Here is a 72,089-nt window from a genome sequence, read left to right on the forward strand (position 1 = left end):
GCCATCTGTTGGAATGGAAAATGTAATGCATATGTCTGTTATATGACATTTGGTATAGAATTTGTAAAAACAGTGTTAGTATTTGTGACATGCTATCGCTTGGAATGACAAATGCAATACAAATGTGTCTCTTATATACCATTTGGTATGAAATTCATAAAAGCAGTGTACATGTTTGTGATGTGCCATCTGTTGGAATGACAAATGCAATACATATGTCTCTGTTATATGCCATTTAGTATCGGCTTTATTAAAGCAGTGTTAATGTTTATGATGTTCCATCTATTGGAATGACAAATGCAATGTATTTTATTAGTAAAATGTTTGTGATGCACCTTCTGTTGGAATGGCAGAGACATAGCAACTGATCGGACACACAGACAAGACACAGCAACTGAATGGATACACAGACAGACAGACACCTAACCTTTTATTAGGATGGATTTTTTGTTTCAAAATCTTTCATGAATAAAATATTAAAAAGTAGATGCAATCACAAAAATCATGGGACAAATTTGACGTTTAATTGTATGTAAACTCTTCCTTTTTGTGGTCCTACAATGCAAAACCAAATTAAAAAACCCACCAATTGTGACTTCTCAGCTCCTTTATAAGACATCTTCACTGTCAACTTCCAGACAGTGTTCAAAAGCCATTGAGAAGGGTAACAGAATGCTAGCTTATATATCTTGATGTGTAAAGTTCAAGTCCAAAGAGATTATGCTCAAACTTTATAATGCACTGGTGAGGCCTCATCTGTGTACGGTTTTCATCTCCAGGCTACAAAATGGACATAGCAGTGCTAGAAAAGGTCCAGAGAAGAGCGACTAGGCTTATTCCAGGGCTACAGAGGATGAATTATGAAGAAAGATTCAAAGAGCTGAGCCTTTTGTTTATGCAAAAGAAGATTAAGAGGCAACATGATTAAAGTGTTTAAAATTATGAAGGGAATTAGTACAGTGGATCGATACTGTTACTTTAAAATGAGTTCATCAAGAACATGGGGACACAGTTGGAAACGTGAAGGGTAAACTTTGCAGAAACATTAGCAAGATTTCTTCACACAGACATTATAATTTTGGAGACCTTCAAAACTAGATGTTTGTTTTGGAGGAGTTAAGTGGATAGAACACATGACCTTTGTTGAACTGAATGGGTTGCTGTTGTCTAAAGTGTTTTAATGTTCTAAAAAGACATGCAATTCGGCCATGAGAATATCCCATGTGTCCTACAAATCAAAGCAATGATGACCAAACATCTTGACCCATGTTTCAGCTACAGCTCTCTTTTTCATTTTAAGAATTAAGAAATGTGGAAAATACAAGTACATGTATTAAAGTTTACATGAATCCTATCAAACTACAGAGGGTTGTTTCTTGAAAGAAAACATTTCTACCATGTATTTATCACTGTTAAATTTTTAGCCAGGATTCCCCCCCAGACTGGAATTGAAATTCTTATTTTATACCTTGTTTGTTCATTGTTGTGTCTTTTATTTGTTTTAATGTTACTTTTGTTTATTATGTGCTGTATTCCCAATGTCCATTATGTGCCTTGTGTTTTGTGTGTGGTTCCCCAAGAGGCGGAGCCACCTGCCCATCACTGAAAAGGACTGCCCTGTAAAGGCGGGGTCAACCCACAATCTTTTGCAGTTCATTTGAGTGTGCTTGGGAGTGGAGAGTTCTTGGATTTGTTATTATTTCATGTGCTTTGTGTATTAATAGATTGTTGACCCCTTTGCTCGGTATTTTAGACTGTTCTTCGGGTTTATGATTTGGACTTGTTCATCTTGAACTTGCCTTTGCCTTTTCATTTAATTCCTTTTTGCCTTTTGCACTCCTTGGGACTTCTTATTGCTGTATAGTATTTTTGTAAAGAATAAATCTTTTATTTATAAAGCATCTGTGCTTGTCCTTGTCACTAGCCTGAACTCTCGAATTTGCAACAATTGTGACTACTTCTTACCGATGTTAATTTTTTTAAATACATTTTTGCTTAAGATCATGTAGTTTTACTTTCATTTTGTGTTTTACTTCTGTTTAGGGACTTGCAGTCTTACTTTTATTGTTATGTTTTTTTGACTCGGGTGATGTTATTTTGTTTATTAATTGTCCCCTCCACTAAGACACAAGCATCCAGTATTCACATCCTTTTTGGGCTTGTTTTTTTAAGGTTATGAGTTTGGTTTATGTATTGGGTGCAGATGCACAATTGTTGTATTTCTGGCTTAGACCTCCATTTTGTTTTGACTTCATTTTCTGATCACTGGCAGTTTTCTGTCTCTGTAAGTACAGTATTGTATATAAATATACTATACACTTAAAACTGCAGAAAGATCACCCAAGGCAAGTCAAAGAAGTGAGATTAGGAGTTGAAAGCACTAAAAGGAACAAGCTTGGGTTTTACACTGAGAGAACCAACATCAAAATAACACATCCAGAAACGCTGATTCAAATTCATAGTCAAACAAAACACTGCCAAAAGTCTTATCAATACCTCATTTTCATTGTCTCTAAACTGCCAGGAAAAAAGAGGTTATTTTTGAAGAGAATCCACTGCCTGATACCGGGTGCTGACATCTTATATATTTTTATGTCCTGTACAGTACCATAGCTGCTTTGTGACAGAACTTACAAGGTGCTTAATGGCAATGCTTCTTAATGATGCCTATCACATTGCAGAACTGACAGTTATGTTTGTACAGAACCTGCTCCTGGGTGGAGCTACATGTGTTCAACAGCTTACAGCATCATGTGACCATTGCATTTCTGAATTCACAGATTTTAAAATAGAAGAGTCAGTTGTGCTTTAAGCACTGAATGTGTTGAAGACTAATGGGATTTTACCAATTGTATTGAAAGAAATGAAAGATGTCATCTACAAACCCTTATTAGGCATATTTCAGCTGTCAGCTGGGAAAGGATAAGAATCCAGAGGACTGGAAAGCTGCAAATGTGACTCAGTCTTCAAGAACTGAGGCAATATGAATCCTGGAAATTACAGACAAGTAAGTCTTACTTCCATGTATTGTGGAATTATGGAAACTATAATAAGAAATAAATTAGAAAAGTACCTAAATGGAAATATATGAAATAACAGCCAGTATGGGTTTATGAGAGGAAGATCCTGCCAAACAAATCTTTTTGATTTTTCTGAAGAAACAGCCAGAACAAAGCATATGACATAATTTAGTTAGAATTTCAAAAAGCCTTTATGGTCCCAGACCAAACACTGATTGTGACTGTAGAAGCTGTAGACATCAGATGTAACCTACAACACTGATCTCTAGTTGGCTAATTGTCAGGAGACAAAGAGTGCAGATGAAAGGAGAATGTTCCATATGGAGCGAGGTCGTCAGTGGAGTCTTTCGGGAGTATGTTCTTGGACTGCTACTTTTTCTGATTCCATTATAGTTAGTAAACTTGTAAAACTCGCAGATGACACTATTTAAAGTAGCAGCAGCAAAAAGAATTAAAAAATATTTGGACAACCTTCAGAATTGGGTGAACACTTGGAAAATGCAGTTTAATGTAGAAAAGTGCAAAGTGCTACATGTGGGCAAAAGGAACATCAATTTTAAATACAGGCACTATCCTACAGTAAGCAACATCTGAAAGGATTTAGGGGTTTCTGTTCATTGAATGTTTTTATTGTCTAAGCAATGAGCAGAAGCAATGCAAATAAAATGTTAGGTTATATCATAAAAACTGTTAAATATAAGTCAAAGGACTTTATGCTCAAATTATATAATGTGATGATGAGACCGCATCTGGAGTATTGTGTGCAGTTCTGGTCACCACACTACACAAAAGGCATAGCAGCACTTGAAGCTGTGCAGAGGAGAGCAAGCGGGGTATTCCAGGACATGCTGTCCTCTGACAGAATCAGTGAACTAAACCGGTTTAGTTTTGAGTAGAAGAGACTATGTGGGGACCTAAACAAGGTCTTCAAAATCCTCAAAGGCATTTATAAACTATATTCAGCTGAATTCTTTTAGCTTAAAGGTGAATCACATACTTGAGGACACCAGTGGAAATTAAGGGGAAGTGCATTTAAGACTGAAGCCAGGAAGCATTTCTTTACATAAAGAGTTGTGGGACTCTGGAACAAATTACTGAGGTGAAGCAGAAACTTTGACATCCTTTAAGAAGAATCTAGATGACATATTGGGGTAGCTTAGCTATATGGATTGAATGGTCTGCTCTCGTTTGTCACATTTCTTATGTTCACTGCATTATTATTAAAAATGTTAAGCAATAATTACTTAGCAGAGGGTTTCAATGTGTAATTTATTGAGACAGAGATCACTGGCAAGTTTTAACTTAAAAAAGACTACAAGAAAATGCTTTAAGTGAAATATCTTAAATTATTGCACTTTACACGTTCTTACTTTATATACAGTATCACATTACCACATACAATACAAATTCCTTTCCTGCAACTCACTTTTTCAATATTACTAGAAAATAGCAACAGCTCAAATGAAGACAGGAAACATTTGTTTGTGCACCTCAACAGATTGAAGAAAGGAGATGCATTCTGAGGCGTAAACCAGTGCACGCCTTGAGCTGTCCTGAAGGAACTGGTTTAAAAACCGAGGATTGATCAACCACTTCTAATGCACTTCTGTTTTGGATAGAGCACTTTAGCTGTGGATGTAGTAAAATAGCCTAGCAGCGTTTTGTTTTCAGAGCATTCAGATTCCTTTGGTTTTTCGATTTAAATGCCACAGCAAAGTTGTTTGGTGCGATTCTGCCACGCCCTTCCTCATCAGCTTGACCCATTAACACATAATTCAAACCTGGGGAGGGAGAGAAGAAAATACATAATTTAAACCTGTAGTAATTACTTCTCAAAACTGATTCTTCTTTGCTGAGATCTTCCACAGGTACATCAATTCACTATAATACGGCTTCTGTGGGAACATACACACTTTATGGTTTTCCCTGCTGTATTTAAGATAGCAAGCAATGAGTTTTTCTACAACTGTCCAGGACAGACTCTAATCTTTGCACTGGTAGCTGAGCTAGGCACATTGGTTATATACATAGATTTTCAATAACCTTCAATAATAGAATGGATAGCATGACAATATTTTTTTATTTTAAAACCTTATACTAAAAGTATTTAAATTAATTTTTCCCCCATCAAGCAAAACTCAGTATCCCATAATGACAATGTAAAATTTATTAAAAATAAAAACCTTAAAATTTCACATTAACACAGAGTTGACCCATAGCCATTCTTGTGTTCTTTGCTTTGTGCTTAGAGCCACTGCCCTGCTGAATGGTGACTCTTCAGTCCAATCTGAGATCCAGAGCACTCTGGAGCAGGTTTTCATTAGGATATACTGTATCTGTGTTGTGCTCAGTTTAGCTTTCCCTCAGCTCTGCCTAGACTCCCAGTACTTGCTGCTGCTCAATTGATAAAAATTGGTTTAATGTTTTATCACAGCAGATAATTTTGTTTCTCACAGTCTAAGGTCCTTTAGGTTTCTTTTTACAAACTCTAAGCAGGCTTCAATATATCTTTAACTGAGGAAGGGCTTTTGTCTGGTCACTCTGTCATAAAGCCCAGATTAGTGGAGTGATGCTGTGATGGTTTTCCTTCTGGAAGTTTCTCCCATCTCCACACAGGTTTTGTGGAGCTCAGCCAGAGTGACCATCAGGTTCTTGGTCACCTCTTTTAATAAGGCCCTTCTCCTCTGATTGTTCAGTTGGGCCAGCACTAGGAAGATTCATGGTTATTTCAGACTTCTTTCATTTAAGAATTATGAAGGCAATTGTGCTCCTGGGAAATTTCAGTGCTGCAGGAATTTTTCTGTAGACTTTCCCAGATCTATGCCTCAACACAATCCCATATTTAAGCTTTGCAGACCATTCCTTAAAACTCATGGTTTGTTTTTTTTTTTCCTTTGACAAACATCGCCAACTCTGGGCCCTTATATAGACAGGTATGTGCCTTTTCTAATCATGTCTAATCAAATGAATTGACCACAGGTGGACTCCAAACAAGGCACAGAACCATCTCAATAATGATCAGTAGAATGGGATGCACCTGACACAAAATCCAAGTGTCAATGTGATATTATTGTTTTTTATTTTTAATATATTTGCAAATATTTCCAAAATTTGGCTTTTGCTATGTCGTTCTGCGGTACTGAGTGTTGCTTGATGTGGGGGAAAAATTAAATTAACTGATTTCAGCAGAAGGCTACAACAACCAACATGTGAAAAAATGGAAGGAGTCTAAATATTTTCTAAATCCACTGTATATAAAAGTCCAGCTCTTGTTTGTGTGAAACGATTCGGAAGTGCTTAGAATACCATGAAGAGGACACACAGTATTTACTTCTCCTGTGGTAAAAAGAACCTGAGACACAAATCACAATGTGACAGACTAGAAGGCCACTCTTTGTTGCGCATCTGCAATTCAGCAATGCTTTCAACATTTTAACAGGGATTTCCCAGAGTCTACTGTGACTGCTTATGCTACCTTTACTTGCAAAGTTTACTAGGCCTGCTGACAATGCACTGCATATAGACTGGTGGTTAGTACTTATTGTGTAACTTATTAAACCTGTAAAAATAAAAAAAAAGTCTAAATAATCTTAAGGCCATACATTTTCTCTCTAGACAGGACAACTATGTTGTAAGCACGGAAACAGCCTATAGTCTTCACTGCATCTTCACTGCTCCCAGGAGGATGCTGGTGGTTTCAAACAAAATGGAATGATTTTGGCAAAAGAAACGTAAGCACAAGCAGCTGGCACACTGTGGGAATTTTATTTAGTCTTGTCCATGTGCAGTGGTTTTCAAGTTTAATCCTGGAGGTCCACTGTGGCTGCAGGTTTTGTTCAAGACTGTGTGGGGAACAGCCCGGACACAGACAGGTAGACATGTTGGTTTCACCACACACACATTTATTATACATACTATACAAAGGTCAAGTGCACAATTCCAGTGCCTCAGCACCAAACACCCCTTTAAGTCCTTGGCCACACTTACAATGCCTTCTTAGTCTCTGGTCCGCCTCCACTCCTCTCCACCAAGCTTCGTCTTCTTCCTCCCGACTCTTGCCCCTGACTAAAGGGAGGCGGCCCCTTTTATTCACCCCAGATGGATTCCAGGTGCATCCTGAGGGCTTCTGTAGCCACACCCCTGTGTGGCGGAAGCTCTGTCGGCGTATCCGTAAGTCCTCCGGGTGTCCCCAATACTCTTCCCCCTAGCACTTCCGGGTGTGGCGGAAGTACTGAGGTCCAGGGCTCCCAAGACATGGGGGCGCCCCCTGGCGGTGACCACGGGCCCCTACAGAGTTGAGCTTCCAAGCTCTGTACCCGTGATCCCCAAAACAACCAGGGAGGACGCCCCCCTTGTGTCCTGGAGGAGGCACAAGCCCTCCTCCGCTCCTCCTGGGCATCCCGGCTGGGCATGAACCCCCGCCAGGTACCACAACTGTTTTATTGTCAGTGGGATATTTTACCTTGAACTGATTGCATTGTTTAATTAGCTGGTCTTTTGTTTTCTTCTCTTATTCCACAAACAGAAAAGCTAAGTAATGAGAGATATACAGGGTACACATATAGAGATTTAGAAACATCTGTTTTTGCCGTGGGTTTTAAATAGTTAACTCTCATTTGTCACTATTCTATTAACTATTTTGTTGACTTTTCCCCTTCAATTGCATCTTAATAATAACAATTGATAAAGAGAACCAGGCCAATAGAAACTACATGCCAAAAGACCACAGTTGCTTCAGTATCACACCCACCAGCATGGGCAACTAATGTACAATGGTTTATAAAATTGGAACACCTTGAAAAAATAATGATTAAAACCGTAAAACTGACACAAAAACACTGTTATCCCTGTTTAAAATATATAAATACTTGCACAGCTGCAGGATGTTGGTGGAGTATTTGGGGCAAGTTAGATAGATAGATAGATCTTTATTGTCATTGTCACTTTTACAAAGGAACAACGAAATTGAAGGATTGCAACCACATGTGAGGGTGCAGTTTGTCTCAATTTCTTGTTTGGTTTTCTGCGGTGTGCAATTGAGGCGCTGCACCAAAGAAGGCATATAAAGGAAGCCGGCATGAGAAAAGGGGAGAAAACAGATGAAAGAGGAAAAGGAAGGACATAGACTGGACAGCGAGTGAGCAAGAGGAAAAAGAAAGGATGGTGGTTATAAGAAATGGAAAAGAAAAACAGGAAAAGAAACAGGACAAGAAGAGAGAGAGAGAGAAAGCCTATGTGGGATTGAATGGAAGCAGCTAGTTGGGAGCAGAGCTTCAGTGTGAGGAGTCTGTGGCCAAAGTGAGGGCACTCCTACTGAGCAATCTCCAGGGAGTAGGAGGAGCATGCCATGCAGTGTCTCCCGCAGAAGCTGAAGGTCAGGCAGCAGGAGATGTATGCGGCTTGGCATTGTGCCCCACAGTTGCCGAGGGCCCGGATGGCCGTCTCCTCAATTGCCAGATCCTGTACGGGATAAGCTGAAGAGACATCGGCTTTTAGAAAGTAGCATCGGGACATGTGAGTTTTAAGAAACAGTGAACAGTCTCTCGGATTTTGACCTCTGGTTTTAAGAAAATATTTATTGAACAGTTTTTAATCTTCAATTAGACACTGTTCATTTATTTACTGGATTATTTATTTATTGAAGATTTTTACTGTACTTTTGGATACTACTTGTTTTGATTTTGGTTGTTTTAAATAAAAGCATTTTTGCACTTTTATGCACCTACCCCTTCCTTTGTGTGTGCGTCCACGTCTGCTGGCTCATCCCTTGGGTATGTTATCGGTGGTAGCGGGTTCAAGAGGCTCCCTAGATCAACTGGGAGTGTGGAGCTGACCCGCACCACCATATTAAAATGCTACCAAAGAAACATAAACACATATTTTCCCTTATTACAAACTGAATTCTAGGGTAATCAAATCACAATGTCAAACATTTAGAAATGTGAAGGCTTTTTTTCTTTTCTCTTAACACAGAAGTGCATTGACTTATCCAAAATGTTTTGAACAGTTCATTGTTTCCCTGCTAAGTTTTATGCTCAGTAACTATATATGCATATTCACACAGGTCAAGTTCTGTTAGAACAAATTGCTTGGCACTGAAAAAATAATTCATTATAATGGATATTTTGTTATAATGGGACTGAAACAAGGCATGGTCCTTTGGCATGTACAGTTGACAAAGCTGTCTATGGAATGCCAAACTCATTGGTAACATCTATTTTCTTCTTACTATCAACAACAGAATCAACTTCCAACTTTTTCTATGGATTGCTTTGGCTTCATAAACGGTGCCCCAAGGAGTCCACAGTGCAGTTAGTTTTATTAAACTTCAAGGTCCTGGGGAGGTGTCTCAGGAGTCACCTTGGTGTCCAGAGCAAGTGCCACCTGCGTTACATAAATGGCAACCCTCAGGTGAAGTCACCTAATGGACTGGCCGGCTCTTTCTGGTTGCTGTCTGTTTTTTTATGAGTCACCCTTTTTTTTTTTAACTCGGAAAAGTTTTACATAAAAAGACCATGATAAAAATTTTGAAGAAATGAAGGTCACATATGTAAACAGGAATCATTGGATCTATAAATTTACAAGCACAAAATTCAAAGACGCATTAAAATGAAGCAAGATTAAAAAAAAAATATGGAGTGCAGGTTTTCATAGGTTAAAATCTCATTTGGATGTTTGAAGCACATTGAAAAATGGTTGAGTATAATAAACATGCAGCAGTCTAAGAAAGGCAACATTTTTTTCCTCAGTCTGATCAGTGTGCTCAGTGAAGTCAAACTCGAGGAACCCAGAAAAAAGTGGTGAAGTCTAGCTGCGGTGAATCTTCAGAGCTCTGTTAGATAACACCTAGATAGTAACCCTTCTCGGACTCTGCAGCTCCGCATAATAGTACAATCTAACTGGCTGTTCAGTTCAGTTCAGTTTTTAGGCCAAGTACAGAAGAAATATGTGTATTTTGCTGTTTTTTTTAAATAAATCAGAGGTGGAAGACTTACAGAAATCTTCAAAAGCACATAGCTTAGTGTCAGCTAGAGAGCTTTAGAACATCGGCAAGGACAACACATCTGCCTAATCACCTATTCCTGCCTTTGCTTAAAAAGGACAGAGACTAACTACTGTACTGTTTCATATGCCTTTTTCCAGTTGTTTTCTCTTCGCAAAACAACAATATTAAATATTACAAGCTATGTATTACTGTACATTGTTACTGTTACAATCTCCTTTTGTCGTTGCTGGGTGAAAGACGTTCATCTTTAGCAAAAAGTTACAAGTAAATGAACCAATTGTCAGGAGTGTGTACCTCCTGCAGAATTCAACCTTGTAATATCCCAAGACTGATCTGGACAAAGACACAAACAGTCATAATTTATTCTCTAAAGCACCTTCCCAGCATGTGTTAAATACCTTGAGAAATAAATTCTAGTGTTTCACTGAAACATATGCAAAGGAGTAAACATGAAACAGGCATTCACATACTGTACAGCCCCTAGCCTTGACAAAATATCCTGACAGCTTTTTAATGGAGGTCATTTGATTTCACTTTTCATTTGTTAGCCATAAGATGACATTAAAAGGAACTGCAGATCAATATTTAACTACATGATACATCTACTATAAAAAATGCGAAAGCTTTTCTACTGCACTCATGTAAGACAAATAATAAAGTACATATTCTGGGTAAGCCATGCCTGGCTTTAACTTACCTCTTCTAATCAGTGGGCACTGTTTGCACAATACCACCAGCTTGGCACTCATGCTTTTGCCAGCCTGTTGAATGGCTAGATTCCCCTCTTTATAGACATTAATGATGGAAATCGTGATATGCACACTGCCTCCACGTGTTACTGCTGTAATGACTGTCCCGGTAATCACTAGAAGAAAAAAAAAATAAAGGTAACAGTGTGCACTGCACTACATTTTTGATGGACACCAATCAATCTGGGATGCAAGCATTTTGGGATTGTGTCTAGATAAATGAAAGGGTAAACAATAAATAAATATACTTCTAAAAGTATACTAAATCATTGTTCATGCTGAACACTTTCCAAATACGATTTACCAAAAATCTGTTCATTCAGTTCATTTTAATTGGTTAAAGTGGAATGGAGCAATAGCTTATCACAATAGCAAAAGGTGTAAAGTTGGAATATACAGTAGCTGGAATGCCCATCCATTACAGGCTTTACAAAGCGACCAACTAATTTAAACAATAATTTCATACCCTGTGATTCCCAGATTGTTTCCTGCCAAATGATGTCCAGATAGGCTCTGCCCCCCTGAGACACTGTGTTGGACTGTGTATTTTAAATAACTGGATGGAAATTTACATTTAAATAGCTTATAGCAATTTCTAGGACAACATGTATTACAAATAACCTGTCTGTTATTAATAATGCTCACTGTATTTTGCAAGTGTTTTGAATGAAAGATGCTTAAAAAGTATGCTACCAGTTATAAAGTCCTGTAGAAGATCCAGGCCAAAGTAATGACAATTTAATTTGGCACGTAAATCCATCAGACAGATTCCTTTAATTCCTTAAAAAGAGTTTATTTTGAAATAAATAGCCACACATGCAAGCAAGTAGTCCGTGGAACTGTAATTAAGCATCTCGCACATAAACATACTGGATACTGGAGGCAAAAACATAAAGTTGTTCCAAGATGACAAACAGCCAGTGTAGCAACTGAATTGACACTTTCATTTCGCAACAGTTTGCCTACAGTACGGCTGCCCCTGTTTACACTCTAGAAACCATTTCTGAGATATAAATGCTTACACGGAGGAAAACCCTCAAGGGATCTTTTGAGAGACACAGACACCAATAAGAAGGCCAAAGATAGTACACTATGAAAACCAGCCCTTGTTGGGTTGAGCTAGTTTACAGCAGGAATAGAGCACATTCCGTCCTGGTGCCTCCTAGAAAGATTGGCGAGGTTTTCTTACCGAAATCACTTGAACAGTAATGACTCTCTATGGTCCCACTTCTTTTGCACTTCTGCTGACAAAGGGCTGCATTGTTCTTGACAGCTGAAAACATAAAAAGTGTTTTATAATGGCTTTTGTCTGACAGCAAAATAAATACAAATAAAAAACATGGTATGAGATTTTAATGGCCATAAATGTTTTAGTAAATATAAGGAAATTAAAGTTGCCACTTGTGTGATAAGTGATAAGTTTTAAAAGGGAAAGTAAGAGAGGCCAGATGGCATACTGTAGAATATTCCCTTCAATTAAGATTACTTTTATTAAGCACACAGCTACATATGAGCTTTTCACACTATATAATTACAGATAGGTATGAAAAACATATAAATGACAAACATAAATCTGACCATTTATTTCTGAATATACTCTCTATACCACCATCCACACTTGCAGATCAACATTGTTACAAAGCTTTTAAATAGAACAAAGCATAGGTCATAGGTGTCAGCTACCCAATAAGCACAGAGTATAAAGTCTAAAGATTCATGAAAACGACAAAAAAATATCAGCATAAGAAAAACATCAGGGAAACAGTGGCAACTTTTGAGTATTAACAGCAGTTGTCTTACAGTCCTTTAGTATCTTTTGTGACAGCCTCTTGTAGCCGCTGTTGCTTCACAACCAGCACTAACACACAGAGCTAATAAGCCCCTGAATCTTCAGTTGTGGGGTCTTATCTCATCCCTGGAGAAAAGCCTAAAAGGTGCTAGTCACTGGTAGACAGAGGGTCATGTCTCCAAATGATACAATTGAGGGTATTACAAGGGTGTTATGTGGGGTTAAAGACAAGAGGCAGGCAGTTCAAAAGTACCTGCACACCAACATTCATTCCTTGGGACATTTGTGGCAACACCAGCTACATGTGGCATGCTTTACCCAGTGTAAAGGCTAGGACATTAGAGAGGTGTGAGCAGAAGGCCTCTGACAGGTTATCTTGTTCTAAGGCCAGCACTATGAAGTCTATCCCTCACTGTACTGTCACTGATTGTGCCTGCTGGTAGTTCCAGTAGCACTGTAGTTGACAGATCTGCAGCAGTCTTTCAGATGGAGCAGCCTGATATGTCAATCCAGTTCTGTTGTGGCCACACAAGTGTAACCAGATCTTGTACAGTTATCTGTCCTGCTGAAACTTTGCCTGCATTTGCGACACTGTGAAGTGACTTAAACCATAATCCCTGCAGCAAGCCAGTGGCTCTCTTCCTTGCTTCTAGTGACATGCGAAGCATAACAGAATTCATAGAAACTGACTAAATGCTGCCTTTGTTGTGCTGTGTCCTACACTTTGAATTAAGGCTTTTTTAAAGGTAACCTAATTAAGCATTGTTCCACCTAGCCTTTGTTGGATAAAAGTAAATCTAAGGAGATTTCGTGGGTTTGGAAATTTTCAATACTTCATATGGGAGGTATTTTCTACAAAAAAGAAAATAAAAATTATAAAATGAAAATGCAATCTCTCTTTTGCAATTTTATTTTCCAAGTTTACGTGCACGAATGCTGCAAAAATTAAACATACAATAACCCCATTTGCCATTTCATTTTCAGTCTGAACAGAAATGAAGCTGCAAAAATGAAAAGTAAAACACATTTCCACTTTGCATTTTCATTTTAAAGTTCTCAACATGCAAATTGGATGGGTCAATGGGTTGGACTTTGTACCTCAATTTCCCATAAATCTTTGTGCTTTGTAGTTGTAGAGCTCATCTACAAACATGACCCTGAACTCCCACTTCTTTTAGTTTGATGCCCAACCTCTCATGTGGCACCTTATCAAATGCTTTCTGAAAGTCCCGATAAATCACATGCTTCATTTTGATCATATCCTTTTGTTGTTTCCTCATGGAATTCCAGTATGTTAATAAAACATGACCTTCCTCATCTGAACCCATGCTGGCTGTTCAGTAACACTCCTGTACTTGCTATGTGTTGCTCAATCTTATCCTTAACACAAGAATCCCTAAAACCTTAGAAAAAAGTGATAATCCGGGGCCATCTTAAATTCCTTTGCACCTCTTCATCTGCGTCTTTGTTTTGAAATGTGTCAATCAGCACAAGCAGCCTGCTATCCCATCCTCCACTAAGGCAGCTAAATTTCCCCAACTCAAGTCTCTTTATCTGAGTGTGAGGTGCATTGAGTTGTATAGGGTAAATAATATATTGTTATTTGGAATACTTGCATTTCATGTGTGTTCCGTGGCTACAACGATCTGGGTAAATGTAGGATGACAGGAAATGTGAGGCAAGAAATGTTGAACACATAACTAAAACAGGAACCTTTTCCATGTTCAACTGGCAAAATGCTGACGTGAAGTGTGAAGACTGAAGTCTAAATATCAAATAAACACTTTCAGAAAAAGTACAGGTATAACAAAACAAGTGCACTTTTATCCAGGAATATAACTGAAGAAAAAATGGGTTAGGGTACAATGCTGACATGTGCACTTGGTTGGTGCAAAGGTAAGAAATGCGGTCTCATAATCAAGAGGTTGTGGGTTTAATTTTGGGTCCTTCCTGCTTTTACCGTTTCAAGTAGTGAGCTGCTCTTATTGTTACTATTATAGAATAAAAACAAAACACTTCAGTCGAGTGATGCGCAGCAGCTGGACGCAAACCATAGCTTGCAGTGTATCAGCACTGCTGTCATGGAGGATGTAAACTCAAGCACAGAATTAACGGTGGAACAAACATCAGCGGTGGATTCCACCCAAACTCCCAGACCTGCAGTCGAGCGGAAAACTTCCAGGGCACAGGCTGCATGTGAAGTGGCCCGGTGCTGGGGAGAAAAAGCTGTGGCAGATGGTGAATTCTGACATGACCTTGACCCTCGAGCAACTTCAAGGCACAGTGGATAAGAAGTAGGAGAGAATGGGAGACATTATTTATCAGTATGGGGCAGAACGCTTCAGAATACAAGAACCAAAAGGCGCTAAGCCAACCCCAATCCCACCAGTTTCCAGGAGGCAAGAGGAAATTAAGCATCTCGTTCAAGAAAGTAGACAACTTAAAAAACTTTGGAAGAAGGCCTCTGGAGTGGAAAAGGAGGGCATAAGCACTCTCCAAGCTGACATTAAAATCTGTCTGGCATCACTCCGTAGAGCAGAGAATCTACGGAAACGAAGAAGGAAGAAAAAATAAACAAGAAGTCAGTTCTACAAAGATCCCTTCAAATTCCTAAAGACTCTCTTCACCAAGGAAAAAAGTGGAATTCTAAAAACAACAAAGAACAACCTGGAGGAGCACTTGAGAACAACTCACTCTGATCCAAGGCGCTATGAACACCTAGCCATCCCCTCTGACGTTCCACCAATCGACCCCCCAGGAAATCAATTTGAGATTGGCCCTCCAACATGGAAAGAGGTGCAGAAGACAGTCCATCGGGCGAGAACAGCATCAGCCCCTGGGCCAAAAGGAATCCCGTACAAAGTGTACAAGAATGCACCAGATGCTTGTAGGTTTCTTTGGAGGCTCATGAGAACAGTATGGCAGAAGAGAACCATACCCAAAGTGTGGTGTAGGGCAGGTGGAGACTTGATCTCAAAGGAAAAGGATGCAATGAACATCAGCCAGTTCCGTCCAGTCTCCCTGCTTAATGTGGAGGGTAAAGTCTTCTTCAGTGTCATTGCACGGAGGATGGCCAAGTATCTGCTCAGAAATTAATACATTGACACATCTGTACAGAAGGCGGGGTTATCGGGCTTCTCTGGGTGTCTAGAACATGCTAGCATGATCTGGCATCAGATCCAAATGGCAAAGCTGGAGAAAAGGGACCTACATGTAATCTTTTTGGACCTCACTAATGCCTTTGGCTATGTGCCCCATGAGCTCCTTTGGTCTGCGTTCAGCTTCTTCAACATCCCAGACACCATCACAACTTTGGTTAAAGCCTACTTTCAGGACTTGCAGTTCTGCTTTTCAGCTCCGGAATTTACAACATCATGGCAGTGCTTGGAGGTAGGCATCATGGCTTGATGCACAGTCTCTCCCTTGGTGTTTACCATGGCAATGGAGATCATCATTCAAGCCTCAAAATGGGTCGTTGGGGGGGCAACGAGTTAGCTCTTGTCTGCCCCTCCCTCCCCTCATAGCCTACATGGATGATATTACTACCCAAACTACCAACGTCCCATGTGCCATGAGATTGCTCAGAAAACTGGAGGAGAATATCAGTTGGGGCCGAATGAGGGTAAAGCCATCTAAGTCGCGCAGCATCTCAGTGGTGAACGGAGTGCTTGCTGACCAGAGGTTCTTCATCGGAGATGAGCCAATCCCCACAGTATCGGAACAGCCTGTACAGAGCCTCAGAAGGTGCTACGATGCAAGCCTGAAAGACAGAGACCAGGTGAAACAACTGCGCAAGGACATTAATGCTGGCCTATGGTCCATCGACAACACCCAGCTACCTGGGAAATTAAAGACCTGGTGCTTCCAGTTTGGTCTCCTACCCCGGGCATTGTGGCCCCTTTAAGTTTATGAGGTCCTCATCTCAAAAGTAGAGAAGCTGGAAAGAGGAGTCACAGCCTACATTAAAAAGTGGCTCGGAGTTCCGCGGAGCCTCACCAACATAGGCCCTCTACGGAGACGGTGTCCTCAAGCTGCCCCTCACCAGCCTCACAAGTACAAGTGCACTAAAACACAACTGCAGATGACATTGAATGATTCTCAGGACAAAGTGTTGAGGAGCAACGCACCAACCTTGGCTACTGGGCAAAAATGTAGACCAGCAACAGCGGTGAAGGAGGCAATATCAGCTCTCAGATATGCTGACATCATGGGGAATGTTCAGCATGGAAGAGGAGGCCTTGGCCTTACAACTAGCTGCCCAGCCTGGAATAAAGCCATTGCTCAAGCACGGAGGAGGATGGTGGTAGAGTAAGTACGTCGTCAGGAGGAGGCTGCAAGGTGGGCCAAGCCAGTCCTCCCTTGGCAAACAGGGGCAGTGGACAAGGTGGGACAGTGTCAAAAGGAGGAAGCTTAGCTGGAACAATGTGTGGGCCATGGAGGCGAGGAGTCTGAGCTTTACCATCAGAGCCACTTATGACGTCCTGCCAACACCAACCAATCTCTATCAGTGGATTGGTGAAGATCCAGGGTGTGCCCTTTGCTCCAGGCCAGCCTCCCTCCGGCATATACTCAAAGGGTGTAAGACCAGTCTCACCCAAGGGCGATACACTTGGTGCCACAACCAGGTCCTAAAGAGCCTTGCATCCACAATGGAGGAAAAAACGATCTCTCATCAATGCCCTTTCACCACCAATATCTAATCACCCATGGACGACTGCCTTTGTCCAAGAAGGTGCTACAGTTACCAGGAGCAACTCCACACCATCGAAGAGAGGCCAGCTGTGCTTAGCACGCAACTGGAAACAGCTGGTAGATACTGGCCAACAGTTGGTGTTTCCTCCGGAGATTGCCACTACTACCTTGAGACCTGACCTGGTGCTCTGGTCCCCTTCCTGTTACATTATTGAGCTCACCATACCCTGGGAGGATTCAGTGGATGAGGCATATGAGCGGAAATATCTATGCTATGCTGAGTTAGCTGCTGAAGCGCAACTTCGCGGCTTGACCATGGAAGTTTGTCCAGTGGAAGTTGGATGCAGAGGGTTTGTGGCAACATCTACCATCAAACTGCTAACAGACCTGGGAATTAGGGGCCAGAGCCAGCACACAGCCATCAAAGCAGCATCAGAGGCAGCAGAGAGAAGTAGCCAGTGGCTTTGGATGAAGAGGAATGCCCCCTGATGGGCCCCCAAGTAACAAGCTTAGGCTGCCAAACATAGGTTCAGGAGATGTCAGTCATTTGACACCAAAGCGACTCTCATGACTAATTGGGCATGGGACACAAGCTTAGGGCTGATCACCCTATAGCTGGCCGCCTCTGGTGAGGGTGTATAGTGTGAAAGGCCGAAACACCCCATGAGCCAGAGGAACACTACTGATGATGTGTCCCAATATTCTACAAACTTCTCCAAGTCTACCATTCACCATTTACTGACAAGCGTAACTGAACCTATTGTACGTGCTTGCACAAGGATAGTAACATCTCATTCTGTGTTTCGTAATCATTTGATTTGAGCCTGTAACAGCCAGTTTAAATGTATAGTACTTGTAAAGGTTAGCGTTTTTTTATTATTCGATTTTATTATCTCAAGTCACGTTCACGCTCCCCCCGGTCTGACACTGTTAATTTTCAACAGAGGTGACCTCAGATGAGGATGAGGGTTCTACATCTGAGAAAGAGAACAGAAGCCCTCCCCGCAAGAAACGTCCAGTCACACATAGGAACAACGCAGCTGAACCTGGTGTAAAGGCGAAAGATGGCACTGTTTGGATGCAGCAAGAGGTTAGGCATCATTCTGCCAGTGAATCTGCCACACACATGTCCTTCAACGAAACAGCAGGGCCTACAGAGCTCGCTGAGGTATTGTGCAAAGTTCTGTTTGCAATTATATTTTCTGATGGCCTTTATATGAAAAACATTTATATGTTACTTATATAAAAGCCACATGGAATGTTATTTACCTATATTTATTTACTTATCTTCCAACAGCGTAAAGTCACAGGTAGACTGCAAAGCTTCCTGTGTTTGATCGACATAGGCATACAGGCAAAAGTTGGTGTCAAATTGCAAACATCTACAATAAGAAAGAGAGTTCATAAATTTGACCTGTTTTGCGAGGTGTGCCAAGGGAAGGCCTTTGCTGTCCTAAAAGAACATTAGATCAAAGACCAGGGGCGTCATGTATAACACGGTGCGTAGAACTCACACTATAACATGGCATAAGCACAAAAGCGGGAATGTGCATACGCACAGAAAAATCCAGATGCAGGAATCTGTACGTACACAAACTTCCACGTTCTTCCGCTACATAAATCCCTATCAGCGTGAAAAGTAACGCACATGCACGCGCCTTCTGTCCCGCCCCAACTCCTCCCAGAATTACGCCTCTTAAGCTCAGCCTTCTGTGAAAAGACAATGGGAAAGGAATGGGGGAAAATATAAGAATTTCAGCGAATACCAAGTGGAGGCAAAGGAAGAACATACTATTTGTTGGTTTAAACAGTGGTATAATCAACAAATGGAAGTTGATTGAGTCACAGAGTGTCGGAGAAACTCGAAAGCTCAAGTTCACAAAGTCGCACAGTGCCCGAAATAAAAAAGAAGTCACATATCAAAGTCGCCGTGAAAAGGCGAGTTGTAGCCCACTGTATGAGTGTCATATGAAAGCTTATTAGAGTACAGACAAAAAAAAATAGGCACACAGTGGGAAAAAAGCGCGAAATGTCAACTTTAATCTTGAAATTTCCACTTTAATTACGTAGTTTATTTTGCCATTAAAGTAGAACATCATAAACTTCATCTTAAAATCGTTTAATTTACTAGTTTCTCAAATCCCATTGTAACTAAAGTAGCATGTTAAATGCTTTGTTCTGTATTTGATCTTCTATGTTTTCTATGTGTGTCAATCACTACCTGCTTCTTAAACGGGCTTTCTCTTTCTCCGACAGGACACATAATCCATTACATTCGTGATATTACAGCTCTCTGAATAATTAAAATACTGAGATGTATACGTGATATCTTTTTCATGATGATAGGAATGAAAGCATGCTATTAAACATGGGAACATGGTGGCGCAGTGATTGGTCGTGTCTCACGCAAGAGGCTTGCTGCGCCATGCGTGACCTTCGATGAAATAATTTATTACAGAAGTACTGTTTCTTTCAAACGTACTAACCTCCAATTCCTGTCCTTACTTTTCTTTCTCCAAATACCCAATCGCCACACAATCAGCTCTGTAATAGGCGTGAAGCCATTTGTAAGCTTAGAACGCAGATTCTTCAAAACTTTTAAGGAACATTGAAATATCTTCGTAGTACATGTTTAATTATTCTATCCGTCTATCCTTCCAGTATCGCGTCAGCACCAGCAAGAATACAACGCAAGGCAGGAACAATCCGTGAACGGAGCTAGCGCTGCGGCACCGTGTCCTCACATGTTTAATTATTAACAATACAGATTATTTAAATGAAGTTAAAGTTTTATCTGTATAATATAATCAACATATTTTGCTGCATTTCATCTTAAAAATGATATCGTCATCATATGTAAATACGCACTTTATAAAGTGGCGCAGGTTGTGCAATATTATAACTGTAGTTCAAGTTTACAGTGAGGTAATTGTACTTATAAGTACAAACAGTTCTACAAGGAGCACTTGATGGACTGATTGAGTGCGTTTATAGTTCTTGGGATGAAACTTTTTCTAAACCGCGAAGTCCGTACAGGAAAGGCTTTGAAGCATTTTTGCTGTGGCCAAGGCAGCGTCTGCTTCATGCTGTATACCGATAATTCTCTTTCCAATCAGCTGCTGCTGTGATTCCCCACTCAGATACAGTGATATAAATACTCTGAGTGGTGCAGTGAGAGTAATATGGAAAAAGATGATCTGCTGTGGCAACCCTTAACGGGAGCAGCTGAAAGAAGAAGAAGATGCAGTGAGCGTAACAACGCTAAAGCAGTTATGGTATTTGGAATACTATGGCTAGTCCCTGGACCATTATATTGTTGCAGGTTAATTACAATCAGATGCATTACACTAATAAACAATATGCAGTTAGTTTCAGTGTATTTATAAAGCTGCGTCAGGAATGTGGATCTAAGAAAGAAAGGGTGACCACACAGGAACAGTAGCACTGCTTTGACGCTGGGTGCCGCCAGTCTGCAAAACCGAGCGGAGAAATTGCGTATGCCAGGGTATGAGGTACCGTGGAAATGTGCGTGGTGTGGTGGATTGCCGGCTTCCTATTCCGGCCCTCATCCCCAGGCCGCCAGGAGGAGCTCTCCCAACAGCATGGACGTGCCCCGAGTTCTAGCAGGGCCTCATGGACTATGTAGTTTTTATACACAGCCCTGCTGGATACCTTGGGGACCACTGGGAGTCGCTGTCGGAAAGCCCGTGGACTCCTATATGCCCTATAACCCGGAAGTGCGTCATAATCCCGGGACAGGAAGAAACAACGTGCTTCCGGGGTGAAGATAAGGACTGTTTACCCTGACCCGGAAGGAATAAGGAACTGTGGACTGTTGGGCAGGAACACCTCTGGGTCAGGGTGTATAAAAGGACTCTGGGAAAGCCCAGACACTGAGCTGAGCTGGGAGGTAGGGTGGCTAAGTGTCTGGGAGAAGGAGGAGAGAGAGTATTTTGATTAGTTTATTATATGAGTAGTGTGGAGTGGAGGGTGCTTTGTGCACGCAATTATAGTACAATAAAAGAGTCTTGTACTTTCATCTGGTGTTTGGAGTGGTACCTGAGGGTTCAAGAGGTGGACACACGCCTCAACTGCTACACTGGTGTAGTCGGCAGGATTCTCTGGCCGTCAGTAGGCAGGGGACCTGAATCTCAAGTAAATTTTGTGTATGCAGACGATCCTAAGAAGGTCCCGCTTGAACACACAGAGGTGAAACCCCCACCCACTATAGAGAGCGCTGCGACTGTGAGCCTATTTATACTTCGGACCAAGATGGGGAAAAAATCCAAAAGGAAGAATGAGCGAGCTCAGACGATACAGAAACTCGCAGAGATGTGGCCACCGGAGGACGCCGCGACGTTATGGTCTTACCTGACGGGTTCTGCGGAAACCAGAGCTGAGATCGACGTAGCGAGGGAACACTGGCTAAGGCAACAACAGAGCAGTGAAAGGATGACTGTACTGGAGCCTGAACCAAGCCATCGTACGTCGGAGGTATGTGTCGCAACAAAGCCTGAGGCGCGAGGAACTGTGTTTTCTTATATTGCAGAAGCCGAGCAGTTCGGGAAAACATATGAGAAAGACACATGCCTCATACCTGGGCAAGATGGCCGCGAACGCGAGGATGCTGTAGATGTACAACTGGGAAATTTATTCGTGGAGGACGATCACGTGGATCATCCTGGTGCAGGCTGGGGTGGACACACACCTTAACTGCTACACTGGCGTAGTCAGCAGGATTCTCTGGCCGTCTGTTGGCAGAGAACCTGTGTTTTCAACAAATTTTGTGTGGGCAGACAACCCTGAGAAGGTCACACTTCATCGCACGGAGGTGCAAACACCACCCCTCGCTGCATTAGAAAGCCGTATGTTACTGCGGACCATGATGGGGAAGAAATCCGGGAAAAAGAAGGGCAATAACAACTGGGTACAGAACCTAACGGAAGCCGAGATGACCTGGACTTACCTGACTGGGAGTGAGGAGGACCGGGCACTGATAAAGGCGGAACGAGCTCGAGTGGCGCAACAGCAGGAACGCTGTCAGCCATTGGACGCGCCGGAATCCCCAAACAGATTGGGAACATCGCTGCCAAGTCTGGAGGTATGTGCCGAGAAAACGCCCGCAGTGCCGGGGACTGTTTATTCCTATTTTGCAGAGGCCTGCTTCCAGAAAGCAAGCGGTGAGTCGGATGCCTGCCTCATACCTTGGCAAGATGGCCGCGATACCAAGAAGGCAAGCCAGGCTAGGAGTCTGCAGCAGAGAAGCCCATACGTGGAAAACCACCACGTGACCTCGCGCGATGGATGCCGGGATGGTGAAGGTCACTTTGGATCCTTAGGTGAGGTCATACATTCCCCAACGGTTCTGAGCGCCCTGAAAAGGAAGGGGGAGGCAAGCGAAGCAGCGCCGAAATTAAGTAAAGAAAAAGAGGAGCGGGATGTGACTGAACGGTCTGCCGACAAATTAGAAAAGGCAGATCGCAGTCAGCCACTGGAGGCTACCCGATCCTCTTCGGACTCCAAATCCCAGGAGCCTTTGCGTGACCCAGCCGAACACGTGCCCAGAGGGCACGTGCTCATTGGCTCCCGGCCGGCAGGTAAGGAAAATAAGGAAGCGAACTTACCTCCGGCTGAATTAAATAACTTTGTGGACTTATGGGATCTCGAGAAGTACCTCGAACCCGTATACAGTTTCTTTCAGGGTTTGAAGGAGCTGAAGACACGCGTGGAGGAGCTGGGAGCTACAGCCAAGGCGCCGCTGAAAGGACTACTTGAATACCTGCGGCGATTAGGCCAAGAAGCCCCGGTCTTGATTGATGCGGCTGTACAGGTAAGCCAAAGCTGTACCGTATATAATAAAGGGACACAGTGTGATCCGGCACTGCAGTTAATAAGTAGCGGGTGCCAAAGCGCTGTGTGCCTGACAGTAGAGCGTGGCATGATAAACGAAAGATCGGGAGAAGGAACGAACGAGCCGGGGCATGCGTATGACGCGACCTCCCAGAGCGAATCAAACCTCCAGACTCTGGCCTGTGTGTTGAGCGAGGTGTTGCTGGTAACCGGAGAGGTGGGAGAAGTGCCGATCACACCAGTACAGCTAAACAGTGCTGTTACCCGGAGTGATACGGTGCTGATGACGCCGCCTCCTAAAAAACATAAATTGAAGGGCGTGCAGACAGCAAAGGGGCTCTCTTTTTCCAGTAGAAGTAAAACGCGGGTCTCCTGACAAGGTGGAGATACGGGTTAAGAGCAGCATGGCGGCCGTAAAAAACCCTCCTTAGCGGAGAAAGGGGCGGAGATGGAGCTGACGGAATTTCCGAGATGTTTCTGGTCTCGTAGAGGAAGACCACCAGGAGGGCATCATTGGTGCTACAACTGCCGTTGGCCAGGCTACGTGTGGCGAAGTTGTCCCCGGAGGACAGGAGAGCGGTGGGACAGAAGATACACCATTCCCCTAAGGTTCTCTGAGGGGCCTAGACAACACAGCGAAGGTCCGACTGACGTGTCCTCCTGGAGGAGGACGTCCCTCGCGGGGCTGGACGATCCGCCCCAGTTGTCGTCGCTAAGGGGGTGGAATTGTGAAGGATGGCCGGCTTCGTATTCCGGCCCTCACCCCCAGGCCGCCAGGAGGAGCTCTCCCAACAGCATGGACGTGCCCCGAATTCCAGCAGGGCCTCATGGACTATGTAGTTTTTATACACAGCCCTGCTGGATACCTTGGGGACCACTGGGAGTCGCTGTCGGGAAGCCCGTGGACTCATATGTGCCCTATAACCTGGAAGTACGTCCTGGTCACGTGAGCAGGAGAGATGACGTGCTTCCAGGTTGATGTTAAGGACTGTTTACCCTGACCCGGAAGGAATAAGGAATTGTGGACTGTTGGGCAGGAACACCTCCGGGTCAGGGTGTATAAAAGGACTCTGGGAAAGCCCAGACACTGAGCTGAGCTGGGAGGTAGGGTGGCGAAGTGTCTGGGAGTGGAGGATTGGTATTTGTGATAGTGTATTGATTTATATGAGTAGTGTGAAGTGGAGGGTGCTTTGTGCACGTGATTATTGTACAATAAAGAAGAATTGTACTATTACCTGGTGTTTGGAGTGGTACCTGAGGGTTCAAGAGGTGGACACACGCCTCAACTGCTACAAGAGAAAAACCTGTGAAGCATGGTAGTGGAAATGTTATGGTTTGGGGTTGCTTCGCTACCTCAGGGCATGTGGAACTTGCAGTCTTTGAGTCAACTATGAATTCTGCATCATATCAAAGTGTGCTTGAAGAGAATGCAAGTCCATCTGTCTGAAAGTTAAAGTTGAACCAGAAATGGATATGACACATCCACTAAGGAATGGCCCAAAAAGCAGAAATGTAGGGTTATGGAATGGCCTAGTCAAAGCCCTGATTTGAATCCCACTTAAATGTTGTGGGGGGATTTGAAACAGGCAGTACATGCAAAAAAAAAAACCCACAAATACCTTGCAACTGAAGGAATTTTGCGTGGTCAAAAATTTCATCGAGTCAATGTTAATGACTGGTGGGCAGTTACATAAAACACCTACAAGAAGTAATTTCTTTTAAAGGGGCAATACCAGCTTCTGAGGTCAAGGGCATACTTACTTTTTCCCCAGTAGACCAAAACATCTGTTGCTACTTTTCTCACTTAAATGAGTAAAAAGGCAAATTTTCCTTTGTGTTTTTATTCAAGTATAGGACGTTTATCTGTAGGCACTGTCTGTATTGAGGTAAAATATTTAAATGATCAGATATATTGAAAAGGACAATAATTTCCATGTGCTGTTCTTACTTTTTCACATGCCTGTATAATGATTGATTTGAGTGGCCACTAGAGGGTGGACCTTTCTTTTTTGATCCCATATCTTTGGTGGGATTACAGCAAATAACTGCATGTTTTAAAAAGTGCATTTACACATACTTTGTTTAATCAATTGTCAAACTCTATAAAATACATAATCTACTCCACAATTGGGCCTACTGATATTATGATCAAGTGTCACTTCAGCAGCATGTAAGGTCTGGGAAAGGCAATATGATCTCTGTCATCAGTAAAAAGGTCTTACTATAATGTGAGCAATGAAAGCCCTGAGCATCCTTAACTAAAATATGCTACCATCATGGAGCAATAATCTAAGACACTATTACGTATGAAACAGAAAAAACTGTACCAAATATCAATGATGGGCAGACTGTTGCCCAGTAGTTAAAGAGAGGAACTAAAAGTCAGAAGTCTCCAGGTTTAATTCATTCTCTCTACCTACTTTTGTTTGAATTCATTCACTGATGAAAGACTTAAACACAGAAACGTGGAATTTGTTAAAGTAGCTATTTGGCATGCTGATTTTTATCTTTTCTCTGTGCTATAAAATTGATCCATTTATTGCTGCCTTATCAATCATCATGAATGTGTCCAAAGGATTAACATTTGAAAATATTGGAAATGATCTCAATGTATCTTCATTAGGCCATCAACCATGTATCTTCATAAGGCAGCAATGTTTTTATATTCAAGAATAAACATAACAATTTACTTTTTATTCTCATTGTGGCTACACTTATTGCACAACATGATCTTAGGGAGTCTATCAATTAAGTACAAAGCAGGAACCCACATATAGTGCCAGTGCATTGCAGGACATGCATACTCACGCTGCACCAATAATTATAATTCCTGTTAGTCTTTGGCATATGGAGAAAGCCAGAATTCACAGTTAAGCAAGGGCAAAAGAAATTCTGTATTGACAGGGCACAGGATCAGACCTGAACCAAACACTGAACCAGATAGGCAATAGCGCAAACCACTATGCCTATCTATTATAGTTTACATTAGTCAACCATGACTTTTTAAAAGAATTACTACATCTGTAACATTGTTGAGATCAAATGGTTAAAAAATGTGATTATGTTACAAAATTCCTATTTATTTTCTATTAATTCCATCTACTTCCTGTGACAATTTTTATGCAACTAAGCAGAGGACCTTTAGTCATGAGGTATCCTAGATTTGGCAATTACAGTCACTGATCTTGTGGCTGCACCATGTCAATTTACATACTTTTGAACCAAAAATCACAGGCCATGTCACATTTACTGAACAAACATGATCTACCAGCACAGTTGTGTTTGCCCCTTGCTATTTGAAGGGTTAACAGCTGTGGCGAGTTCATCAGTAATCTCGTCATGGCATATATAGCATGAAACATCAGAAAGACGAGCCTCTCATCTGTATGTGATGTCCAAAGCCTCCATGTTACCAGATGGAGCCAGCACTGTACTAAGGGTTAACAGCTGCAATGATCTGAGAGACAGTCCCAGCCATTTTTTCTTTTTTTCCATTCTGTTATCATACATAAATCATAAGGCTTTGGGAAGATAAGCCTCTCTTCTGTTTGTGAGGTTGTAAACATACATATTCCTTAATATTTGTTGCTACATTCTATGGATGAACTTCATGATGAACATTCATTGGTTGTATGAACTCTCCTATGCACAAAACCCAGCCATTCTGACTTAAGAGAAAACCAAACCTGTCTGATTTTATTGTAGCCAGCCACAGACTAGTTTGTCTCAATTGTTAAGTATGTCACATTAGGTGACCGGCTTCATGGGAGTGTGGCACTAACTTCTTCCAACTTGCTAAGATTACTTAAATGAAGGCTATGACTGAAAACTGCTGGAAAGGATGTCTATAGAATAAAGATTAAAAGATTGTATGAGTTCCAAAAATATGCTTGTCATTTTTATGTTGTTCATTGTGAAAGACACCATATAAAAGGAATAATCAGTAAGTACACAGTTCTTTTAAATGTTAGTCATCATGAAAGATGCCATATAGAACAACTGTGGTTAAAGTGGCATGAAAATAACATAACTACAGAAAGAAAAGTCAACAAGTTAACTGTACTGAGTGGGGTCACAGATGTCAGCCAAGGTACCACTGAATCACAAAATGATTTGATAAAAGAAAATCTTTAAAAGTTATCCAGAACTAGAAGATATCTAATATTGATATGTTTGGGAATACATGTACCAACTGAAAGACATTAAGAGAAAAAAACAGAAGTACCTACTTGTTGCTGCCGTGGTACTAACTGTGGAGGTAGTAAGAGGAGGTGCTGGAGTTGTTGGGTATTTTTTAGGCCTGAATTTATACTGACCAATGAAACCATCAGCAGTTAGACTCAAGTCAGAGAGAAACTGAATAAGCAGCTCATTTCCTTCAGAAATAATAGGCCTGTTAAAAAAAGAGAGAAAATTAACAAAAAGGATAACCTTATAAAACAAAACAGAACAGAAATGGACAAGGTCAGGTATTTCCATTTCTTAAAGAAGGAAAAAAATGAACTAGTAGATGTTGTTTACTTTGAGCAGGGCTTGTCTGTCAGCCTCCAAGACTTTCAAAGTCACCGTAGCCACACATTTGATAAGCAGACCCCGGGGACATGTGTTGTTTTCAGTCATAAATTGTGACCCAGAAATTCAGCTTATATGCCTAGGGAATTTTGGTGCATGTTCTAATTTGTGAAGGTTAAAAAGTGAGTATTCTTGTAACAGAGCATCCTGCTCAGACAGTGAAAAAATAAAGGTAGAAGTGATTAGTTACTCATTAAATTAAAAGATGTAAATTGTATTTTAGTTATCTTTTTTAAAGTCAAAAGCTATGTTTTTTTTATTTTAAGAATACCCATCTGAAAGGTAATATGAGGAAATGAACTGTAACTCTAAAGAACTGTAACAATCCTTCGTCCTCCTAAAACAAAAACCAGTAGGAGCCCTGTATCTACTGTTTTTAATAGCTCAACCTGTGTCTATAACAATCTCAATCTTTATTTTAAAGCATACCTTTCATAGCACAAACTCAGATGTGCCACAATGAAATTCACACTACATAAATGGGTACAAAACTGAACAGAAGTGACATTCAGATTTGTTAACCAACTGGTGTTTAGTTCTTTGTAATATCCTTTTAAGTAATTACTAAGAAAACAGCATCTGAAAGTAATTAACATTAATCAATCTTTTATTGTCAACATTATTTCAAAGAATTTTAAACTGACTCCAAATTTAAAATTTTATACATTGTCTTTAACATTATATGCAGTCACAGTACTTTAAAAAGCAATTAGAAATAACTTTATTTTATATAGCTCTTTTAATTTTTGTAAAGTGTGTTTTATACCACCATTATCAATGACAGTATTAGAAAGCAAAACAACGGATTCATTTTTAGTAGTTAAGAGTGTATTGTATAGTGTGTAATAGTACCATGTTCTTTATAAAGCAGTAAGGAATAATCAAACCTTAATTTTGTATATAGGCCTTTTTGCTTTTATAAATTTCCTTTTATATGATTACAAACAACATTTAAAATCAGACTCAGCTGATCAAGCTATAGTACATAGTGCATTTTACAGTGTGCACTATCACCAGTTGATTTTAAAGCAATCAGGAATAATACATACGTTTTATCTCATATTGCTCCTTTCATTTTATATAACACAGTTTATGGGTTGCAGTATCACAACGTGCTTCTGAAATCTTAAACAAATATTCAACAATATCTCAAAGCAAATACTTCAGAAAGTAGCCCATTTACTAACCCAGGAGGGCTGTCGCCACAGTACTTTCCAATTCTTTTTGCATCATTGATTTCACCCCCGTTGAAAATAGCCACGTAGTCATAACGGCAGTAGTTGTCTCTTTCCACGTCAAACTTTTCAAACTTGACTTCGATGATCTTGGACAGGTGAATGGAAAAGTCAACCAATCAAATTGTATCTAATATTTTTTATTTACAATAATTAGCACATTATGAAGTTCATGCTGTCATGCTATTTACATTACCTGGCTTCTTGGAGCCACAATGTGCCAGGAACAGGTCACGCCAGCTGGATAGTCTCGGTCTGGCCAGTTAGGTGTCTTAAAGGTGCCAGAAGGTTTATCTAACCGACCACCACAATACTGGTCACCTACAAATGCATGTAAGTTTGAAAATATATCTCAAAATACATATTTATTGCCTCTCTAAAGTTAAACAATTATTATGACTGATGATCAATTGAACAAACAGAAACATTCAAGAAAAATAGTATGTAGTCTGTCAGTCACTTTACCTAATATAGCAATTCTCACAGCATTTTATGCACTCACTGTGCAATTCATAAAGGTTCAAAAAGAGTACTAACAAAGTTACAAAAAAAAAACCCAACAATAACAAAGGTAAGGTATTAACTGAAAGAGATGTCACCAAAACAGGTACACCCTGGCAAACCACCCTAGTCAATTTTGTTACCTTTGACCATTCTCCATGTGAACCCTCATCCCAAAAGAAAGTTTTGGCTGTTGTCCCATTTATTCTATTTCACACTCTATAAGATATTAGCTATTAGCTAAGCACGAGACTCACATACAATATCAGGCTACCAAAGAGTCATCTGAGCTAACTATTCATTATTTGGGTTTCCCTGCAATCCCTTAAAATGCTAGTCCCAAGATAGGTGCTTAGATATCATAGTTGGTACTTCACCCACTACAAGTCATAGGAGATACTCAAAGCAGTGATGTCCCAAAGCTCCAGGGACTTTATTTCCTGGCCACTTCATTGTCTGTGTAGAGTTCACATAATCTCCCCATGATTGTGTGTATTTTCTATCATATCCCAAAGATGTACATGTTTGGTTAAATGGTGAACGGTGATTGTAATCTGGACTAATACGAGTAAATATGTCATGCCATGGTTTGGTGTGCAGTTAGTTTTTGCCATAGACCCAATGCTGCCACACATTACTCTAGTTGTTCAAATGCCCTGTAATAGACTAAGAAAGTTCAGATAATGGATAAAGTCCTGTCTGTTCATAATTTGAGTTATCTTTATCATTTGCTTTTTCCATACATTTTCATAAAAACCCAGTAAAACTAATGTTTTTTATGAATCATGCTTTCAGTGTTGCAACTTTAAAAAGTTATTTTATTCGTTGTGTGTTTTTAGCATTTTTTGCATCACCATTTTGATTATTGTTTTCCAGCACAAATGCCAAGTTTTTGTGGTCCCCAGGGCTATTTTGTTGTTGGCAGCAACACCTATTGTTATCAAGCATTGACAGGAAATTATACGCAAGCGGCAGCATTCAAGCTTAAGGATAGTTCTCTAATCACTTATATGCACTCCTTCAGTGTTTTTACCTTACGTTTACCAACAGTATGGTTGCAAGGATACCAATGCCATTAATATTTAGAATATTTACAGATCTCAAAAGAAGAAGATGTTACAAAAAAGAGTGACCAGTCCAGGAATAAACCCAGGTCCTTAATAGTTGACAACTATGGTATAGTGCCATCATTTTTGTTAATTATCTACATATTTCTTTATGTACCAATTAAACATGTTTTACTTTGCTTACTTATTTATGTTTATATGTATTTTTTTATTAATTGGTTTCTAAATTTACATAAAAAAATTATTGTTTTCCATATTCATTTCTTTTGATTTTATAAAGGGATATCCATGACTATATTAAAATAAACATGCAAACAAAGTACAAATGAATTAATGAATGTCCCCAAATTCATTGTTTTAACTATTACTTTACTTTGTCCATTTCTTTAACTATAAAGAGTTTTTTTTTTCATTAATGGCAGCAACCAGAACAAGAAAGAAGAACCAGGTTTCTAGGAGTTATTCCACTTCAAAAAGGGACACTAAATGAAACAAAGAGGCATTACTTGTACAGTAACTGCATTGTATACTTACAAGAAAAATATGGAAGAAATTACTACAGGTCTTATTATTCTTTTTAGTTTCATGATTTTGTTTCTTTTTTAATTATCTTTGCAGAGTTTCACACAGTACATGAGCTCTATCTCTTCCAGTTCCTTTGATATTCATGTTTGGCTTACAGTTGAAAATCAACTTTCCAAGTCATGCTGAATTCAGTAGTAAGCACCAAAATGCACTATGTGCTTGTATTTCATCTGTGACCCAATGCATTTATGATACAATTTTTGTTCAAATTAGTAAGTACTATGCAAAACAAAACAACAAATACAAGTGTTTAAAAACAGCACAGTGACTAAATATGCCATACCTTTTGTCTTTTAAATGCAATGTAAAATGCAAGCAGTCACTGTGGTTTTCCTATACGAATTGAAGCTAAGGTCATCAACACTGATTCTGCCAATAAAGTCAGAATTAAGTGAGCCACAAAATACCATGGGTGGTTGTAGAAACCTTCAGGAAATCTACTATGTAATAAAACACTAAGGTCTGTGTGTCTGATCCCTTAGAGCAATCTGACTGGTCAGTTTGGCTTTGGTGTGATTGGCCAGTTTGGCTTTAATAAAGTGAGTGAAAGAGGAAGTGTGAGTGTGAGACACACAAGGAGAAGTGAAGACATAGCAAGTATTCATACATTGGTGCAATTTAGAGACCTCAGTAAACAAGACAGGATTGATTTTTTTAGTGTCCACTTTGCACTTTTTGCTTCTGGCATACAACAAACAATTTCGACACAGAAAGAAGCATAATAAAAAATGAAATCAAGACCCATGATGCTGAAAACACCGGGTCAAACTGAACATATTAATTCCTTTATTTATATGGTATTCTGTTTTGGAAAAAGTATTTTCCACAGTCTACCCAAATAATGCAAAAACAGAAGATGAATTTACATACAGTATACTGATCCATCCATTACTATATAATTCTTTAAAACACCCATTGTTTCTCTCAGTTTTCATTGCAGTCTAAGTGGACAACGTTTTGCACTTCCTCTCAAGTTATTTTGTCCTGGAAATGAATGACTAATTAGCAAGTACACTGATGCAATTTCAAATTTGTTCCAGCTCACACTGTAACCTTAAAAAAAGATACATCCCTGACTTGACACTGATACTGAAAGAGTGTGTATACAACTGAAGAATGTACATTTGGCTCAATGAAGAATGAACAGAGAAAATCTAAGCTTTATAAAGTGCATAGTCATGTTTACTGTGTCTCAGTACTTGCCAGATGAGGACAATGGTGAGCCCACATAAACTTCCAAACTTGATCTTTTTTACTTTATAGTTTTAAGAGACTGACACATTATTGAATTTAAATGTAAGCATTTATATCTTTAAGAAAGCTGTTATCTACTTGCCTTTATTGTTTACTATGAGATCCTAACTGCTACATGATTCCAAAGTCAAAACAATAGTACTACAAGGCTTACTATATGTGACCTCTTCTTTAATACAACAGTAATACAGCTCTAAGCAGTTATGTGTTAATAGACCGTACCTCTCTCATTTGGTTGAGCAGCAGAGTAAGTGGCGATGAAGCCATTACCAGCTGTATTGGCATCAGAAACCATCTGAATCAGCATCTTGTTGGTACTGGCAACAATGGCGCCAGGACGGAAAGTTCCACAAAATCTGCCAAGCCGCTGTCCATTTGCATGACCATTGTATACATCTACATAGTCATATCGACAGAGGCTGTCACTTTCCAGATCAATTAATTTAATTGAGAGAACCACAACTTTCCCTTCTGGAACCTACAAATAATGCAGAAAAATACTTATGAATGAGCTGCAATGTTCAAGTACATATATATATATAAAATGTATTATTGATAGTAATTTCACATGTGATATAGCTGAACCCGGTAAACCTTTAATAATTGCTCATTTTATTTTAAATAGCAAGTTTTTAAACTTAACAGAATCCTCAACTGCATTCAATCAGTGGCTTGTATCACACGGTGCATAGTAAACATCCCAAATCACTTTTATTATTGTAATATAGATTCTAAAATTTTAAACACTATATATATTGCTGTGATTAGAACTCTTATTTTATGTTTCCAAGTGAACTATATCTTGCATAAACAATATAGGCAGCACATCCAATTTCCTACGGTGGTTATGCATCTCTGTCATTTAAGATTACATAGTCTTACATCCCTTCTGCACATTGTATGTTTTCCATTAGGAGTGTCCTTCTAGGAAGCCAATGCACACATTATGCTAAACTTAACGAATAAATCTAGAATAATAACTTAAAAAGAAGTGTGGAGAATTGAGCTTATTAACTTGTGTTATTGTCTGTGCTTTTGGAATAAATTTGTTTTGAGGCCTTACAGCTTAATTTGAGCTTGAAAGCTTAAAGATCACTTCAGGTTTGGATTCACCAAAAAAAAAATCTCAACAAACTTATTGGCAGACTGCTATATGTGTTATACTTTGCCCCATAACTGCTTTCAACTGGCGGTCAGCCTCACATTTCAAAAGGTTTCTTTTTTCCAAGGCCAGCAATCGCATATTTTCCATGTCATATCTGAATCTGAACAATTGTATTTTACTTCTTTCATCTCACTAGCATGTTAGAAATGTGGAAAAGCAAACCTTAGGCTACTAACAACATTGCAACCACAACAATGTGGAACCTGCCAAGTATATTAAAATGCACTCATACCCACTGGCTAACGCTACACAAATGCTGGCATAATTAGAAATATGTGATTTAGAAACTTTGTCTGCATTGAATTAGTAAGTTGAGCTAGTCCAGTGGTGTAATGCCTAACCACAAGGCTGCAGGTTCAAATTACCAGTATTGTGTCATTCTGAGCGAATCACCTAAACTGTCTATACTCTAAAAATATGTAATGCGGTACATTCAAGTAAATTGTTCATAAGTACTTTCAGAGTTGTAGCATGGAAAAAAGCTTGAATATTTTATTTTAAACATTCATATGCTTATTAAAGCCACTATCATAAATAAATGTGACAAAATTTAAATAGGTATGCAACATGACTTGAATATTGGATAGAGAAAGGGCTAAATAAGAAAAAAAGTCTTGGAATAATACAAGATATATACTCACAATAAAGGTTCAACATTAAAATTTTCGTTCACTGTGCATCACAGAGTGTTTACCATAAAGGGCATTAGACAAAATGAACATTAACACATTATTCCTAAAGGTGCTAATTAAAATGAACATTGAAAGATATCTGAAATGGTAAGAGAGACACTTTAAACAGAGTATTCATGCAATGTAAAATAAAGACCAATAGTACTTTCAGGTAGTGTTCACTATCAAATGTAATAAAAACTAAAGAATTAGTGTGCTTTTAATGTGCTATATAAAATAAAGGTTCACTGTGCCTAAGATGGAGTTCTGCAAAAAAATGGCATGTATTGAGATAGTATGTGCAGCTAACATTTTGCTAGTTTAATACCTTGTCTGTTTTTCATCATTCTTAACTGTTAGTTTTTAGCTACCCAGGTCCTTTGTAAGGTATTTCCCTTATACAAAAGTGGATTGCTAACTGTTTTTTAACATTCAATAGAAAGTGCCAGCAACGTGTCTAAAACCATTGCAAAGTTAATCACAAGACCTGAACATATTTCTCCCTGGGGGCAGAAAAGTTAATCTTGCAGCTGGCAGTCAGCTTCACTCAAGTCACATCCAAACACTCATCAAACTATCCACACAAACAAGTCTTTGAAAGTTCAAAAGTTTAAACTATATTAATAATTTCATTTTTTGTTGTACATTATGGAAATTTAGTAACTAATCTGTTTATCTCTTGCATACACCTGAAAAGACCATAATCAGCTGATAAAGGTGTGCTTGCTTTAGTAGTGAAATACCAAGCTTTGCAACGTTACTTAACTATGGATCCATTCATGCATTTTCTTACTAATTCCAATGTAGGGATATAGAACGAGAGAGAGGGGCTAAGCTTGCACCATAAGCCACAAGTGCAAGCCAGAGACTAACTATTAACTTTTGTCCAGTCCAGCGTAGACTGCACAAACACACACTTTTACACTGGGCTACTTTAAAATGGCCTCTCAGTGTAACTTGCCAAGCTTTTGGATACTGAAAGAAAACAAAGTTCCAAGACAAAATCCTCATGGTAACAGAAAATACGCAAACAATATACTGTGATCAATTTAAGATTTGAAGCCACCCTCTCTACAGCTGTGGATAATAATGCAAAACACTTAGTAGTTATGCCGCAGACAAATTGTAATATTGCATAACCTCAAATTTAGGACACACTAGGAAATAATTCACAAATACAACACACTAATACTAAGGTGCTCCTTCTAATATTGTACTTACTAATAAATTAGTGCATATTCAGTATGTAAGTGTAAATTGATTAGCAACGTGGACAGGGGCTAATGACCCAAGTCAGAAAAAATAAGGCTTGGAAATTCAAACTCACATCTGGCTGACTGTGTGACCCAATATACAATGGCTACTAACCGTAGTATGTGCTAGGCCAACACAACATTGAATGACTGGGTTTAAATTCTGGCCCAATGGCTGTATACACCATCATGTTTGCAAATTCTTCCTGGCCCAGTATGTGTTTGGTTTGGCTTCTCTGGTTTTCCTCTCATATACCACAATAAAGGTTACACTGACTCATTATTTGCCCCAAGGCAGTGAGTGTAAACATGTCTGTTGCCTGCAATGGAATGGCCCTCTGTCCCAAGTCAGCCCATGTCTTGTGCCTGATGATGCCAGAAGAAGCATAAACACAACTGGAAAATGGATGGAAGGATTATTGATTTCAGTTGTTCATACTTAAATTAACTCATCACTGTGTACAGGCTAAGAGAACTTTTACTGATTTATAGATACAACAGGTCAACAGTAAAGCACAAAATCATACAACATTTAAACATATAAGCATATATTTATCTCAGTATATTTTGCTAAAATGTAACCAAAGGATGCTAATATATGTTACAGCCAAACAAGCAAGGGCAGTTGACATTAGAAGAGAACACAGTGGTATATTAAATGAAAACCTAATGACTGATATTGCTTTACTGAAACACAAAAATAGCAATGTTACTAGATAAAATAAATAGCATACACATTTTCATTTAATTTAATCCTTTAATTTCTACTTAATTATTTTTGTTTCAAATGTATCATATGATTAAGAGACCAGTTAAAAATAATTTCGTAACTTTGAACTACATCCTGTGTATGAAACTATATAGAAATAAATCTTGTTTTTACAAGGGACTGTACCTTTCTATGTAATAATTTGTTCAAGGATACACTGACTATGTCACTGAAAAAGTATTATAACAGATAAAGACTGGAAAACAAAACAAAGAATATGAGTGGCATTAAAGAAATAGCGACATGTATACAGTAATACGGTTTGAACATACATGTGCAATTCTGTGTTTGTTATAGTGAACAGTCTCATATATTTATTATTTCTTCAGCTGAGTCATATACTATATACAGTATAATGAAAAAATTATATACTGCCCAGACAGAAATATTCTGTGTAAACAATTACTCTCTTCTAGGTGTTAAGGAGCCTCTTACTTGCAAATCATTAGCCTGTATCATATAAAAGGCACCAAAAATTTGGATTGCGTTACAATAGAAATAATTATCCAAGGCTAATGCGATGGAACATTTTTAAAAACTTACTTTTTTAATTTGGCTGTTTCATAATTCTTTTTTTCTCTGTTGGTTCTAATAAATAATAATATATACTGTAATTTCATACACTTAAAAACTAGCACCTGTTAATAATCTATATGTCTCCCTGTTTTTTTTTCCAGTTTTCTGTGGTGGCACCTTATGCTAATAACCACTGATAAAAGTGCCCTGTAGCCACATTTCATGTTGGTTGGAATATGGATACTCTGACGTTTAATGAGACCCACTGCATTTAATGCTCTGTGATGATGCATCATAACAACAATAAATTACTTTCTAAGATTCATTTCTGTAAAATGCTCAGTGGGGATTTTCGGCCATGGAACCCCTAGAGGTTTATTTTTTCCAGTGTCCCCAGCAATCGGACCACTGCATCAGACTCTGTTGTTTACAACTTTAACCTGTGGAGACTTAAAAACTGAGTTTAGTTCATACCAATTTTAGCCATGCTCAAGGATTCATTTGTTTCCATTACATATTTGTTAATTTGTACTGTTTAGGTTTTGTATTTCTTTGTTACTTTTTTTGTTTTCTCAATTATTTATTTCTGGTAATTGTAATTCTTTTGTTTTACCTCTTGTAAGCACTTTGAGATACACTTTTTGTACGATAACATGCTAATGAAATGATGTTATATGCAGAACACTGTGTCTTGACTGCCAGTTTCCTTACTGACTTCTGATTATAGAAAAAGCTAATGACTTTGAAGATTACGATCTGGACTGCATGCCTGTTTTCAACCTTAATTTTCTTCTTAGTCTAAAAATGATGAAAAATTCACAGGTTTGAATGTATTTAAGTACTGAGAGACCTATCTTCCTTGCAACAGACACTTTTACTTTCAATACTACCCATCATTAGTCTGGTTTTCGGATAGGATAACAAAGCATTACTATAAAAACAAAACCTTTTGTTTTTAATGGGCTCCTTTTGGTTGCTAAGATAGAAATACTAGGGTAATTCTGCAGTGACCTTTAACTCACCATAGGGGTGTAGTATCTTCTATGACACTGACAAAGTAAAGCATGCAAGGAAACTGGTAATGGCATCCCACTAGCAGTTATAATAATAACACACTTTATTTACTGAGTGCTTTTGTTATATATAAGCCATTGATTTATAAAATATGGTCATTTTTTCCCTGATGAACAGAATTTGTACAAAAGAAATATATAAATAAAATCTTGTACCTGACAGGAAACACTGGTGTTTCCACAAATACACTGATAAAAAATTTGCTTTCATTACATTTGGAAAAAAAATGGTTCTTTTTTAACAAACAACTTTCAAATGTTAATCTAAATTAAGATATAATATTTTTGACATTTTTGTTAGAAGTACATAATTTGCATCTCCTGTGTTGTATAAGCATGAGGAAGGTGAAATACTGACACTTATCGGGTGTAGAAAGTGCCCAAGTAGTAATTATCTTATAACGATATTGCCAAATATTATTATTATACATAAAATACGTTTATTACAGTTCTTCCTCAGTGTTGACATGTAGTTATGTATAAACTTTGTTATCATTTACTTTATAATGGAACTACATGAGAACATTTCATGTAATAAAGAGAGTATTAATGTACACGGCACCTTAAAAAGTAAAAAGGCTTTGAGCTTAAAACGCGCATTTTGTTTCTTCAAATGCGAAACTTTATGCTCATGTATGTGTTCAATTGCCTCTGCACTGTTAAGCACATGCACAGCAAATACTCCTCCAATAACAATATGGCAAGCTAAGTGCAACTAAGTGCTTATTTGTTTTGTACCCTACGCGACTTGTTTAATTTACTACACGGATAACTGAGATCCAACTTAACACAAAATATTTTAAGTATAATTGCTCACCGTAATCTTCCAAACGCATTTGGTGTTGGGAGGATACACTCCAGGAAAACCCTCACTGCCAATATATCCACTTTCTCCCGTTAGATTTCCTCCGCACGTGAAGACTGGTCTGGAATGAATCACACAAGACAGACATGCTGGCACGTGAGTAAAGGATCTGGGCTTCCCTGTCATATGTGGAACAATTACTGTACCTAGTTAATGAATGTGCGCTTCAAACGTCAGGAAAGATACATCGCCTCTACTGTAGGGGCCACCGAAAAGCGAAAAGCACACTCTGTCGGGACTGGGCAGACACATCGGTCACTTGGGGGGACAAGCGAGTCTTACCTTTGCCGTTGTTGCTGCGCCGTGGTCCGGGTACAGAATAGCAACGGCAGCGGAGGCAAAAGGAGCAGCAGCGAGAGAATCCACTGGACGGGAGCCGTCATCGCCGCCGAGACAGTCAAGAAACAGCCACGCAAGCTTGAAACAAGGATGATGGCACTGAATCTCCAGACGGAACACACACAAGCGCGAGAACTAACAGACAACAAAAAGCCTAAACCGCGACTGGTGCCCTCAGTGCTAACTTCCCTGAGAGGCTTCTGAACTGCGTGCGGCGCAATATGAATATAGCGTTTGTTCAGAGGGTAGAGGAGGAGGAGGAGGAGGAGGAAACCGGTAGCAATCAAGCAGCTACCTCCCCTTTCAAAAAAAAGCACCACAGGAAAAAAGTCTCGGTCAGGAAAGGAGGGATCACAAAAAAGTCCATCAGTTCACTCATACACAGTTTCAATGGCAATGTTACGAAAAATCAAAAAATAGTTATTCCCTCTCAAAAATCAATATTGAGGAATATTAAATAGTACTGGTTTTATCTATATACTCCCCGTAGATTTTAAATGTATAGACTGATGTTTTTTTTCTATTGTCGTCTTGAGCCATACACACATATCCATCATTTGAACCATTTTTAATCATCTACTACTGATAACCCGCCGTTCACCTATTCACCTTCTTTAAGTTCCCCAGAACACATAGGACGATGTGAACAACCATTTCAACATTTTTTAAATTGTAAAGTTAACCATATGTATCCCTTTACCTATTTTGTCCCAGTTACTTACACATATGACACACATGAAACTATTATAATTAAACTATCAGATTTTTATTTTTTGTATTCAATATTGGCCTATATCAATTAATAAACCAAGCATTTAGCGGATTTTAATTAGCTCTTGATTTTTAACAGTATCACTGTTGCAAGATGGATTTTTCTTTGGGTATTTCAGTTTCCCATCGCATATTTCATACAAGTTAGGTTAACCGGTGATTTCAAGGTGGCACAACATAAGTAAGAATACTCCTAAAATTACGTTTTTTTTTAACGGTACTGATGTATGTTAGGCTACATAGCAGGACACTAACAGATTAGAAAACCTGCTAGCCTATACCATTGTGTGCAGCAGGAGTCCTTTCAAAATCAAAACTTTCTGGGATTTCACAAATCTGTTACCATCTACTTTATGGAGTCTGTTACAGATCTAACTAGACTGTGTCTTACTTGTACCTTCATGTGGATGGGTCTCTTGGGAACCAAAAATGGTTCCCCTAAGGCATTGCTACAATTTACAGGTGCTCCATATGGGGCTGGTCCCTTGGTGTATGACAAAGAATTTAAAACTAGATTTGGCAAACTCAGATGGACGGATGGATAAATAACAGGTGCAGGAGTTTACACGTGTAAAGGAATGTGTAGGTCCTAGTGTGAGTGATCCAGGGGATGGAGTGGCATCCAATGTAAACTTTTAACAATTCCTCTGAAAGCTACTGCACTCTGCGCCCAACAATGTGATAGAAAGAAAACTTCTAATAGTTAACCCAAGGAACAAATAGAGCACAATTCTAGGGAGAAGACACTGTTTGGGTTGAATCATAGGATGAACAAGAAAAAAAGGTTAAAGAAGATACTGAGGTTTTTGTTAATATTATTATTGTTGAAAGATTAAGAAGTATACCTTTATGTGCTTTATACTGTATGTTTTTATTAGCTAAAGCTTTTATCCAAAGTGGCTTGCAATTCACAAAGTCATGATAGAATTATTTTTATTTTTTTATGATCAGAGCACTATCTGGTTAAAAGACTTGTTCAGTTTTACACAGAATTTATAATTCCAAATCAATAGGTACCTGGATTCTAATAAGGAGAAGCTATTGATGACTTGCCATCTTTTTAATCATCTCTGGGGTATTATATAAATTGTAAATTTATATAATAAAACTTGTCTCTGTCCATTTAAAATAGGAATTTGTATTAGAGGTCTGCAATATGGCAGCTGAACAATTCTGGACTTTTTGAGCCTAATCAGGAAACTGAGTCCAAGTCTAACACTTAGGGTAAAGATTAACTCATTACCCCTTGTTAATGGGTATACTGTATTTAAAAAATCACCTCACAATAGTCTGCTTTGTGAAGTTTGATTTTAAGGAATACTTGACACTGGAAATCATGTGTTAGGAAAGGTAACAAAGCAGCAGAAGGGTTTTGATTAGTTAGACAGAAGACAAGGGGTAAGTTGTTAGTGGTGAAAGTATACCTGAAAGAACATTAAAACATCAAAACAAAATTAGGCTCAGCATTTCATTAGCATTTTAAAGGTGGGCAAACAGTAAATGCATATGGTCTACTGACCTATCAGCTTAACAAACATGGTAGTCAACATACCTTCTCTGGTAGCTCATCATAATATCCAGGTTGGGGGCTTTTTTACAGGAACGTGTATTTTTAAAGTATTGTTTTATATGAGTGTGGCACTCCATCTTCAACTGTAATAATAATGCATTTGGCATCTTAGAATAGAATATTTTCTTAAATTGATGATTTTTGTAGGACAACGTAATTTTATTGCATGGTCTTTCTTCCAATATAATCAAAAAAATAGGTCAGAAATGAACTGAACACTGCATTAGCATTATACTCTCAAATTTAGTTTTCTGGCCTCATTTAGACCCTTTAAATTAATTAATATTGCCACTTTCACATTCAGTGTTATTCTAAGGTGCAGTATGCCATTTAGTTGAACACAGCCAGTGATTTATGTATACATCTGCATTAAAATCTGTCACATTTAGATGATCACCATACATTTTCAAAAGTTTGTCCATGTATTCTTCTGTTAATCAGGTCTGCATGTTAGTAATAATTAGGTTTTGGCCTGACAATATATGCTCCTACTCTGCAGTGTTTGGGCTAGTGGTGAGAAGCATTTTCATAGCCTCCAGTATATCAGAAGGGGAGGCATTATTTCTGCTAGCATACTGATCTGTTAATGCTGAGCATCTTGTTTTTCACAAGATTCCACTTTGTTAGAAGGGCCCTATCTGTAACTGCACAGGGCAAGATCTGATTGTAATGGTAGCACAGCCTTCTGATTTCCAAAGGTTAGTGGTCATTTCCTAAGACTGAACACTTCATGATGTAAGACCAGAGTATTGTTTAAACATTCAGTCCATATGGGTATTCACATACTGTATTTTAGGTGTATATTTTCAGCTACCCTCATCTGTGTTTTTCTCCATGTTGTACATTTCACAAAATGACTCAGCACTACATCAGCATTTGTTAGAATGACTAGTGCTTTTTAATCTTTTTTAATCCTAAAATTAGTTTGGCCTGAAACAAAGGACATCTTTTTTTCTGTGGTTTCTGGATGCCGTCAGACATTGTCTGACTTGGTTCCCTCCCAGCTGTCATCACTACTTTGTGGAATATCCTTAATATTTAACCAGATGAAAAAGTTCTTCCAGCTGTGATTATAAAAGAACACAAACACAACAGATCAAGAGTTGGGGAGCTTCCCTGTATACTGGTCTTCTAAATCAGGGTCAAAGTAATGCAAAACAAACATTTGACAACAACAGAATGGTTTCTCTGAGCTTTTATAGATGCATGGCAGGAAGTACAACTGATAAGGAGTAAATGAAATCAAAAGCGGATGTGATGCTGATTGAAGAAGTTGGAGATGACATCAGAATTGGGGGACAAAATTGAAGCTCTCATGAGCTGGAAGAGAAGTCTTCTATAGTGAGTGGCATGAAGGTGGATAAGTGAGCATTATGTCCGTTAGGAGCATTTTATTCTTCCATCTTTCTGCTGATGAAAGGAAAAAAAGGCATTAATGCTCTGTTCCAATCCCCTATTTTCCATTCTTTCACACATTATTGAGTCCTTTTGCTGTTCCCTATTCGCAGGTGTGTGACACAACATATTTGAAAAGTTATTTTCTGAGTTCTAGACATATTGCTGGTTGTAATTACAATTCAGTTGTAACTGATACGGAAGCAGTAATGGAATGACTTGCCTTGTCTTCTCTTTTTTTAATTTATTACGAAGTATGCACCTTATTTATGGTAAGGTAAACTATAATAGGAAACGATTAACTTTTGGCACAATTGTCCACATTGCACCAGATGTCTAAAAAGCTATTGCTATTATTTCTTGAGCTTGTTTGTATGAGTCCATGCCCAATTTCACTTTATTGCTCACTAGTGAGTGTGTGTGAGACAGATTTTATTGGGAGTCTTGCATGCTATGCATCACCCTTAAGTTAAGATTGTACGTGAATAACTGAATCAGATCTTTTGTTTTTATCTAATTGGCTTTGATTAGATAAATATGGGATTGTCCAAAGACTACAAACATGTTGCAGTCTTCTGGACTTTGTGAATCTATTTAATTTGGTTGTCTGGACTGCCCAGCCCAGATTTGGAGCATTTATTAAAACCCATTTGTATACAGTCAAACCAAACTAATTAAAATAATCAATCTTACACATTTGATAAGGGCTTCCATACTTAAATACCATTACTACTAACATACAGTACTTGAACCCTGGATAGAATCATTCTAGTTTAATTCTGGGCTCCCTACAAGCACTTTCTGGGATTCCAGCCAATTTAGGTAGAGTCAATTCTTTCTGTTATGCTATGCCATAGATAAGTTTTTCTTTTAAATCAACTATATTAATAGAATTTTTCTTTTAAAGCCCATGGGTTAGACACATATGTATTCAGTGGAGGAAACATAATGGAAAACAACAAAACTCATTAGAGATTAAATTGCAGGGACATGCACAAAGTGGTTGCTAGAGTGGCCGAAACCCCTGCTCTTATCTACTCTTTAGTCTAATTTATTAACTTCATTCTTATTATAAAGCCAGTTATTTTATTCTGATGATTGGTATTACTGTAACTGAAAAGTAATATTCAGAGCAGCATCTCACACACACACACAAACACACAGAGGAACTGTTTGTGTAGGGGGTAAACCAGTGCTGACTAACTGTGAAGAAATCAATGCTGCCATTACTGTACAGATGCTAAAAGCTTTATAAACCAGCTAACAACTCATTCATCTATCTGGCTGAAAGACCAGAAATCTGAGTTGAACATTTTAAAGCCAGTCCAAAATGAATCATGTTTCCTAGTTAATTCTTTAAATAAAACAAAAATGGAATTCATAAGTAGGAGAGAAAAAGATCAAACTAAGCCAGTGTAGAATTTTTTGCGTCATTCATTAATGTCCTCTATCTGTATATACTTGCATATATCCATCTTCTATTATCCTTACTATGATTATATATTGTATTGCTTGGTTTATTGTGGGAGAATAATTTGTGTTATTTGTTGAAACACTACATCCAAACCACAAACAGAGAAAGTGAACATTTTTTATACAGACTTTTGCCAGTTTATTAACTTTGTTCAGATCTCTTCATAGTTTTCATAGCTCTGGTGTCCTTACTGAAAGATGAACTATTAAAATGATTTAAGGAGTTAATAGCTTACTGTACTACTATTAGGGCAGAACGGTCCTCTTGTCAACCTTTTACCAAAAAAAATGACTAGTGTTATCCACATATTGTACAGAATGTAAACAATGAACAATTTCTTACGTGAAAGAGCTGAAATGAAGAACCTCACTTTGGCAAACCTACCTGTAAAGCATGGCTGGCAGTTTGAACGTAGATTGAGGTGAAGACATTGCCAAGCATGTAGACCAAGAAGACGTGGCAAGCTAGTAAAAGGTAATTTACTTTATTAAAGTTTGCATTGGGTAAAACACAGGCAGAGAAATATAAAAATAAAAATACAAAACAGGCAAAGTTCTCAAAAGTGCAAAACAAAGGCAAGTGTCCAAAACATGGGCAAAAAAGGTAAACAATCTTAAGAACATATACTGTATAAAAGTAACCTTACCTCTCTTGTACTCCCATAGCCCTAGTGATATATCTATATCTAACAGTACTACCTCAAAACCATTGCTTCATACTTGCTGCACAAGCTTCTAAAAAGGATCTTCTCTTGTCTGTGTGGGTCAAATTTGAAAAAGGGCTCTTTCTTGGGCTTTCTTACTAAAAAGAGGGTATCCCATGATAAATGTCTCATAGTAACCTCTAGTATTCACCTAATTTCTCGCACATAAACAGGCAATCAGCCAAGTGTTTTTCTTTGTTGATGTGATAGTGCTCTGTAAAGTGTGGCTGATTAATGGTACCATCTAAATAATTGCAGGTTGATATCAGACAGTCTAAGGAACGTGAAAACATCAAAATAAATGGCATCACTAGCTTTAATGTCAATGAACCTGCCACACCAACATGGCACAATGTTCTACCGTTCCATAATAAACAATAAAGTAAAGACATCACAAGTACATATATTATGAATGAAATGTTATTTCTTGTAGAATGTTACTTTCGTCTGAACTCTACACAGAGGACCTTTGCTTTAATGTGCTGAGAACTGGAAAAATGTCATAATTACTGCTGAAATAAATCACTTTAAGTGCACTGCAGGTGACAGATTTATCTATTCATTCACTGAATAGATCCCTCTGAGAAACGTGCCAACCTGGCTGATCTATAAATAATTGTAAAAAATAGTTGCAGGCTTTTGAAGCCCATAACAGCGTTAATCACAGGTCTCTTTCATTCCATTTATTACTGTACAGCAGACGTGCAGTTGTTGAATATATTTTGTGTATCTGTCTTCTTCAAGGCATATGCTGCCCTGAGGGACACATAGTACCAGGAAAGTGATATCATTCTATCAAATTGTCTACTACTGCTCATTTGCAACTGTCTTACATGCAATGCATTTGCTTTTTAAATAGAAAGTAACACTTATTGGTACTCTTCAGTTGACAAGAGTTTATATTTTCATTACTCATGCTCAAAAAAATTAGTTCTTGGGTATGTTGCTATTTCTCGCCTAACTTAACTTATCTCCAAATGTGTAAGCTTTAAAGCTTCACACAAAGCTTTCTAGTACAAGTGGCTTCAATTTCTTTGGTGTCACATTAAGAAGTATAATTCATGTAGAAGCAATGTGAATGGATTTCATTGCTTTAATTAATAGCACCACTGTAATCATTTCTAAGGTATATTGCTATTACCCAAACACCCCAAATATCTGGGGTTGACTTTACTTAAAATTAGTATGTTGTTAAAATTTAAAAACATTAAGGAAGATTTGTTATTCGATTGCTACTTTACATTAATTCAACCAAAAATTAGCCTGTATGTAGGCTTTACATGTTTACATGAAAGGTGAAGTGTTTTTTATATTTTTTTTTAATGTTTACAATTATCAGTTAAAATAAGTCTGAATAACTCAGATTGTTATGATGCTGGTCGAGTGGGGCCCTAGGCAAGGTTCACCCCCCCAAAAAACTACCATGCCAAAATAAATGCACAAACAATAGATGAAAAAACACAGATGCCTTTGTTTAAATACAACAGAACAAATTAATGAAAAACTAAACATGTGCAATGTGCATTGAAGGTAATATAAAAATAATAATAATAATAAATATCTTAATCAGGTGCTTTGAGGCAAAGTCAGAAATAAAAATAGATGAATGTAAAAATAAAGAACATATTTGTATCTGGAACTATGAACATTATATCTTTTATCTAAACATAACACAACAACTGCAGAGCTTTCACAACTGACATTTAACAAAATTTAAGCACTGACCTGACATTGAAAACTTTTCTATTTATAGTTTTACTTCCTTGACTTCCTTTCTGCAAATTTCTGTATAGCATTATCACATGAAATAACACTCATTACATCCTGCTTAGTAAGTAGGATTAACAATTATATGACATTACAGTAACTTCAGGACAAATGTGTCATCTTTTCTTTAAAACCTTTCTCGCCAATGTAAAACCCGCTGTTATGCAAAGGGGTAGACTTAGGAGTGAAGGGGGACCTGGACTTGAATAATTTTTCAGGGCTCCCCATAGACATTCTGAGGGAATCGGAGAAAAACTAGTATGTAAAGTCAGACCTTAGGAGTCATTTAGACTTGAGTAGACACTACATAAGGACAGAAGGTACTGTAGAAATATGCAATAGGTGTGTGGATAACAACAAAAACACTATAGATAGAGAGGGACAAATTATGCAATGCCATAGATTAAAATTATACTTGCTAGCCATCAGAACACAGTACACTATGTGAGATATCAAAAACGAAAAGACTGATCCATCATCTATTTTGGGAGAGAAAGATCCAGATAAGGAGAATAGGAGAAAAATAAAAACATTATTCTTGCACCTCATTGTTTTCACAATATCAGGTATTTTAACTTATAAAATAAAATAAAAAAAATACGAAAACCAAAGCAAAAATAGACAAAAATAAATAAAATTTTTTTAATAAAAACACATTAGCTGGTAGAGCAATTTGTCCAATAAACTTTACCAGATGTTCAGTGTAGAGGTAGGGTAAACAGGTTTAATTTGCAGTTTATATATTCTGTTTGTTTATGTAAACTGTTGAGAAGGATTTTATTTTCAAGAAGGATTTCTTACTACTGCATGAATTGACAAGTAAGTTGTTAATAAAATGCAAACACCTGACAGGTAAGCTGAAAAGTTTTCCACTCGTGATACACATCCAGAAAGGTCCATAAAGCATTTTAAGTAAAGGGTTTGTTGATCAGTACACTTCATCATCAGACGTTTGGATTATTACATACAATAAGTTCAAAGAAAGCCAAGAACTTGTCAGGACTGTCAACAGACCAAATTGAGCACCAGGAAATTTTTATATGTGGTAGTGGATGTGTTTCTGCGCACGTCTGTTTAGCTCAGTCACAATTATATCAGTGAGTTTTGTCACTTATGAACAGATTGAAATTCAATAAAGGATCATCCGTACAGTACATGTCGGTTAGATCTGCCAGTTTAGTGGAACATTTATTGGGAAAAAAGAGCAAATGTTTTATAATATAATTTGGCTAAAGAAGGGACGTGTTCTGTGGGTTTAAGAAAAAAAAGCACTAAATGCAACTGAGCTGCTATACTATACTATATATACTATACTTTTCGCACATCTGATGTACATACCTCGCTGTTTGTTGTTGATTCAATAGTGTGATAAAATAGCAAGCCTAGCACAAAAACAGCATAACAAATGGCACCACGCTGCGCTGTTGTCAAAAACCGATGCGTGAAATGCTGTCTTCGTGCTTGTATTGCAGCCACAACCCGTGCACCATTACCGCTACTCATATACAAGACGTGTTTACTTCCATAACTTTGACTCAAAAAACAAAAAAAAAAATGGTTCATACATATACACAATAAAACATAAAAACAGAAATCATCTCACTATCGCTCATATGTTTTTCTGATTTTTTTTTTAATTATACAATACTATATATCACATATGATAAAATCAATTACAGGGAACACATAATAAGAAAGCAAAGAAAAGAAAAACAAAAAAGTAATTCTGCAGCTTAAAAGAAGGTAATTGTTTTTGATTTATGCCATTTCATCTTATTTATATACGTATATTAAAGTAAATGTGTCCTGTCTATAAAATATTCTTATCAGAATAAAATTTCCTCATACTGACATGTAAAGAACAAATGAAATCTCGTCTCTGTTTGCAGCCTAGAAAAAGAGTAGTTCTAATCTATAAGTGATCTCCAACTTTGTAAGCCTGATAAATAGCTTTAAAAGTGAGCATTCAGCTATCCATTCTGTCATTGCAGGGAAACAACCATGAACAAGGCACAGGCTTATAGAAAGGCACAATGGAGCACACCCACAAAAGTCCTGTCAACCTAAGAAACACATCTTTGGGCCCATGGGACCAGAAAGGACAAATGGAATAACCAAAGAAAAACGTTAAGAAAATGGGAACAATCTAGTTGAGAACAGGCCACTCAGCCCAGTAAAGTTTGCCTGTCCTATCCACTTAATTCTTCTAAAATAATTTCAAGTCTAGTTTTCAAAGTCCCTAAAGTCTTACTGTCTACCACACTACTTGGTAGTTTATTCCATGTGTCTATCATTCATTCAAACCTCCTACTGTCTCTGCGAAATTTACCCTTAACAAATTCCCAACTGTGTCCCTGTGTTCTTGATGAACTCATTTTAAAGTAACAGTCTTGATCCAATGTACGAATACCCATCATAATTTTAAACACTTCAGCCACATCTGCTCTTAATCTTCTTTTGCTTAAACAAAAGGCTCAGCTCTTTTAATCTTTTTTGTAATTCATCCTCTGTAGCCCTGGAATAAGCCCATGTTGCACTTCTCTGGACTTTTTCTAGCGTTGCTATGTCCTTTGTGGAGACCAAAACTGAATGCAGTACTCCAGGTGAGGCCTTACCAGTGCATTATAAAGCTTGAGCATAACCTTCTTGGACGTACTTTCCACATCTTTTTATATAACCTAAAATTCTGTTAGCTTTCTTAATAATGACTTCTGTATACTGTTCGAAGTTGAAACTGATGAGTCCATGATGAGTCCTAAATCCTTCTCTTAAGATGTACTTTTGATTTTCAGACCTCCCATTGTGTATTCAAACCTAACATTTCTACTTCCTGCATGCAATACTTTACATTAACTGACATTAAATTTAATCTGCCACAAGTCTGCCCGAGCCCAAAACGAGAGCACAGGTTGGCCCACCTTCTGGGCATTTCTGCCTGATGCACCTCTGACAGTGCCACCTTGCTGGCTACAGGGTCATCAGCCAGGAGCCATCCTTCACTGATGTTTCACTGCTTTAATCCCAGAACATCTTGAGGTGGTGGAGCAGAGGTACGTCTCTCTACCACCCCATGCAGCCAGCTCTTAGGATCCTTGTTTCCCCCATGTTTTATCCTTTCTTCTGAGCCAGAGCCAGAAGCTCCCTTTTTCTACCTCCTCTGCCATATCTTTGAGGGCCTACTTCAGTTTTGAGCCTGTAATCCCAAGGGGCTTCAGGAACTTCTGGGAGGATGTTCCATTGTAGGCTTTGCAACCTACCGCTACCGGGAAGACAAAAGCTCTCCACCCTGCTTGTGATAGTACAGCTAATAGTTCTGCATGCAGTTTCACTCTTTCTCTGAAAGGCAGTCTCTATCCCATCTTCCCATGGAACAGTCAATTCAGCCATGATGACATCCTAGTAATGGTGGACCGGAGCACGATGTCGGGCCGTAAAGAGGTTGGGGTGATCTCTTCTGGGAACTTCTGCTGATGGTCAAGGTCAGCCCTCATGGTCCACTCTTTCCAAGCTTTCCTAATCCCTCTGTAATGATTCAACGAATTCCAGATTATCTGCCAATCCATCTGTCTTGGTATCATCTGTAAATTCAACCACAGCAGGAAATATGTAAACACCACATAAACAATTACTAAGCCAGGATCTGAACCCAGGCACTCATAGTGAGGCAGCAACACTAACCATTCTACCACCTTAAATGAAACCTCTCTTATTTTATTATTCACATGTGTACAATGAATATTTTCTGTGTTTTAACTCATTAGGTGTCTGGAAATTCTGTGCATCAGAAAGGTTGTATAATTTATTAAACATTTTAAAGCGTTATTGTTTCTTTTACTATGCAATACTGTTTAAATTCTTAAAAAACACACTTCTTTAAATTGTTTTCATCAATGGCAGTGTGAAGATTACTGCCTTGTAAAGATTGAATTGTGCTTTGAGTGCTAGCTAACTAAACATATGAAAGGCATTAAATGATAGATAGATAGATAGATAGATAGATAGATAGATAGATAGATAGATAGATAGATAGATAGATAGATAGATAGATAGATAGATAGATAGATAGATAGATAGATTCCAAACTTCCAAATCAGCTGCAAGGAGAAGCTGACAAAATTAAATAAGCTAAATTGTCCAACAGAGGCAACTGCATAATACAATAATTTGCACATGGTATACATTCCTGTACAAAGCTTTCAGAATCTTGTAGAATCCATGTCAAGACAAATTCATACTGTTGTTAAGACCAAAGAAACACAGAGCGCTGCTAGATAGGTGTACTCTGTGTACTAAACCACATACAATTCAAAATTGGACAGAACAGTTGCACTACTTGAGAGAGTTTCATTCTTGATCTGGTAACTGGCAGTGTCAAACATTTACTTTCTCCTGTTTAATTTTTTTGGCAGGAACTGAGGTTTAAATCCACATTAGATTGGTGTGGTTTCTATCTTTTCATCCTTTTTTTCACTCTTTTTCCACAGGAATCTCTCAAAACCAGCCTGAGACCCTCTGCCTGGCTTCGGGTGTTTTTACATTACAAGCAAGGACTTTAAAAGCATTGTTACTTGAACCTTGTTTACAGCAAAATTAAGCAACAGATATTTGCATACTTAGCCGCTGAGTCCACTTTCAGCATAACTGGACATAATGCATGGAGCAAGCATTGGATGAGATTCTGGTTCATTGCACCACACACACATATGCTAGCTGACCTGATAGTGTGTTTTAAGTTTTTCAAATTGTGGCCAATATTCTATGCAAAACATTTAAAGGAGTCTGAGCAATGCTTTATTCTACTTATGACTCTTAAAATCAGTTCCTCAGTAATCATTAATGTAAATAAATACTGATACCTCAAGGTTATTCATATTGTCTGGGCAGACAAAAGCTATCCCATTTTGAAAAACACTGATTCTCCTTTTGTATTTATTCTATATATTTACATGTCTGTGTGTAAGCTACTGGCTTTTCCATATGTTATGTTGGCTATGAAACCAATGTGAAATACAAGATAACAGTTTCAGATTTCATTGTTGGCTTTCTTCATGATACTTAGCAAGACAATTTAATTGCATTTGGTCTGGTGTACATAATAAAATTTGGAATGCTTACAAGGATGATTACATATATTCATTTACAAAAAATGCTATATACCCAGTGTAAATGTTGAAAATGTATTCCTGTTTTCTTTGTCAAGGAACTTATGATAGTATGCTGTATAAAATGAGTTTTACTAAGCATTGATTAACAGTGTAGCAAAATGGCTTGGAAGAAGCCTGTAATATAAGGTATGCTTTATAACAGAAAATATAAGAATGAGTTGTTTGTTTATTTCCTTATCCATTCATTCATTCACTTTTGAATGGTCACAGAAGCATTAAACTATACTGTTGATGAGCTGAAAAAAGTTGCTTGATCAGAAGAATCCAGGAATCATTTGTATCATGCTGATGGAAGGATCAAAATTTGATGCAAGCAACATCTGTCCATGGAGCCACGCTACTTGCTATGAACAGTACAGACCAGTAGTAACAATGTCATAGTGTGGAGAATTTGTTCTGTCACCCATTAGGGGCCGCAATACTCGCTGATGACGTCTGAACATCAAAGTGTGTCTGAACCTTGTTGCTGATTAAGTTCATCCCTTCATGGTTTCATTTTCTCCACACTTGGAGAGACACTTCTAGCATGATCATGCACTTTATCACAAGGTACGATAATCACCGAATGGTTGTGGAAAATAAGAGCAAGTTTTCAATGCTTCAGAGGCCAGGGCAATCCTCAGATTTCAACCCTACTGAGTATCTTGAGGGAGATCAGAATCACAATCCCTTTTATTCGCCAGTACTTAATGTACAGGAATTTACCTTGGTAGCTTTGGAGCTGCTCATAACAGAAAACAACATACAAAATAACATATATAACACAAGTTAAATAACATGCTTTATAAACAGTTGCAAAATGGTGCAGTTATAAAGGAGATGTGCAAATGATGGGCAAGTAAAAGCGTGAGTGCATTGGGTTCATGCACATGCACACACATACTCTACATATACATATACTGTACATCCACACACCTTTATACAGTATAGGCCTATGAGAGAACACAAGGACAACAGGCTAAGTTACTGGTTTGCATGGGCTATGGCACTGGGAAACAAAGTCATGTGGTGTCTATTAGCTTTAGTTTGAATTGAACTAAAGCAGAGTTTTGGAAGATGATCTAGGTGAGATGAGTCCATGAAGATTCTTTTGACGTAGTTAGCGACATGAGATGCATTCAGGTCTGTAAAAGAAGGAAGAGCACAACCAGTTATGTTTTCGGCAGACCTCACAGTACACTGCAATTTATTTTTGGAGTGGACTATTGCTGAACCAAACCATAATATTACAATGAGTTGTTTATTTATTTCATTATCCATCCATCCATTCTCTTTTGCTCAGTGTAATTCAGCATTTAACTTGTGGAAAATGCTAGGCATTAAGACACATAGAGATCTTTATATAGACAATGCATTTGCATTTAAATTAACAATTACGCTCCAAATGTAACTTTTCAGCTACACAGTTTTTTCCTAGATATAGATTAGAAATTTTTTTAAAAGAAACCTACCCAACTTTCCATATCAATCCCAGAAGCCAGAAGCGGCCTTAGGGGTGTGCGGGGCCTAGGGCTGACCAACCCCATGTGGGGCCAGTTACATCAAACGTTACATCAAATGTTACTGGTATGTGTTGACTATATAAACTTGCATGCGAATTTAATAAAAATAATGTTAACATACACTGGATTTTCTCATTACAAATTTTTGCAAGATAACATGCGGACTTTATCAAAATATAACGATATAATCTATTAAAAAAGCGCAATTCATAATTCATGACAATACCACAACAGTGCGAAATGCGATGCAGTGTCATGCGGCAATTAGCAGGGCCTCTCCAAGAAAAGTACCCAGATTGCAAGTATACTCTGACATGTACGGAATTTTACCTTGAAGAGGTATTTTAAAAGGATTCCTCTTAGAAGCATATCAAATATATATATATATATATATATATATATATATATATACATACACAGTATATATATATATATATATATATATATATATACTGGAGATTATAACTTGACAAATCCGCTCGAACGGGACACATAGACTACAAAAGTGGGGCCCTCTTAGGCGTGGGGCTTGGGGCAGTCACCCCACTTGCCACCCCCAAATGCCACTCTTGCCAGAAACCATACTGGTAAGTCTTGATGAAGACACAGAAAGTATATCAACAATTATTAAATATTTCAAATAATCTACTATTCAGAGATCTTAGGGGATGGTGGGAAAGGGACATTTCAATTGTCAGAAGTGGAATTCAACCATATTGTACATAGAATACACTCTAGTTCTATATGTGGCAAACATTGCATAAATCTCCTAAAGGTCTTTCATCAAGAACAAGTCCCAAACTCTGGGTTAGTTCCAGCATCACTAGGCCATGTGTTTTGGGAAAGTCACATTTGAGACAAAAAAGCTTTGCATATTTGTCAAAAATAACCTTGATGTTAAAATCACTCCTGATCTATTAATGGTAGTATTTGGCGTAATCGTGGATAGCATCAAAGTTCATAGAGATAAACCATTTGTATTGTTCTACACCATACTACTAACATGTAGACCTACCTTGTTCAACTGGAAGAATCCCAATCCACCTTCTATAACTTACTGGGCAAGTGACATTCTATATTATCACAAATCAAAAAAGGTCAAATGCTCTCAGAGGATATGTGCAAAACTTGTTTAAAACATGGCAAGAATTCATTGACACTACTTTAGAATAAGCATGCTAGGCCAGTGATTGACTCTCTTATATTATTCATTGTTTTTTCATACTTAAAAAAATTAGGAGTTTTCTTTTTCTGCTTGTGTCTCTCTTCTCTTTCTTTTTATGTTGAGTGGGGATTGAATCTTGTTTTGCTTTGCATTTTTATTATTCTTTCTAGTTTTCTTTTTATTTATTTTAAAGTAAATAGTTGAATCTGTTACGTTATTATTGTATGTTTGATTGAATACCATGCCATTGTTTTCTAATATAAAATATAAAAACACTTACAGTATGTTGCCTGCAGTTTCAAAAAGAAATATAAAAAATCAAAATACTTCTATAGTTTTAAACAAGCCCCATGAAGCTAGTTATTCTTCTCATTCAGACAATCATCTTATAGATCACTTGTTAATAAATTGATTTCTCTTCAGCTTTGCCAAAGTTAAATTAAAGAAGGGGTCTTGGCAAAACTGAAAGGTAATTTTGAGATGCTCATTTTCTGCCCCCTTGTGTCAAAAAGATGGACTTACAGGCATGTGTCTGGTATTGTGGAGTCAATTTAAAATTACACTCATTTAACTGGGTGATGGTTTGATTTTTGTTTTCGTACCTAAAGTGCACAGACCAACTAATACAATGTGGTAAAGGTGATGGATTTTGACTAGACAAGAAAACAAATGGGAATATAAACCATTTCTAAAAGGAAAGTAGTACTAGGGTGTACCATGTTAGCCATTATGAATGTAGAGAAAAGCCAAGCAAAGTGACACCTTTTATTGGCTAACTAAAAAGATTACAATATGCAAGCTTTCGAGGCAACTCAGGCCCCTTCTTCAGGCATTGCCTTGAAAGCAGAAGGGGCCTGAGTTGCCTCGAAAGCTTGCATATTGTAATCTTTTTAGTTCGCCAATAAAAGGTGTCATCTTGCTTGGCTTTTCTCTAAAAGGAAAGTAAAATAAAATAAAAGCTGTCATACTCACAGACCATTAGTCATACTAGCATCTCTTTTGTTTGAATGTTCATTGTTCAGTATCTTTATTAGGACCTTGTCATATTTTAATTGTGTGTAGTGTACCAGACAAAAGAAAAAAGAAACACTACATTTTGGTGAAAACATTAAAGGTTAGATGGTGTTAAAAGCAAGCGTGAATAAGAGGGGAACAAATCTAGAAAACAATTAACACCACAGTGCCTCACCTTCTACAAAATTATGACAAACCTTTTCAGATTTGAATTGCTCTTTTCTAGTATCAAAATGTCTTCTATTTTAAATATTATCCTAGCAATTTCAGGCTTGTTTTAAACTTTTTGAAACTGGGTATTGGATTTTACAATTGTTGATACATTTTGTTATCATTTTTAAATTAAAAATCACCTGCAGCCTTTGAGGCTTGCCTACAGTTTGCTTGCAAGTGTTTACTACTTTTAAAATTGATCTCTCACATAAAACCCACCATTAGATTGTGTCTTTATTGTTTCCCCGAAGGAGATGTTTTGGGCTTAACAGCAGGTTGAAAATAAATCATGAATAATGAACAAAGCAAATATGCTGATATATTAAATCATAAGGTTTTGCCAAATATGGCAAAAAATTATAAAATTTATAATGAAGTCAGATATTCATTAAAGTGAGTAAAGTAAAAACTAATTTTACAGTTTTTGTATGAAAAGCTTTTTCCCAAAAAATGAAACAATTTACTGTACATGAATCAACATCTCCTTGGCTCTACTGTACGTCTATGCTTAAAATTTTAATTCTGTAAAGTTGTTACTGATTAACGAATTTATTTAAATGAAATGAGACACATGCATGACACTCATCGTCTCATTCTCAAACCTGCTTAATTCAGTTCAGGTTTGTGGGCAGCTGGCACTTACTGCAGAAACACTGAGCAAAAAGTCAGGGCTCCCTTATGTAGGACCTCAACTGACTCTCACATAAGGGAACTTTTGGAATTGACCATCCACCTGATCTGCATAGACATCGGGGGTAGTGAAAGGGAGTGTGTGAACTCAATGCGGACAAAGCCTGCTAGGTGCAGATGTGCAGTGCAATGTGCTTGCATTCTGTATATACCTAAAGTGCTAATCTATCCATGTGTATAGAGTTTATTATGCAAATACAAAACTTGTCACTAAAATGCAATTAAAGTGAAGTGGAGATTTGGAGTTAAAGGCAGAAATACCAGGGTGCAAGTGTTGTCTGTAAAAGTCAGCATCGACCTTTCAAAATCTGATATCAACTTTTTGAAAACTTTTAAAAATTTCATAATGAGCTTTCAGAATTTGATATCACATGTTTAAAAACTGATATATACACTTTTATGTAAACACTTTTTTATTTTGATACCTGTAACAAATTCTTAAAAAGTTTGAACAATAAACAATTTACCACTTTTTAATACCACCTTTGGGCGGCACGGTGGTGCAGTGGTAGCAATGCTGCCTCGCAGTAAGGAGACCTGGGTTTGCTTTCCGGGTCCTCTCTACATGGAGTTTGCATGTTTTCCCCGTGTCTGCATGGGTTTCCTCCGGGTGCTTCAGTTTCCTCCCACAGTCCAAAGACATGCAGGTTAGGTGCATTGGCGATCCTAAATTGTGTGTGTGCCCTGTGGTGGGTTGGCGCCTTGCCTGGGATTTGTTCCTGCCTTGCACCCTGTGCTGGCTGGGATTGGCTCCAGCAGACCCCCGTGACCCTGTGTTAGGATATAGCGGGTTGGAAAATGACTGACTGACTAATACTGCCTTTTGTTCTCACAAATGTTTAAGTGCTGAAGACATCATTTTCTTGACTGTTTCAGATATAAGTTTGTCCCGTTCTTCTTGTAAACAAGTGTTAAGGTGTGCAAGAGCATGTAGTCTTTGTTGTCACATCAAGTGTTTCAAAATGCACCACACATTGTCAGTTTGGGGACAGGTCAGAACTGCGGGCCTTTGCAAATTGTGCAAAATGTTGTTTTGCATTGTCTTGATGAAATTTGCATGGGGATCCATGAAAGAAATGCTGTCTTGAAGGCAGAATATGTTGCTCCAAAACCTACATGTACTTTTTGGCATTAATGATGTTTTCACAGAAGTGCAAATTACCCTTGCCCAGGGTACTGACACAACCCCACACCATCATAGCCACGGGCTTCTGGACTTGCAGCTGGTAACAGTCTGAATAGTCCTTTTTTTCATTGGTTTGGAGAAAACAACATACATTTCTCCCAAAAAAGGCGTGAAATATTGATTTGTCCAAATACAATACACATTTCCACTGTGTGATGGTACATTCTGGATGCCTCCAAGTCCAGAGGACTCAATGGCATTTCTGGACACCATTAACATATGGCTTCTTTTTTGCACAGTACAGTTGTAACCAGCATTTGTGGATGTAATTGTGTATTGTGTTACTTAATAAAGGTTATTCTTGAGTGCAAGCAGATATGTTTATATTATTTACTGATTAATGATGGTTCTTGATGCAATGCCATCTGAGGGATCGGAGATCATAGGCAGTCAGCTTAGGTTTGCATCCTTGTCCTTTATGCACCACAATTTCTCCATATTCCTTGAACCTTTTAATTATATCATGCACTGCTGAGAGTGAAATACCCAAATTCCTTCTATTCTGCCTTTGAGCGTCATTTTTTTAAACTTCTGAATGCATTTCTGTATCATTTATATTAATATGCAGTTTAATTGCATTGCAAATATGGCTGCCTCTGCGTCAATTAGTCCTGAATTTTGGAGCTCTTACCAGGAGGAAGGCGCTAAAGGCAGCTGCTGAGGTATTGTTTCTGGTCCTTTGCAAACCTAGATCTTTTCCTTTTTGTCTGAGATTGTAATAATTTTTTAATTAGCTTTCTTCTTTGAAGAGTGATGACCTAAGACTGCTTAATTTCTTTACTCTTAAAGGCAAAGCAAGCATAGCAATTCTCCAATATGCAGAGATTTTCAAAGAATGTGCAAAGTGTTTATATAAATATTCACTAGTTTCTTTAAGCACCCGTGGGTAAATGTTATTTGGATCTGGTTCTATGAAACTGAATATCCAGCCTTTCTGACTTGCCATCAAATTCACAGGAACCTGATGTTCACAGCAAAAATCACAAAATTCTTTGGACTACAGCAGCACTTTACTTCTACCACAAACTGAATTAATTTGAGGTGACAAGAATCTGTAGGATACATTTCATCTTCTGAGCACACTTGACACTGAAAATTCCAAATAAACAAGTGATTTGCTGGAGCATTCTTAGCAAATCTGACCAGAAGAGCAATCAGGAACTGTTTACGTGTTGCCATTATCACAAGCATCAGCTTCTATGAGATTTCCTTTTTAGGGTTTTTAAGTTAACTGAGGGCAATCTATGCCACGTATCCAATGTCCATCACTCACTTATATCTTCTTTTAGTTATATTGCATTTTGAAGCCATATTTATATATTGTTTTATGTAAGGACAAAGAAACACTGAACTTTTACATATGGTTATATTTTCTTTTCAGTGGTGTTAACAGAGATTTGGAATAAAAGAGTTTAGCAACATGTAATTTTAACAAGGTCATTTCTTCTTATGGGGCTGTGAATGAATAGCCAGTAGACACTGGAAGAAGTGTGCTAGCACTGTACCCATCACAAAATTTGATGTGGAAAAGGTGAAGTCCACAAGAATCAATGTTAATCAATGACTTGTTAACATCACACAAAATTCTTAATATAACAAGTAAAAAACTTTCCAATTCACCTTGGGACCATCCCTGGATTACTATGCAAGATATTTAAGTCTAACCTTCATGAGCATCTTTCCACAATGACCTGAGCAGTTGAGTGTTTCATAAACTTTGAGCCTATGCACCTAATTTTCACTTCCCCACTATCCAAAATCTTCATATGTAAATCCATTTGCTTGAGTCACAGTAATGGTGCATGATTTGTATGAATACTATGATTCAATTACTTTCCTTGTCCACAAAACTTCAGAAGAAGAACATCCCTGTTAGAAAGTACAAACAGTCTTTGCTTGCCTGTCTCATTGTGTGAGGCGATTGTGCAAACCTTTGCACTGCTAGCTACAGCTTTCACATTGTTGAAATGCTTTTTCCTTTCAAGTGGCCTGATGTAGAAACATCCAACCCCACCCCCTTCACCAGGCTTCTGCCAGGGCTGTCTACATAGATAGATAGGTAGGCAGGTATGGGGTATTTCCTCTTCCTAACACCTATCAGGACTTCATAGACAGGTAAAGCACATGTTTAAATGTTGTTTATCTGCCTACCTACCTCTTCCTTCCTCTCTTGGGGGAGAAAAAGAAAAATGGGCTGGTGGGGCATCTTTTCTTAGAACTACTCCTAGAAGCTCTGCAATATTGTATGTATATCAGTGCCAACGTGGACACTGACACCTTTATTCACCCCTGCTCTTTGCAAGGTTATCCCAGTTTATATTTGAGTAGTTAAAGTTCCCAACGATTATAACATCTTTCTGTAAACTTGCCTTTTTAATATTATTAAAAAGATGTGTGTTGAAATTGCTGTCTGCATTGGATGGTCTATAATACACTCCTAAAATAAGGCCTTTTTCCCTAATGCTTTCCAGGCGAAGCCCCATGTCCTCACTAAGATGGGGCTCATTGTCCATCAGAATAGGATTTGCATTTAAACTCTGTTTGACATAAACAGCAACCCCACCTCCTTTTCTGTTCTGTCTATCCTTCCTAAAAAGTGTGTATCCCTCTATGCTGCACTCATCCCCATCTTTGTTTAGCCAGGTTTCTGTTATTACTGTAATATCATATTTATGCTCTGCTACATATAACTCCAACTCACTTGTTTTATTTGTATGTTACTTATATTGCTGTACTTTCGCATTAAAACGATGGGTTAAAATTTACATTAAAATGCATTTTTATTTTTACACTATTGTTTGTTCCTTCATGTACAGCTCTAAACCTGGCCTGTCCTGAAATCCCCCCATTCCCTAGTTTAAACAATTCTTGACTAACCTACTTGTACACTTCCCCAACACACTGGTGCCCCTCCAGTTCAGATGTAACCTGTCACAGTGGAACAGGTCCCATCTGTTCCAAAAGAAGTCCCAATGTCCCATAAACCTATACCCTTCTTCAGTTCAGTGTCTCTGAGCATCTCCTGCAGATATAGCCCTCATAGAAAAATAGCTTTTCCAAGCTGTCCTCTAAAAAGTCAAAAAAACTTGCATTGTACTTGCCTCATTATTAAAATGTGACTTTGGATTACTAAAACTGCTCAATTTTTTATTATTACAATTAAATGATTTAATTTAAATGGTAAAACTAAAAATTAAGCAAACTGCTACAGCTATTTTACTCCTTCTGAACCCTTAAGCTCCTATAATATTCTCCCCCTCGAATGCCTGCTGTTTGTTCTTCTATGAAGTTAACTTAACCATTCTTCATCTGCTGTCTTAAATTTGTCCTCCTCTTATTCCTTACTTATAAGTTCCCCATTTGCACCGTTTGCATTCCTTTGTATTAATTAACCCTTATGCTGTCACGCTTAAGTTGTATTTCTGTTAATTGCTTTTTTAGAGTATTCCTTTTTTATTTGATCTCTCATAGTATCATTTTCTCCCTTCTGTTTCTTGCTAATTTAGATAATTTGTTAAGTTAGTGAAACCCCAGATTGAGTAACAGTCCTCAGGTGCTGTCATTCCTCCCCTTGCTAGGCTTCAAAATCATGTTCCTTGTCTAATTTATACTTTTTTGTGCCATTTATTTATGTTAATATGTGTTTTGTTTATTACGTGCAGTATTCTTTGTTTTTGCCTGTGACTAGAAAACATGTTGGTTATGTCCCATGTGTTTTCTGGGAGGTCCCCCAAATGGTGGAGCCCCCTGCCAGTCCATGTCAGGTGCTGCTCTCTGCTCTATAAATCCAAAGGGTCTCCCATAGTTCCTGGTGGTTCCTTTCAAATGTATTAGGAGGTGGAGTGTTTACGTGTGTTTCTATTATGTGTATTGTGTTTTCCTGTATTTTTGAAGTTGTACTGTGTTTTTAACTTTGGTTTAGGAGTTTGTATTGGGACTGTGTTTACTGTTGATTGCCTTGCCATTTCAAGCAATTCCTTTTGTGCTCTAAGGCAGGGGTAGGCAACGTCGGTCCTGGAGTGCCACAGTATGTGCAGGTTTTTGTTCCAACCCAGTTCCTTAGCGAGAACTCAATTATTGCTGATGAAGCACATATTGCTTAAGTGACATTTTAATGCTTCATTTTCGTGGTCTCGCTTGTTAAGGTTCTCCAACCTTAATTGCTTATTTCAATCTTAAACTGCTGCATTCAGTGTTTTAATTGCTCCTTATTAGCAATAAGATGTAAAAGACAAAGCAGCCAGCAGTTCTCCAGCTAGCTTTTTTCCAATTACATCTGTGTGTGTTCATCATGCACGGTTTGATTTAATAAAACACTTAATAGAAAAATGTGACAGACTGAAAATGATCTGTTTTAGGCTTCAAATCATTTGGATGATATCCTTGGAAAGGAAAAAAATCTACGATGTAAAAGCCTTACATTGCACAGACTAACAAGCCATAAAATTAAATAAGGTCTGAGATTGGCAATGATTGGTTTCTAATTAAGCAATTGGGTTGGAATGAAAACCTGTAGCCACTGCGGCTCACCAGGACCAACATTGCCTACCCCTGTTTTACATCTTATTGCTAATAAGGAGCAATTAAAACACTGAATGCAGCAGTTTAAGATTGAAATAAGCAATTAAGGTTGGAGAACCTTAACAAGCGAGACCACTAAAATGAAGCATTAAAATGTCACTTAAGCAATATGTGCTTCATCAGCAATAATTGAGTTCTCGTTAAGGAACTGGGTTGGAACAAAAACCTGCACATACTGTGGCACTCCAGGACCGATGTTGCCTACCCCTGCTCTAAGGAACAACACCACCAACAACAACATTTTTTATATAGAACATTTTCATACAAATTGTGTAGCTCAACATGCTTTACAAGATGAAGAAAGAAAAGTGTATATGAAACAAAAATAAGGTTAGGCAATACTAAGTAACAAAGAATAAAGTAAGGTCAGATGGCCAAAAGGACAAAAAAAACCAAAAAAAAAAGCCTAGGTGGGGTGGAGAAAAAAAAATCTGCAGTGGTATCAAGGCCAAGAAACCACTCAACCCCTACGAGAAACCACCCAGCCCCTACTGAGCATTCTGCCTAACATAAATGATCTAAATCGTCATCATGGTTTTCGGGCTTCACGTGAAAGAATTTGATGGGGATGGTCATGTGGACATCTGGGGTACTGCCTTCAGTTCATCAGTGTAGGGAATGTACGGTGCATTGATCAGGTGGTGGTGGAACAGAAAAAATGGAAAAAGAACAGCAGAGAATAGTAAGGATTTGTGCAGATTGCGGAGTCTTGATGAAAATTATAATTCAATGCATATATAGTTTAACAGGGATACACTAAAATGTAGCTATGAGAAAGTCATGTTAAATTAATAGGTTTTTAGCAGTTTTTTAAAATGCTCCACCATATTAGCCTGGCGAATTTGTACTGGTAATCTATTCCACATTTTAGGTGCATAACAGCAGAAGGCTGCCTCACCACTTCTTTAAAGTTTACCTCTTGGAATTATATGCAGACACTCATTTGAAGATTTAAGGTTACGACTTGGAGTGCAAGGTGACAAGCATTCCAAAATACAGAACGGAATGAGATTATTTAAGGCTTTGTAAACCATAATCAGTATTTAAAAGTCAATTCTGACTTGCACAGGTAACCAATGCAATGACATCTGTGAAAGGCACTATATAGGCACCCGACCCAACACAGACTGACAACGGAGGCACATGGAAACTAAACAAAAAGATTTATTTTTCTTCAGCTGTGGGGCACGTCTACCTCGTGTCCCACAGGCAGTACACAGTCCCAAAATCACACCAAACAAAATAAAGCAAAGCACCAAAACAAGGCACACTCTTCACCACCACTCTTCCCAGCATGCGTTGTACTCCTCCTCATGGCTGCTGGCTTCTTATATAGCCCACCCGGAAGTGCTTCAGGTGATAATTAACCTAATTCAGGTAGCACTTCCAGGTGTGGCTGGTTTCCAGCCCACACGGGCTCGTTAAACCATGCACCTCCCCCTGTCGGTGGCCACGGAGCCCAACAGGGATGAGCTCCCGGGTAACATAATTGTCGCCCTGGTGCAACCCAGGGGACTGCCACCAAGTGTTCCAGAGGACGTAATGTGCATCCCATGGCTGCTCCCCCGGATCCAGTGCCAAAGAGCTGTCCCAGCTGTCCGCCACATATCAAAGCTGGAGAGATAATGCTCAGATTTTCTTTTCCTATTTAAGATTCTGGCAGCTGCAATCTGCACTAGTTGAAACCGATTGATGTATTTCTTGGGTAGTCCTGAAAGGAGTGCATTACAGTAGTCTAGTCAACTAAAAACAAAAGTGTGAACTAATTTTTCAGCATCTTGCAAAGTTATAAGGGACCTAACTTTTGCTTTATTACTTATGTGAAAAAGTACTGTCCTGATAATCTATACTAATAAAAGGCAAAGCCCTCACTCACTCACTCACTCACTCACTCACTCACTCACTCACTCACTCACTCACTCACTCACTCACTCACTCACTCACTCACTCACTCACTCACTCACTCATCACTTATTCTACAACTTCCCGTGTAGGTAGAAGGCTGAAATTTGGCAGGCTCATTCCTTACAGCTTACTTACAAAAGTTAGGCAGGTTTCATTTCGAAATTCTATGTGTAATGGTCATAACTGGAACCTCTTTTTTGTCCATATACTGTAATGGAGGAGGCGGAGTCGCGTATCGCATCATCACGCCTCCTACGTAATCACGTGAACTGAAAACAAGGAAGAGCCCCAAAGAGTGCTGAAGAAAACATTCTCCGTCAACCCCCACACTCCCCCCGCCCTTCCGCACATCACGGCATTTTTGTTAATGAAGTGAAGTAATACTCCAGCTCCACCTTCTTCACAAGTTCATTCACCAAATTATTTGTCAATTATATTTCACAATAAGAATTTACAGCATGACTCAAATGCGGGAACGAAGGTAAATGACGTTAATTGTTGAGTGTCTTTTAATACTGTGTAAGCATACATATTAACACATGTGCAATTAAACATGTGCATTTACGGGGTGATTTCTCAGGCTTAAAAGCTCGCCTTTTATTAAAAAGGTAAATGCAAACTGTTTTCATTCTGAAGGGCACAAACCACGTTGGATATCAGCCGTTAAACGCGCAAAAATGTTGGTACACCAGATCAGTTGTATTGTATGCTTACAATACATATAGAAATGTGTTAATTGTTAACTAATAGTATGGGATGGTGTTTTTCGACTCAGCTACAGATGCCGATGGAGACCAGAACTGCTTTGGAAAAATATGAACGCCTTGGGGCCAATCTGGAAGAAGGTAGCGCAGCGCCTTGATTTAAATGATTCCATGTCTTGGTGGGTTTGCGTAGCTTATTGTCAATATCTTTTACACCTGTTTTTAAGACTTATTGACTGAAACCGGCTTTCACGAAAAAAGTTAGGGCTTTGCTACAGGATACACCCTCCACAAGTTAAGGAAGTAAAAATAAAGGTATATATTTCTGTTTTATTTAAACCTTTTAAGTTCGTATGCATAGCCCCATTTTGCTGTTTTTGTTTTTTTTTCTTTCTTCAGTAATATTTAATCTCCTTAAAGAAAAACAACATATGTATTTTACTTTTTTTGTATCTCTTTAGTAATATTTTAGTGTAAAGGGATAACCAGTATTTAAACATTTTATGTTACTTTATAAAGTTATTTTACACAATGTTGAAAAATTAATAAGAAAGCTACATATTTTGGCAGCTGCTGCTTTAATTTTCAATGAAATGAAAAAAGCTCTCCAAGAGAAAACCTCAATGAAGAAGAAACAGTTTGCACTATCTAAAAAGGAGAAACCCTCATTTATAAAGGTTTGCTGCAGATGACTTAACTGAAAATAAATGAATAGTTCCTATGTGTATAATACATATTTATCTATTTGACTTATGCCTTTATTCCAGCAACTTGCAACATCTGAGGTACAATTTGTTACATTACTTTTGTTTTTTGCAGCACAGGCAGGTGAAGTGACTTCCTCAGGGTCACACAGTGGTGTCAGTACCAGGATTTGAACTGACAAGCTCCGGGTTTGCTGAAATATTACTGAAGAAAGAAAAAAAATGAAAACGGGCAAATGGGGCTATGCATACAAATGTCCATCCATCCATTATCCAACCCGCTATATCCTAAATACAGGAGCCAATCCCTGCCAACACAGGGCACAAGGCAGGAAACAAACCCCGGGCAAGGTGCCAGCCCACCGCAGGGCGCACACACCCACACACACCAGGGACAATTTAGAATCGCCAATGCACCTAACCTGCATGTCTTTGGACTGTGGGAGGAAACCGGAGTACCCGGAGGAAACCCAGACAGACACGGGGAGAACATTCAAACTCCACGCAGGGAAGCGAACCCGGGTCTCCTAACTGGCACCTTTCACTGCGCCACCATGCCGCCCACATACAAACTTAAAAGGTTTAAATAAAACAGAAATATATACCTTTATTTTTACTTCCTTAACTTGTGGAGGGTGTATCCTGTAGCAAAGCCCTAACTTTTTTCATGAAAGCCCCTTTCAGTCAATAAGCCTTAAAAACAGGTGTAAAGCTAAACTTGCAGCACCACTATTCAATTACACTTGCCTAACGCCTCTCCTAAGGGGAGATACTGTGGGATCTGGGCATCCGTCAAAGCACCAATCACAGGCCCAATTAGAAAGCGGGAAGCTGTGATTTGTCGTCTCCCTCCCATGTAACAATCACAGCCTGTGTTACAACGCACTATGTATGTATGTGTATATGTATATATGTATATGTGTGTGTGTATGTACTGTATGTGTGTATATGTATGTGTATATATATATGTTGATATGTGTATATATATATGTATATATATGTGGATGTGTATATGTATATATATATATATATATATATATATATGTATATATGTATATATATGTATATGTAGATATGTGTATATGTAGATATGTATATATATGTATATATGTATATGTATATATATGTTTACATAACCTCTTTAACACACTACTTCTCCGCTGCGAAGCGTGGGTATTTTGCTAGTCTGATTAATATATGATTTAAAATTTAGATCAGAGCCAGTAATTACCACTAAATTCTTCCACCTTGACTTTTAAGACTAATTGATCAAGTTTATTTCTAATTCCCTCACTATACTCATTTTTGCCAATAACTAAGATTTCTATTTTTTCCTAATTTAGTTTGAGAAAATTAGTACTCATCCATTCAGAAACACAAGTAAGACATTGGGTCAGTGAAACAAGAGAGTCGGGTCGTCATAAGTAAATACAGTTTTGTGTCATCAACAAAGCTGTGGTAGCTCACGTTATGCCTTGAGATAATCTGACGTAATGGAAGCATGTAGATCGAAAAGAGCAGTGGATCCAGGATAGATCCTTGTGGAACACCGTATAGAATATCATGTGTTTTCGAAGTATAATTACCACAACTAAAAAAGAATTTTCTACCTGTTCAGTAAGACTTAAACCAATTTAAGACATTACCAGAGTGGCCCACCCACTAACTAAGGCAATTTGTAAGAATATTATGATCAATGGTATCAAATACTGCACTCAGATCTAAGAGGATGAGAACAGATAAATGGCCTCTGTCTGTGTTTACCCAAAAGTCATTTACTACTTTAATAAGTTCAGTGTCTGTACTGTGATTTGTTCTAAAACCTGACCGAAGCTTCTCAAGAATAGCATGTTTATTCAAGTGATCATTTAGCTGTGTAATGTTAGAAATAGGCCTAAAATTGTCAAAAACAGAGGAGTCGAAATTATTTTTCTTGAACTGTTACAACACTAATCCTAAAACAGTCTGGGAAGACCCCAAATCTAATGATTAGTTTACTCAAGCACACTATCATTTAGCATATCGGATACTTTGAAAAAGCTTGTTGGTATTGGGTCAAGGATGCAGGTGTAGGGTTTCAGTTGAAAAATTATTCTACATATATCAGGTAAATCTATCCTAGTGAAAAAATTTAATTTACTTAAAATTGAACACCGGGATTTAATAGGATCAGCTTTGGGGGGGATGTACTATATTATTTCTTATATCATTAATTTTGTGTTTAAAAAATAGAGCAAAAGCCTCTCAAGTTTCACTAATAGTTTTTAGGGGCCATTCCATTGAGTGAGCTGGGTTTCGAAGAATAGTTGAGAATAAAACTCTTGGATTACCAGCATTGTCATTTATTATTTTAGTGAAACAGGACTGCCCCTCAAAGCAGACTATGTTGTTATATTCAGTTATTTGTGCTTTCAATATTTCATAGTGGGCTATCAGTTTAGTCTTTTTCCATTTACATTCAGCTCTCCGGCATTTTTTCTTTAAATCAGAAACTCTTTGGGTCTTCCATGGTATAATAGTGCTGGAGGATTTCTTAACTATCTTTTCAGGAGTAACTATGTCAGTGGCAGCTCCCACTTTAGCGTTAAAATTTTCCACTTTAGTATTCACATTATTACCTCTATTGTAGTAAGCACTACAAAGGGGTCGCCCACGTAACACCTGGCTGCGGCAGATAGAGGGTCATTTCCGGAGGGTAGGACTGGACCGCATGTCTGCCTGGGAGGTTGCAAACTGGGATCCTGAGTTGTTTCATTGTTTATTGGGTGCGGCAATGCACAGTGTACCAGTGCTCCCCAACTTGACTTGACTTGTAGTAAGCACTACAAACGGACTGGCTGTTAATATTGTTAGCATACTCTAAAGCTGTAGATGTATCAAAATAGAGTTTTTTTAACAATACACTTCTCATTAGTTGTAGTTATCAGTACTTGTACATTAAATAATATGAAAAATGGTCTGATATACTGATATCCACGATCTGTCTCACATCAATTTTTAATCTTTTAGTAATCACTAAATCCAGTGTGCGTCCTTACTTATGTGTGGATGGGCTAACGTGCTGGTTCAGATCAAAAGAGTACAGGAGGTTCATGAATTATTTTGCTTTCGAGTCACACTGTTTATTGATGTGAAAATTAAAGTTGCCAACAATTAGGAACTTGTCATAGACAGTTATTATAATTGGCACTAAGTTCAAGAAATCCTCAATGAAAGACGCATTATATTTAGGAGGTCTATACACGGATAATACTAGAGACTGGGAAACTTCTTGAATAACAACTGCAAGATACTCAAAATGTACTAAAGACGACATTTTTACACTTTAAATGGCTCGAGTAAATATTCGCTAAGCTTCTGCCTTTTTCATATTGGCAAACCAAATAAGTAAAGCTGTAATTCCAAGGTGCAGATTCAATTAAAACAGCCATACCATCAGAGCTGAGCCGCGTTTCGCTTAAATTAACAAAGTCAATTTTCCTATCACTAATAAGATCGTTGATGTAAAATGTCTTTTTTGTTAACGCTCTAACATTTAATAAAGCTATATTTAAGTTCTCAGAAGAACAGTGCTGAATTGGTTATGGTTGCTTGAAATGGTAATTAAGTCACTTGTGTTAATGCTGCTTTGCGCAAATGTTTTATTTAACCTTGTGGACCACTAGGGGACGTACAGCTCCCCAAACCCTGACACAGACAGGATGAGACACAAGGCTTGCCAGACAACACACCTTTATTTAAGTGGGTAAGCATTTTCTGTTGCACCCCACTTCACAGCACAGTACAAAAGCACCAAATAATATAACCCACAGTCCTTTCTTCTTTCTCTCTCTTCTTCGCCTCCTCCTCCTGACTCAAGCTCTCCGACTAGTGGTGAGGCGGCTTCTTTTATAGTGCACCCAGAAGTGCTCCAGGTGTTTCTTGACCTTCTTCTGGCTGAACTTCTGGGTGTGGTGGAAGTGGTGCCACAAAGGGCTTCGCTGTAGCTGCACCACCCCCAGGCAGTGCCCACAGAGCCCAACAGGGCTGCTACAAACTACAACTCTCGACATGCCCTGTGGGGATTCGTGGTGCTGTAGCACCCCAGAGATGCAGCCCTCTAGTGTCTCGAAGATAATAACCCCAATGTGGTCTCTCCCTTGGTCCTTCCATCAGCTGGCATCCCGGCCGGGTAATGGCCCTGGTTATTGTCATAATCTATAATCTGTTGTTATAGTTTTAACACAGTGCACATCTAGAGGTGAAACTGTAATTAAAGTATTTGCATTTATTCCGCATTGTCTGGGTTTTTTACTGAGACTGAGGTTGGTTATTATAGTGTTAATAAAGTGCACATTTGAGGCAAGCTCGCTAGAGAGTTATCATATCCTTGCAAGGCATTATGGAAAGAATTTGGATTAGAATTACATAGTCAGGAGAGACAAATTGAGACAAATTGCTTGATGGCCGAGGTCTCCAGGACTCTGAGCAAATCCTCATATAAGGTTTCTTCCATATTTTTTTTTCTCTACAAGGGTTTCTTTTGGGGGAGTTTTTCCTTGTCCTCTTAGAGAGTCAAGGCTGGGGGGCTGTCAAAGGGAAGGGCCTGTTAAAGCTCATTGCAGCACTCCTTGTGTGATTTTGGGCTATATGAAAATAAACTATTGTGTTGCATTGTATAAATTACCTTACAGATATTTTCAGTGCCCCTCCCAGAAGACAAGAGGAACATCTTGTGCTATACAGCATTTTTGTTAAAAATACAAATCTTTTATGAAGATTCTTTGAGGCCCTTTTCATTTCAAGCCATGGGTTTGACAGTAATCCTCCCAAGAGGGCAATTTTGGAAATATTTATGGGATTTATGTGTTTTTAGGACTCCTAGTTCATGGTGTATTTTATCCAGAATTGTTCAGGCTGATCCTTATGAACTTGAATCAGAGCGGTAATCCACACACTTGCTAACCAACGTCCATCCATCCATTTTCCAACCCGCTGAATCCGAACACAGGGTCACGGGGGTCTGCTGGAGCCAATTCCAGCCAACACTGGGTGCAAGGCAGGGAACCAATCCTGGGCAGGGCGCCAACCCACCACAGTGCTAGCCAACATTAGATACATATTTTACTTGCTTAATTAAAAAGTCGAAGTCAAATTCCTGGGTCCAGAAAATGAAGAAAACAAAGAAAGCAGAAAGGAAAGCTTGAAAGAGAGAAGAAAGGGTGACAGTTGGTTAAGCAATTTTTTTCTCAAAGTAAGATCAGTTTATCAATGTTTGTCCATTCAACACATGTGGTGCAAACAAACTGGTTTATAGGATCTTTCAAGCTAACCCAACTGACAAAACCTCAAAAACATTAGACGCCAGTTCAAATAAGATGTTAAAATGTGCAGGTAAATGCTTATTATTAAGTAACCCACAAGGAATGTGATATATCACAATAAAGAGAAAACAACATTTCTGTTACCAGTGATTTTAATCCTAGGCAGCTTTTTAATAGGAATATTTGTGAGTTCATGCTATGAGTTAGATCAGTTTTGCCCTGGTGGTTCTACTCTTTTACTGGATAGTAAGTATTAGGATTGTCAGGTCAAATGCCACTATTAGAATTCAATTTGAATTTATTTGAAAAACGATTGGAAGGTTTTTCCAGGCTGATGTTTCAATTGTAAAAGTATTTTGCAGGTCTATTTTTGCACATCACCTCCATGATTATACTTTTTTTAATTTAGTTTAGTATCTTCATTAGTAAAAAGCAGCCACATCCCTTCACAGCGAAGTTTGGGACAGTTTTTTAACAAGTGCATTTGGAGCATTTTTTCTAAACACTTCTCCCACTTCTTATACACTCCTAAGCTGGTGATTCCTGACTGTTGTTTTATACACAGACATTCTCATTAATACAAATGGAAAAGAATGGGCATAATTTCCTTTTATTATAATAACACATTAAAACTCTCAGATTAAATAAAGACTTTCTGAAAGTCTTCCTTGCCAGTAATTGATATTTTGTTTAGCTACCTCCACAAACAGGGGCAGCACGGTGGTGCAGTGGTAGCGCTGCTGCCTTGCAGTAAGGAGACCTGGGTTTGCTTCCCGGGTCCTCCGTGCGTGGAGTATGCATGTTCTCCCTGTGTCTGCATGGGTTTTCTCAGGGTTCTGCGGTTTCCTCCCATAGTCCAAAGACATGCAAGTTAGGTGCATTGGAAATCCTAAATTGTCCCTAGAGTGTGCTTGGTGTGTGGGTGTGTGTGTGTGCCCTGCGGTGGTTTGGCGCCCTGCCCAGGGTTTGTTCCTGTCTTGCGCCCTGTGCTGGCTGGAATTGGCTCCAGCAGACCCCAGTGACCCTGTGTTAGGATATAGCGGGTTGGACAATGACTGACTGACTACCTCCACAAACATGCAATGTCACAAAATTTGTCTTTGTCTAATGTGGCTGCTACCTTGACACATAATTCCTAAAGCAATCTATATATATAATTCACTAAGCCGGGAGACAAGTAGCCACCCATGGAAAGCATGCCGGAAGGGGCGTGGATTCACTAAGCCGCCGACAAGTAAGCCGACCATGGCGCACGCAGGAAGAAGCCACGGCCACCAACTCTAAGACCATTGGATACGAAGACAAC

At 38.4% G+C, this 72,089-nt stretch overlaps 1 protein-coding gene across 1 annotated transcript; it reads right to left on the minus strand.

The window, feature by feature from the left end:
• Window positions 1–4,270: 4,270 nt before the first annotated feature.
• Window positions 4,271–39,216, minus strand: pcolce2b (procollagen C-endopeptidase enhancer 2b). Its single transcript, XM_028794682.2, has 9 exons — window positions 38,915–39,216; window positions 38,585–38,693; window positions 32,543–32,798; window positions 29,110–29,234; window positions 28,866–29,002; window positions 27,336–27,499; window positions 11,965–12,048; window positions 10,724–10,891; window positions 4,271–4,801 (listed from the first exon to the last, which is right to left on the minus strand). The coding sequence occupies exons 1-9, from the start codon at window positions 39,013–39,015 to the stop codon at window positions 4,671–4,673; spliced, it is 1,275 nt and encodes a 424-aa protein (XP_028650515.1). The 5' UTR covers window positions 39,016–39,216; the 3' UTR covers window positions 4,271–4,670.
• Between the last annotated feature and the right edge of the window lie 32,873 nt (window positions 39,217–72,089).

This window comes from Erpetoichthys calabaricus, chromosome 2 (genome assembly GCF_900747795.2).
Source record: "Erpetoichthys calabaricus chromosome 2, fErpCal1.3, whole genome shotgun sequence".
Taxonomy (NCBI): domain Eukaryota; kingdom Metazoa; phylum Chordata; class Cladistia; order Polypteriformes; family Polypteridae; genus Erpetoichthys; species Erpetoichthys calabaricus.

Excerpts from the sequence above, each read along its gene's own strand:
- pcolce2b (XM_028794682.2), bottom strand. The coding sequence starts at position 39,015 with ATGACGGCTCCCGTCCAGTGGATTCTCTCGCTGCTGCTCCTTTTGCCT. Across the intron at positions 38,694-38,914 it reads GCGCAGCAACAACGGCAAAG|ACCAGTCTTCACGTGCGGAG; the intron begins GTAAGACTCGCT and ends GATTCATTCCAG. Across the intron at positions 29,003-29,109 it reads TTGTGGCTCCAAGAAGCCAG|ATCATCGAAGTCAAGTTTGA; the intron begins GTAATGTAAATA and ends CACCTGTCCAAG.